Raw genomic sequence first — 72,089 nt, forward strand, 5'->3', positions numbered from 1 at the left:
GCGCTGGTTAACGTAGTAATGTCGATTAAATATCTAGGCGGGACGTTGCATAGAGTTATCAAATGGAACGAACATGTAAGGAAGGTAGTAGAGATTTCGAAAGGTTGACTTAGGTTTATTGGGAGGATTTTAGGAAAGCATGGTTCCCCTGTAAAGGAGACCACGTGCAGCCTTGCAGCATCGTGTTCCGGACATGAAGTGCTGAGTCAGTGACCCATACGGACACGGTGCCCCAGCAGCAGCAACCTGGCTTGCCTGTTCGATCCTGCTTCCGCAAAGCAACGACCGTGACCTCAGACGATGACCACCCTTTGAGAAGCTTCTGCGTGACTGAAGAACACGGCAGTGCTACTTCTTTCCCACGATCATCCCCCAGCCAGGAGTATTCATACCCACAGGGGCCAACCAGTTATCTTGTGACATCCGGGCTATGTTATTAGGTCCAGCACATGTCGGACGCTACTGTGAAGACAATGACGTCCGGCTGCCACCACTGTCACTGGGCCTCGAACCCTCGGCTGCAACCGACTGCCCAGTCTCTTGGTAGCCACACGCTCTGCCGTCACTCGCCAGCTTCCAGCCACATTCCCATGCTCCAGGGCTCAAACTGAAGTCCCAAAAGCCCAGCATCACTGGGGCCTAATGCAACCAGTCGTAGCCATCCATCCTCTGGTGTGGCGCATAGGCTGCCTATCTGGGACAACAGCACTCGTCGTAGCCTGGCCTGCTACGGGCTACGATATATCCGTGGGGGCTGACACACCATCAAGGGCACCCAGTAGGCACTGTTTGCAGGGACGGCAATGCGAGGACACTGCAGCAGGAGAAGCAGCTGTGGCAGCGTATTTGGCGCACTCGGCGAGGTCTCAGAAATCAACCTCTGTGGCCAAGAAGACTGTATGACAGAAATTAACAACAATCGGCATTTGTACGCCCTTTTCTGCTGCACCCACATCCACCTAAGGCAGACCCAGAAATCCAACACTCCATCACACTACTTTTCTGTGAATCCCTCTTCCTCACTATACTCTCGAGCGGATGTGCTCATACGCTGAACACGTCCTACGGAGCACCACGTTCATTTTAACCAAAGCTTGTGCCTTTCTTACAATACTGGGCGGTGAGAGTGTCCTCTTTGTCTGTCGTACAGTGGCCCGCCGGAGACGGAAGGAGGGCCGTCCCCGACGCCAGAGGACGACGTTCAGCTCGGAGCAGACCCTCCGGCTGGAGCTGGAGTACGCGCGCTCCGAGTACGTCTCCAGGGGCCGCCGCTTCGAGCTGGCCGAGGCGCTCGCGCTGTCCGAGACGCAGGTCAAGATCTGGTTCCAGAACCGGCGCGCCAAGGACAAGCGCATCGAGAAGGCGCAGCTCGACCAGCATTACAGGTGGGTGGCTCACCCTCCAGCAGCTCAGCTCCTCTCTAATCCTCCACGCCATTCCATTCCCAGCGTTGGTATTGGGAGGCTGGCCATGATCCGGTTCCAGACCCGGCGCGCCAGACACAAGTGTATCGAGAGGGTGACGCTCGACCAGCACTACAGGTGGGTGGTTCACCCTCCAGCAGTTCAGCTCCTCACTAACCTTCCATTCCATTCCAAACATTGGTATTGGGAGGCTGGCCATTATCCGGTTACAGAACCGGCGCGCGCCAGTGTATGGAGAAGGTGACGCTCAACCAGCACAACAGGTGGGTGGCAGTTGTGCAGAACGACATTGTGGAGCTGAAGTGTACTGGCATTCCTAGTGGTAGTGGTCAATTCCTTTGGGACCAAACTGCTGAGATCATCGGGCACTAGGCTTACACACTACTTAACCTAAACTAACCCCAGCCCAAGGGAGGACTTGAACCACCGGCAGGGGGAATTGGCATTCCTATTGAGCACAAGACAAGTCTGGTAGTCTTTTGTTTTTCAAATTTGTTAGATTCACCAACACACAACCAAAAAGACACACACTATTGGCCATTAAAATTGCTACACCAAGAAGAAATGCAGATGATAAATGGGTATTCATTGGACAAATATATTATACTAGAACTGATATGTGATTACATTTTCACGCAATTTGGTTGCATAGATCCTGAGAAATCAGTACCCAGAACAACCACCTCTGGCCGTAATAACGGCCTTGATACGTCTGGGCATTGTGCCAAACAGAGCTTGGATGGCGTGTACAGGTACAGCTGCCCATGCAGTTTCAACACGATACTACAGTTCATCAAGAGTAGTGACTGGGGTATTGTGACGAGCCAGTTGCTCGGCCACCACTGACCAGACGAACAGGACCTGCAACATGCGGTCGTGCATTATCCTGAAATGTAGGGTTTCACAGGGATCGAATGAAAGGTTGGCTACAGGTCGAACACATCTGAAATATAACGTCCACTGTTGAAAGTGCCGTCAATGCGAAAAGAGGTGACCGAGACGCATAACCAATGGCACCCCACACCATCACGCGGGTTATAAAATGGTTCAAATGGCTCTGAGCACTATGGGACGTAACATCTGTGGTCATCACTCCCCTAGAACTTAGAACTACTTAAACCTAACTAACCTGAGGACATCACACACATCCATGCCCGAGGCAGGATTCGAACCTGCGACCGTAGCAGTCGCGCGGTTCCGGACTGCGCGCCTAGAACCGCTAGACCACCGCGGCCGGCCACGCGGGTTATACGCCAGTATGGTGATGACGAATACACGCTTCCAATGTGCGTTCACCGCGATGTTGCCAAACACGGATGCGACCATCATGATGCTGTAAACAGAACCTGGATTCATCCGAAAAAATGACGTTTTGCCATTCGTGCACCCAGGTTTCGTCGTGGAGTACACCATCGCAGGCGCTCCTGTCTGTGATGCAGCGTCAGGTATAACCGCAGCCATGGTCTCCGAGCTGATAATCCATGCTGCTGCAAACGTCGTCCAACTGTTGGTGCAGATGGTTGATGTCTTGCAAACGTCCCCGTCTGTTGACTCAGGGATCGAGACGTGGCTGCACGATCCGTCACAGCCGTGCGGATAAGAGGCCTGTTATCTCGACTGCTAGTGATACGACTCACGGCCCGTTCTCACAGCTTTGCTTCTACCAGTACCTCGTCTCCTATCTTCCAAACTTTCCAGAAGCTCTCCTTTCTTCCAGGACTGCTAGTTCTGCATGGTTCGCAGGACGCCGGCACGCTAACTCAGCGTGTTCGCTCAGAGGGTTAGCTGCCATCTGTAATAAAGAAACTGAGTTAATGGAACAACGGCGAACGCAAATGGGTGTCTCGCGACGTCCGCCCCGAGCAGATACAACGAACGAGAACGAACAAAATGAGATTTTAAAAAAAGTTGGTAGAGCAGTTGCCCGCGAAAGGCAAAGGTTCCGAGTTCGAGCCTCGGTCTGGCACACAGTTTTAATCTGCCAGGAAGTTTCATATCAGCGCACACTCCGCTGTAGAGTAAAAATTTCACCTAAAAAACTTTTATGTCGACTGACTTTGGCTGCGGAAGCCTACGCATTTATATGAACTGTCTTCTCTCACAGAGGGATAAATTTACTAACAGTTGTGGCCATTACTTTTGAAATAATAAACAGCATGCGGGCGTAGAAGACCTCCCAGTAAGATCTCGTAACGCTGTTGCATTGAATGGCGATTATGTAGAAGAAAAAAAAAGAGTTTTGTAGCCAAAAGAGTGGGGAATAATATGATGTATGGGAAACATGAACAGAACTAACCTGCTTTCGCAAGAAAATGTATTTCTTTACTTATTGAACGCCCCTCTTATGAAAAATTATATTCCAGCTGTAACACAACAAGAAAAAGCCATGGACCAAAGAACGTAAAAAAGGTTGCTGAAAAATACAGCAAAAGAGAATTTAAATGAAACTGAAGAGAGAAGTAGATTGAAACGAAGTCATACGTAGCTGGCCGGCCAGTGGTGGCCGAGCGGTTCTAGGCGTTACAGTCTGGAACCGTGCCACCGCTACGGTCGCAGGTTCGAATCCTGCCTCGGACATGGATGTGTGTGATGTCCTTAGATTAGTTAGGTTTAAGTAGTTCTAAGTTCTAGGGGACTGATGACCTTAGATGTTAAGTCCCATAGTGCTCAGAGCCATTTGAACCATTTTTGAACGTAGGTGTCTGAAACGCGCCAAAAAGATACATCTATCAAGCTCCCTAGCATTCGGCCTAAGGTGGCCTCGAGGCTGCACAAATAACCGAAAAACACAGATAATCTTCAATAAACGTGTTTTTACTGAAAACTGTTGTTCACTGCATTTAAAAAACATGCTACTTGTCACATTTGTAGGCCTACAGCATTACTTATACGTCACTTGCAGGAAAAAGACAACGTACTCTTACTGTAAGTGTAATAACTCTATACTTCGTATCACTTCCTTAAATTTCTGTTTCTCGAAATAGTCAGTCATTTTTTGTTTCTTGATTGTCATCAAATTTATTTTCCCCCGACGTTCCTCAGTTTCTGGAGAGTGAAAACACTGGTACCGCCAAACGAATTTGGTCCTTCTTAATACGCGGTGGTCTAGCGGTTGTAGGTGCTCAGTCCCGAACCGCGCGACTGCTACGGTCGCAGGTTCGAATCCTTAGGTTAGTTAGGTTTAAGCAGTTCTAAGTTCTAGGGGACTGATGACCACAGATGTTAAGTCCCATAGTGCTCAGAGCCATTTGAACCTTCTTAATACAATGTAAGCGTTCACTAATGGTACTTGTATCACTCAAACTTCCGGCTATTTATACATCGACCACGGCCCAGTAGCCCGGCCGTTTTAAGTGATGTTTGTCCTCCTTACTCTAACATCGTGTGAACCTATAAAGTGGCTCTGTGTGCGAGAGTCACGTCTTCACTCTCATCCCCTACCAATCGTAATTGGTGTATTATTTCCGCGTCAATTACCTGCTAAAGTCGCGGTTCATGGACTTCGCTATTGACCACAACAAGAACAAAGAGGGGGCAATAACAATGGAAGGTCGGCTTAAAAAGGGTGTAAGTCAGCGATGTGGTCTTTCGCCCCTACTGTCCAATCTATAAATCGAAGACGCAGCGATGGAAATAAAGGTTAGGCTCAAGAGGGGGATTAAAATTCATGGTGAAAGGATATCGATGATAAGATGACATTGCAGTACTCTCTGATGGTGAAAAAGAATTACAGGATAGGCTGAATGGAATGAACGGGCTAATGAGCACAGAATATGAATTGAGAATAAACTGAAGAATGACGTAAGTAATGAGAAGCAAACATACACATTAATTTAAAGACGGCGTTTATGAGAATGTGCATTACATGGCAGAAAATCATGGACTGTGTGAAAACCGGAACAGAAGAGAATCGAAGAATTTGAGATTTGGTGCTACAGAAGAATATTGAAAATTAGGTAGACTGATAAGGTAAGAAATGAGGTTCTCTACAGTATCATCGAAGAAAGGAACATATGGAAAACACAGACAAGAGAAAGGGTAGGATATTGGGGCATATGTTAAGACATCAAAGTATAACGTCCACAGTACTAGAGGGAGCTGCAGGGGGTAAAACTGTAGAGTGCAAGAGAATTAGCAGACACACAACACGTAATTGAAGACGTAGCCTGCATTCCAAATGTAAGTATTCGTTCTGATCAACACAATTCTTCGTACTTCATGTTTTAAAAGATCACCCGACTACGGGCAGATAAAGCGCACGCTCCAGATAATCGTGAGTTTGCTGTAGCCGTTATTATTTTTGTAGGTATCTTTAAGAAACAGTTCTTTTAGCCATGCCTAGTAGGGTCCCGAGTCTTCAGGTTTCTCTTACTCTAAACCACCACTTGTGTTAGCGAATTAACAAATTATAGCTGACTGAATTCGTCTATTGCCTTCTATGTAGTCGTTTCCTTGATTGAATACGTAAATGTTTTGCATTGCATTGATATTCATGTAAGGGGCAGATAAAAAAAGGGCACGTGACTTTTGTTGCTGAAGTTGTTTCGCCTACGCTGCAGCACTTTCCCTGGGAAGATATTACACATCGTCCATATGGTCGCCATTCCCCCCCCACCCCCCCCCCCCCCCCCCTTGTGATTTCCATGTTTTTGGAGCCCTGAAGAGAGATAATAGTGACTGTCGATATGCTTCCCACGTCTGGGTACAATCATAGTACCGTAGGCAACCGCAAACATTTTTCGCCGTAAAGACATGCACCATCTATTAAATGGTTTACTTATTTTTTAGGATTCCGTGCCTCAGTCGACAAAAACGAACTCTTATAAGCATCGTTGTCCGACTGTCTGTCCGAGTGTGAAGAACCATTTTTCTCAAGAACGGGTACACGTATCGTGTTGAAATTTATATCTCATACTGAGGGTTAAACTCTCTCGTCTCTGCAATAAATGTGAATTTCTAGATCAATGCAGTCCAAAGGTATATTTTGATACTCAACAGTTCACTCATCAAAGCCTATTCGGCAAGAAGCGAGCTTTTACGTTACAAGTAAAGGAAACAATCTGCAAATTGTTAATTTGTAATTATATCAAACGATTTTTTTCATTTGTTATTCGTCAATCAGCTTAATAAGTCACAGCTGCAAAATACTAACACGAATTCTTTACAGACGAATGGAAAAACTAGTAGAAGCCAACCTCGGGGAAGATCAGTTTGGATTCCGTAGAAACACTGGAACACGTGAGGCAATACTGACCTTACGACTTATCTTAGAAGAAAGATTAAGGAAAGGTAAACCTACGTTTCTAGCATTTGTAGACTTAGAGAAAGCTTTTGACAATGTTGACTGGAATACTCTCTTTAAAATTCTAAAGGTGGCAGGGGTAAAATACAGGGAGCGAAAGGCTATTTAAAATTTGTACAGAAACCAGATGGCAGTTATAAGAGTCGAGGGACATGAAAGGGAAGCAGTGGTTGGGAAGGGAGTAAGACAGGGATGTAGCCTCTCCCCGATGTTGTTCAATCTGTATATTGAGCAAGCAGTAAAGGAAACAAAAGAAAAATTCGGAGTAGGTATTAAAATTCATGGAGAAGAAATAAAAACTTTGAGGTTCGCCGATGACATTGTAATTCTGTCAGAGACAGCAAAGGACGTGGAAGAGCAGTTGAATGGAATGGACAGTGTCTTGAAAGGAGGATATAAGATGAACATCAACAAAAGCAAAACAAGGATAATGGAATGTAGTCTAATTAAGTCGGGTGATGCTGAGGGAATTAGATTAGGAAATGAGGCACTTAAAGTAGTAAAGGAGTTTTGCTGTTTGGGGAGCAAAATAACTGATGATGGTCGAAGTAGAGAGGATATAAAATGTAGGCTGGCAATGGCAAGGAAAGCGTTTCTGAAGAAGAGAAATTTGTTAACATCCAGTATTGATTTAAGTGTCAGGAAGTCATTTCTGAAAGTATTCGTATGGAGTGTAGCCATGTGTGGAAGTGAAACATGGACGATAAATAGTTTGGACAAGAAGAGAATAGAAGCTTTCGAAATGTGGTGCTACAGAAGAATGCTGAAGATTAGATGGGTAGATCACATAACTAATGAGGAAGTATTGAATAGGATTGGGGAGAAGAGAAGTTTGTGGCACAACTTGACCAGAAGAAGGGATCGGTTGGTAGGACATGTTCTGAGGCATCAAGGGATCACCAATTTAGTATTGGAGGGCAGCGTGGAGGGTAAAAATCGTAGAGGGAGACCAAGAGATGAATACACTAAGCAGATTCAGAAGGATGTAGGTTGCAGTAGGTACTGGGAGATGAAAAAGCTTGCACAGGATAGAGTAGCATGGAGAGCTGCATCAAACCAGTCTCAGGACTGAAGACCACAACAACAACAACAACAACAATTCGTCAATCTTTCTGTCCGTCTGTACAGACCCCTTTTTCTCAGGAACACGTAGACGTATCCAACTCAAACTTATGTCACACACTAAGGTCTACGATCCCTTGCTCGTGTGCAAATAGAAGCATGTAAGTCAAGGCAGTCAAAAGATAAGGTTGAAGTTAAAATCTTCTGGGTTATTAGGCCGCGCCATGTTTCTTCTAAAATGTTCGACGTTTCGACCCCTCTGCTGGGATCTTCCTCAGGATGTTTTGGTGTCCACTACTGCTAAAGCACTGTCAGAGAAGAGTGTCGCGTCCACTTACAAAGGGGGAGTTTTCTGGCGTTCGTGCTGGAGAAGTGATAGTATTGGTTAAAATTCATATAGCTACCATTTGTGGGCCATAGTAATGGGCTAATATTCCCTCTCTGATGCAGAAGAAGGGGCGTTGGTAGCTCATCTCCTGTGTATACCATTGGCGGTCCATCGTCATTGGATAGAAAGGCACTATTCCACACTTCAGCTGTAGAAGGGTTATTGGTTAAAATGCCTGCTATCGCTATTGGTTGGTCGTAGTCAGTGGCTAGATTTGAAACGGACAGAGCAAGAGGGGGGGGGGGGGGGCAATGTTTACCCAAAACATTATTCTCCACCGAGGTGACCTCAGCGCGTTCTTTGTGCCGCTCACACACCGCGACTCCATATTTACTTCCTTGATGGTGGGGAGCCACGATGCCGGAAGCCTATAGCTGTCCTCTCTATTGAAATTAGATGCATTCTTGGAAATTTTTATCGCTTCTCGGACCTTTGTTCTATAAATGTTTGTTTCTTTAGCCAGTGCACGTACGTTATTAAAATCGATGTCAGAGCCCCAGTTCCCGTGATGTTAGGCTACTGTCAATTTTGCGCTTAGTTTTAGCCGCATGTGCCGTTCGTGTTCCTTAATGAGTTCTTTAACAGTTCTTCCCGTTTCGCCTATATACACTTTGCCGCAGCCACATCACACATTGTGGAGGTAATCAGGTGCATCCGTTTTCCGAACATTTTAGAAGAAACATGACGCGGCCTAATAACCCAGAAGATTTTAACTTCAGTGACAAAACGGCCACGAAAGCCTGCAGACTTACATAAGAGATAAGGTTGCTCGTGCCAAATACAGTATTTTGATAGTTGCACACTCACTCTCATCGAAATCTATAGGGTATTTTCTATTGACCAATAATCATGAAATTTGGCAAGAAGCAATATATATAAAGGAAAACTCCGAAAATTGTTATTTTATGATCATATAACGCGAAAATATGTTCTCGAAAGGCTTGGAACTCAAGAAACCGGTATCGATAACAGTCAAGAATTGTCGAGATTCTCGATTACCGGCACCGATGAACTGTACAGAATCCTCAGAGAGCGAGTGCTACTTGCACTTGTCCAATCTTTTTCCATCTCTTTCGTTTCCATTTGACTTCCTCTTATATTCATAGTAGGTAAATTACAATATAAAAACCACCAGATATGAGCTGCAACTGCAAGCGACGTAATCCAATACGACGTCTCCTAAGCTCTGCTTGTTACGAAGAAAGCGATCTCGAATCTCAATGGTCACAGTCCTTGCAAAGAAGTGAAAAGAGACGTGTGTGATATTGGCTTTCAATTTTGGCGATGCCCCGCAACGAGAAACGCCGCGTTATGACGTCACAAAAGTCTGTCATCTCCTTGTGCAGAGATGCTTTCAAGCCCTGTGTGAGGATGCAGTTTCCGATGGCGGAGGAGATTACGGGCAGTTGGGTACTGGGTCAAGGGGAGCGGGCAGAGAACACGTGGGGCTTTGTCGGCAGGACACCTGGGGCTTCCCCCGGGAAATCTCGTTATGCCCACACCCGTCTCTGACACGGCGCCGACAGCCGCTACCGCTTGGTGTTCTCGCCTCGTCACTCGCTTCCGCACTGTCTCGTCCTACAGTGCTTATACAATGGCAGGATAGTAATGAGGAACCCCGTGTATACACTACTAGCGAACCCGACAATGCTTCGCAGATTCCAAGTATACTGAGGCGACAAAAGTCGTGGGAAACCTCCAAATATACTACTGGACATTAAAATTGCTACACCAAGAAAAAAGGCAGATGGTAAACGGGTACTCATTGGACAAATATATTATACTACTGACATGTGATTACATTTTCACGCAATTTCGGTGCATAGATCCTGAGAAATCACTACCCAGAACAACAACCTCTGGCCGTAATAACAGCCTTGATACGCCTGGGCATTGAGTCAAGCAGAGCTAGGATGGCGTGTACAGGTTCAACTGCCCATGCAGCTTCAACACGATTCCACAGTTCATCAATAGTAGTGACTGGCGTACTGTGACGAGCCAGTTGCTCGGCCACCATTGACCAGACGTTCTCAATTGGTGAGAGATCTGGAGAATGTACTGGCCAGGGCAGCAGTCGAACGTTTTCTGTATCCAGAAAGGCCCGCACAGGACCTGCAACATACGGTCGTGCATTATCATGCTGAAATGTAGCGTTTTGCCGGGATCGAATGAAGGGTAGAGCCACGGGTCGTAACACATCTGAAATCTAACGTCCACTGTTCAAAGTGCCGTCAATGCGAACAAGATGTGACCGAGACGTGATACGCCAGTATGACGATGACGAATACACGCTTCCAATATGCGTTCACCGCGATGTCGCCAAACACGGATGCGACCATCATGATCCTGTAAACAGGACCTTGATTCATCCCAGGTTCGTCGTTGAGTACACCATCCCAGGCGCTCCCGTCTGTGATGCAGCGTCAAGGGTAACGGCAGCCATGGTCTCCGAGCTGATAGGCCATGCTGCTGAAAACGTCGTCGAACCGTTCGTGCAGATGGTTGTTGTCTTGCAAACGTCCCCATCTGTTGACTCAGGGATCGAGACGTGGCTGCACGATCCGTTACAGCCATGCTGATAAGATGCCTGTCATCTCGACTGCTAGTGACACGTGGCCGTTGGGATCCAGCACGGCGTTCCGTATTACCTTCCTGACCCACCGATTCCATATTCTGCTAACAGTCATTGGATATCGACCAACGCGAAGAGCAGCAATGTCGCGATACGATAAACCGCAATCGCGATAGGCTACAATCCGACCTTTATCAAATTCGGAAACGTGATGGCACGCATTTCTCCTCCTTACACGAGGCATCACAACGACATTTTACCAGGCAATGCCGGTCAACTGCTGTTTGTGTATGAGAAATCGGTTGGAAACTTTCCTCATGTCAGCACGTTGTAGGTGTCCCCACCGGCGCCAACCTTGTGTGAATGCTGTGAAAAGCTAATCATTTGCATATCACAGCATATTCTTCCTGTCGGTTAAATTTCGCGTCTGTAGCAGGTCATCTTCGTGGTGTACGAATTTTAATGGCCAGTAGTGTATATATACAACTATGTAGCTGTCAATATTAATTTTCCTGCAAATGTACAGATTTCCACTACTGTTTATTTATTTTTAAAGTATGTTCCTCAGAAGAGAACTGATTTTTAAATTGTGTGCTCGTAATTTGTTTTTTATGTTTTCCTTTGCAGTTTCTGAAGTAATTACATCAGACAGAAAATTTAAGAAAGAATTATATCCTCTTTCGTTCGTAAACATTTTGGCATTACAGTTCTTTTTCGAGAATCTGCAACGCTCTGCGTCAGTACACCATGTAACATCCATCCTCCTCCTACTTGACGGGCAAGTTACAGCGTACGGACGTACGGTGGGGAGCGTGCGGGTGGGGGAATCAGTCGACCTCTCCTCTGGGTGAAAAATCCGCTTTGCGCAAATTACAGGACACTGGTCGCGTGACACGTCTGCCGTCCACTTGCCGACGTTGCGTGCCCGCTCTCCTGTCGCCTTCTCAACCCTCCCCCCCCCCCCCCACCTCCGCCCCTTCCAAGCCCACATACCGCGGCGGTCAGCGCTGACGTCTCTGTGTGCAGTCGGCACCGCCGGCCGACACGTCCGCTCCATTGTGTGACAGTTGAGCGCAGATAGCCGCTTCCTGTCCAGATGGCTCACGTGACCATCCTCCCCCTCCTCCCACACAATCCGCTTTACCAGTGCACACCAATCCACCTCTTATTGTAATAAAATTCCACTAATATCTTTCGCGGAAACCTTTTCTATAATTGTTGTTGCTGCTGTTGTCGTGGTCTTCAGTCCAAAGACTGATTTGATGCAGCTCCCCATGCTACACCATCCTGTGGAAGCCTCTTCATCTCAGAGTAACTACTGCAACCTACATCCTTCTGAATCTGCTTACTGTATTCGTCTCTTGGTCTCCCTCTACGATTTTTCCCCTCAAGTTTCTCTCTAGTACTAAATTGGTGATCCCTTGATGTCTTAGAATGCGTCCTACCAACCGATCCCTTCTTCTAGTCAGGTTGTGCCACAAATTTCGCTTCTCCCTAACTCTGTTCAATAACTTCTCATTAGTTTCGAGAGCTAACCATATAATTTTCAGCATTCTTCTGTAGCACATTTCAAAAGCTTTTATTGTCTTTTTTATCGAAACTGTTTATCGCCCATGTTTCACTTCCGTACATGGCTACATTCCATACAAATAATATCAGAAAATACTTTCTGACACTCAAATCTATACTCGATATTAACAAATTTATCTTCTTCCAAACGTTCTTGCCATTGCCAGTCTACGTTTTATATCCTCTCTACTTCGGCCACCCTCAATTATTTTGCAGATCAAATAGTAAAACTCATCTATTTCCTAATCCAGTTTCCTCTCAGCATCATCTGATTTAATTCGACTACATTCCATTATCCTTGTCTTGCTCTGTTCTGTTTATTTACATCCTTGTTTCAAGACACTGTCAACTCCGTTAAACTACTCTTCAGAGTCCTTTGCTGGCTCTGACAATTCTTTCACTGTTGGCTCAATATACAGATTGAACAACATCGGGGGTAGGCTACGAACCTCTCTCACTCCCTTCCGAACCCTTTCATATCCATCGACTCTTACAACTGCCATCTGGTTTTCAGTGAACAGTTGTAAACAGCCTTTCGCTCCCTGTAATTTACTTCTGCTATGTTCTGAATCGGAAAGAGAATATTCCAATTAAGATTGTCAAAAGGTAGGCCCACAAATGCTACAAACGTAGGTTTGCCTTTCCTTAACGAATCTTCTATGAGAAGTCGGAGGACCAGTATTGCCTCGCGTGTTGCAACATTTCTCCGCAATCCAAACTGATCTTCCCCGAGGTCGGCTTCTACCAGTTTTTCCGTTCGTCTCTAAAGAATTCACTTTAGTATTTTGCAACCATGCCTTTTTAAACTGATGATTCGGTAATATTCACACCTGTCAGCACATGCTTTTCTTTGGGATTGGAATTATTATATTCTTCTTGGAGTTTGAGGATATTTCACCTGTCTCCTACATTTTGCTCCCCAGATCGAAGTGTTTTGTCACGGCTGGCTCTTCCAAGGCTGTCACTAGTTCTAATGGAATGTTGTCTTTTTCCGGGGCCTTGTTTCGACTTAGGGCTTTCAATGCTGTGACAAATTCTTCACGCTCTATCGTAACTCCTATCTCCTCTTCATCTACGTCCTCATCCATTTCCATAATAATGCCCTCACGTACATATCCCTTGTATAGGTCCCTTATATACTCCTTCCACCTTTCTGTTTTCCCTTCCCTGCTTAGGACTGGGTTTCCATCTGATCTCTTGATATTCATACAGATACCTCTCTTTTTTCGAAAGGTGTCTTTAATTTTCTTGTAGGCTGCATCTATCTTACCCCTAGTGATATATACCCCTACATCCTTACATTTGTCCTTTAGTCATTCCTGCTGAGCTTAGCTTAGCTTCTTATCGAGCTCATTTCTTAGACGTTTGTATTCCCTTTCGCTTTCTTCATCTACTGCATTTTATATTTTCTCCTTTTATCAATTAAATTCAGTATCTCTTGTGTTGCCCAAGGATTTCCACTAGCCCGCGTCGTTTTATCTACTTGATCCTCTGCTGCCTTCACTATTTCATCTCTCAAAGGTATCCATTATTCCTATTCTACTGCATTCCTTTCCCCTGTTCTTATCAATCGTTCCCTAATGCTCCCTCTGAAACTCTCTACAACCTCTGGTTCTTTCAGTTTTTCCAGGTCCAATCTGCTTCAACTCCTACCTTTTTGCAGTTTCTTTAGTTTTATTCCAGAGTTCATAACCAATAAATTGTGTCAGAGTCCACATCTTCCCCTGGAAAAGTCGTACAATTTAAAACCTGGTTCCGAAACCTCTGTCTTACCCTTATATAGCCAAACTGAAGCCTTCGGCTGTCTCCGTGTCTCTTCCACGTATACAACTTTTTTCATGATTCCTCAACCGTTAGCGATGATTAAACTATGCACTGTGCAAAATTCTCCCAGGCGGCTTTCTCTTCATTCCTTCTCACAGTCCGTATTCACCTACAACTTTTCCTTTCCTTCTTTTTCCTACTATCGAATTCCACTCCATCGAGACCGAGACATGTGATAGCAATGATATTTATTAGGGACATTACACAAATGATTAGATTTACAGACCTTCACATACGCTGTTACTGTACAGAGTAGCACCGCCACGTGCTGCAATCAGAGCCGGTTGACGTCGTGGCAGGGAATCAGAGAGCACCTGAACATGCTGCAGGGGAATACTCTGCCACGCGGTTTGTTGGCGTGTCCCCGAAAAGCATCAACTCAGGCTGTAGGAGGACGTGGACGACTACACTACTGGCCATTAAAATTGCTACACCACGAAGTTGACGTGCTACAGACGCGAAATTTAACCGACACGAAGAAGATGCTGTGATATGCACATGATTAGCTTTTCAGAGCAATCACACGAGGTTGGCGCCGGTGGCGACACCTACAACGTGTTGACATGAGGAAAGTTCCAACCGATTTTTCATACACAAACAGCAGTTGACCGGCGTTGCCTGGTGAAACGTTGTTGTGGTGCCTCGTGTAAGGAGGAGAAATGCGTACCATCACGTTTCCGACTTAGATAAAGGTCGAATTGTAGCCTATCGCGATTGCGATTTATCGTATCGCGACATTGCTGATCGCGTTGGTCGGATTACAATGACTGTTAGCAGAATATGGAATCGGTGGGTTCAGGAGGGTAATACGGAACGCCGTGCTGGATCCCAACGGCCTCGTATCCCTAGCAGTCGAGATGACAGGCATCTTATCCGCATGGCTGTAACGGATCGTGCAGCCACGTCTCGATCCCTGAGTCAACAGATGGGGACGTTTGAGAGGCAACAACCATCTGCACGAACAATTCGACGACGTTTGCAGCAGCATGGACTATCAGCTCGGAGACCGTGGCTGCGGTTACCCTTGACGCTGCATCACAGACAGGAGCGCCTGCGATGGAGTACTCAATGACGAACCTTTCTGCACGAATGGCAAAACGTCATTTTTTCGGATGAATCCAGGTTCTGTTTACAGCATCATGATGGTCGCATCCATGTTTGGCGACATCGTGGTGGACGCACATTGGAAGCGTGTATTCGTCATCGCCATACTGGCGTATCACCCGGCGTGATGGTATGGGGCGCCATTGGTTACATGTCTCGGTCACCTCTTGTTCGCATTGACGGCACTCTGAACAGTGGACGTTACATTTCAGATGTGTTAGGACCCGTGGCTCTGCCCTTCAATCGATCCCTGCGAAACCCTACATTTCAGCAGGATAATGCACGACCGCATGTTGCAGGTCCTGTACGGGTCTTTCTGGTTACAGAAAATGTTCCACTGCTGCCCTGGCCAGCACATTCTCCAGATATCTCACTAATTGAAAACGTCTGGTCAATGGTGGCCGATCAACTGGCTCGTCACAATACTCCAGTCACTACTCTTGATGAACTGTGGTATCGTGTTGAAGCCGCATGGGCAGCTGCACCTGTACACGCCATCCAAGCTCTGTTTGACTCAATGCCCAGGCGTATCGAGGCCGTTATTACGGCAAGAGGTGGTTGTTCTTGGTACTGATTTCTCAGGATCTATGCACCCAAACTGCGTGCGAAATGTAATCACATGTCAGTTCTAGTATAATGTATTTTCCAATGAATACCCATTTATCATCTGCATTTCTTCTTGGTACCGAGTGAGGTGGCGCAGTGGTTAGATACTGGACTCGCATTCGGGAGGACGATGGTTCAATCCCGCGTCCGGCAATCCTGATTTAGGTTATCCGTGATTTCCCTAAATCTCTGCAGGCAAATGCCGGGATGGTTCCTCTGAAAGGGCACGGCCGACTTCCTTCCCCGTCCTTCCCTAATCCGATGAGACCGATGACCTCGCTGTCTGGTCTGCTTCCCCCAAACAACCCCAATTTCTTTTTGGTGCAGCAATTTTAATGGCTAGTAGTGTATTACACGTGAAGAAGATTTGTTCGTAACTAGTAACCATTTGTGACAATTTGCGACTGAGGCCTTTCAAATAATGGTTTTTATTATATGTCATTGCCTGAAACCTTCCGGTGTGACTATTTTTAATTATTTATTTATTTATTTTTTATTTTACATGTCTAGTTCCTTAGGACCAAATTGAGGAGCAAATCCTCAGGGCCATGGAACGTGTCAGTACATGAAATTACAACTCGAAAGTAATAACATAAAATGTTTATGAATTCAAAGAAGACATGCCATAACTTTAAGTAAACGCAATCAACAATGGAAATCAGCTTAATTTTCCAAGGAACTCCTCGACAGAATAGAAGGAGTGACTCATGAGGAAACTCTTCAATTTCGATTTGAAAGCGTGTGGATTACTCGTAAGATTTTTGAATTCTTGTGGAAGCTTATTGAAAATGGATGCAGCAGTATACTACACACGTTTCTGCACAAGAGTTAAGGAACCACGATACAAATGCAGATTGGATTTCTGCCTAGTATTAACTGAGTGAAAGCTGCTAATTCTTTGGAATAAGCTGATTTTGTTAACAAAAAACGACAGTAAAGAATATATGTACTGAGAGGCCAATGTCAGAATACCCACACTAGTAAACAGGGATCGACAAGAGGTTCGCGAACTTACACCACTTACTGCCCGAACTGCCCGTTTCTGAGCCAAAAATATCCTGTGAGAACTGGAAGATTTACCCCAAAATACAGTACCATACGACATAAGCGAATACAAATAAACAAAGTAGACTAATTTTCGTGTCGAACGATCACTTGCTTCAGATACCGTTCGAATATTAAAAATAGCACCATTAAGTCTTTGAACAAGATCCTCAACGTGGGCTTCCACGACATTTTACTATCTATCTGAACACAACCCTGATTTTTAAACAAGTGTTTGGAATGATTAAGTTATGCTCTATCCTGAATTCTAGCAGTCGGCTTCCCGTTTCATGCTTTTCCCACAGTCTGTGTTCTGCTACTATTTTTCTTTCTCTTCCTTATCGTAATATCAAATTCCACTTATCCAATCACACTCAAATTTTCATCTCCCTTATCAGTGAGGAATGCTCACAAATACGTTAGAAGAATTGTAACTACTGTCGTCATACCTCAAACGATCAGGGTGCCAAATGACATACTCCAGCAGGATAATGCAAGACCCCACACTGCAATTCATACCACAAACACCATGGGGAACGTGCGGACAGTTGTCTAGCCTGGCTGGTCCAATTATTTGTCATCCATTGAGTCTGTCTGGGATGTGATGGAAAGACATATACTCCCATACCAGCCTCCAGCCGTGTTTCATGTATGGCAAGAAATACCTCAAGATTACGCTCTCAGGTTGCTTCCTTCCATGACACGACGAATACAAATGTGTGCCCGTCTGGATCACGCCTCATACAGACGTTGATGATGGCTATCAGCTGTAAATGGATTGGAAGTTCAATAATTTAATACCAATTACGTGAAAAGCATCTCCACAGAGTTTCATAAGTATCGAAATAACGCTTCCACTTCGGTCAGTGCCGCAATCAAAACAGAAACTATGATACATAAGATACTGAAATTACCTCTTCAACCTGATGCAGTCCAGAAGGACTTTGATACATTAAAACAGATAGCAGTTGCTGGCAATTATAATTCCCAGCAGATTGATCTGTTACATCAAAAATTACAAGAAACAAATTATGCTGTTATAAATTCCAAGAAGAGATTTACAATAATGACTTACATGGGACCTATTTCAAATAAAATAAATAAATTATTTAGGAATACAAGCGTGACAATAGCATTTAAAACCAATAACCCACTGCAGATGAAACAAACACACAACTGGGGGATCAAATATATACCAAAAGTCAGGCGTTTACAAAATACTATGTAATGAGTGTGAGAAACAGTACATTGGCCAAACTGGGCGTAACTTTCTAACACATTATAAAGAACATACTACTGGTACTGCACGTACCAAATCAATATTTGGTCAACATCTTGATGGATACAATCATTCTGGGGGTTGGATCTCTAAAAATTTGAAAATATTACATACTGCGCCAAAAGGACTACTACTAAATACTTTAGAAGAAAATGAAATCTTGTCACTTCACAAAAGTAATCCGTTATATGTTTTAAACGAACAACTTCAGTTCAAAGACAAACATTTCTTTGAGCTTTCCGGTGATCTGCTTTAGAATGTTTACTCTTCTGTCCTTCATTTTTTTTAAATTGTTAAGACGTTTAGGAAATATTTTATCTTTGTAATTTTATTTCACCAAACATTATTTTGTGACTGACTGTTTCAGAATGTTTGCTTATATGCTTTGGACTGCATATTGCTAATTAACTTCCTTTTATTTTTGGCACCACGGCTCATAGTATTATAATTTTAAATTCCTTCCATTTTCATTATTCTTATTTGTTTATAAGACTGGCTTAAATGGTTCTGAGCACTATGGGACTTAACTTCTGAGATCCTCAGTCCCCTAGAACTTAGAACTACTTAAACCTAACTAACCTAAGGACATCACACACATCCATGCCCGAGGCAGGACTCGAACCTGCGACCGTAGCGGTCGCGCGGTTCCAGACTGTAGCGCCTAGAACCGCTGGGCCACTCCGGCCGGCTTTATAAGACTGGCATGCAACGTAAGTAATAGCAATGCCTTTTAAAAATTGTGACATGTAATTAAAAGAATGCAATCTACATACGAACTTCATAAATATGCACAACTACTTCGTATCGTATCTGTGCAGCATGTCAGCTAAAGATTATTGCAGCCTACTCATTGAAATTCGTTTCAACAAAGACATATTGCTGCTCAATAGCACATCGTCTGACGTGGCAGTCTTTGCATTTCCACTTTCGCAACAACTTTGTTAGAAGAAGCCTGCTGCCACATCTTTGCACTGGCGTTTATCCTCACCATGGCAACCACTAGTTTGCCTATCGACTTTACAACAACTTCAGTGGAAAGAGGCCTACTGCCTCATCTTTGGAACGGCGTCCAACTTCACCATGGCAACCAGTGGTTCCAAATGGTTCACTAACAGGCCTTGAGAGGGCAATTCATGTTCTGTCAAAACGAAGTTCATTTACCCTACATGTTTAAATATTTTTTTAACGCTTCTTAATTGACAATAGCTCTTAAATAAGCTAAATTTAGTGTGTGTTTATTTTTATTTCTTGACAATGTTCTTTTAACTAAGAAATTTTACATTCGACTCATAAATCATTGATTAGTAATGACATCATACCGTCAGAAGTGGGTGGAGCCTCCATTATATATTGTAAGATGTGCACTGGTTTCTCGCGCCCGTCCTGTCCGCCTCACCCCCACCCTCACCTACCTTGGCCTCACCATTGACCATCACCTCACCTGGATCCTTCATCTCCCCTCCATCCAATCCAAAGCCCACAACCGCCTCCGACTCCTCAAACTCCTCTCTGGCCGGACATGGGGGTTGCACCCCTCTACCATCCTCCACACCTACGAATCCTTAATCCGTCCCATCCTCTGTTATGGCAGTACCACCTGGATATCTGCCCCCCCACAAATTCTATAAGTCCCTCCAGATCCTTGAGCGTCATGCGTTCTGTCTCGCGTTCCGTATACGCCTCCCGTCACCCATGCGGATCCTCTACGACTTCATTCCTTTCCCCCATCTGCTCCTATTCCTCGAAGATATCCGCATCCTCTACACCTCCCGCCGCCTTGATCCCCCTCGTCCCCTGGTTGCTCCTCTCCTCTCCCATCCCCACCCCCTGCCAAGCCTTCACTGTTGTGTCCCCCCTACCCTCCATCTCTACACCCTTCATCTCCTTTCCCAAGGTGGCTTCCATCAACACCCCCTCCCGGATGATGGCCTCTCTCCCTCCATTTATCCCTCTGATCCTCACTTCCCCTCCTTTCCCCCATCCTTTTCCTAGGCTCCCTCTCCCCCCCTTCCATCCTCTGTTTTCCTTGCCTACCCTCTCTCTGCCCCCCTTCTCTCCCCTGAGTCCTTTTGCATTTCCCCCTCTGCCTTTTCCCATTCCCTCCCGCGTCTGCCCTACCCCCCCCCTTATGAGTCCTCTCCCTCCTTTGGTCCCCCCCCCCCTTCGTTTTTCTTCTCCTCCCTCCTTGTTTTCCCCCTCATCTGTCCAGGTCCACCCCCCAATCGGCCCTAGGCTATGGTGTGTCCTCTTTGTGTTCACATTTTAGTGCAGTGTTTACAGTGAGTGTTCAGTGTTGTGTTTTTTCCGAAGTGTTGGGAACGGCCATCATACTGTCGCTGGTTGTGATTTTATATCTCTTGCGAACAGAAACCAGACTGTCGCCATGTTTTTTAATTGCCTGTCTACTATGTTACCTGTCTGCATCCTGTGTATTTTATTCGGTTTGCCAACCCTTTGCTTTATGTTTTAACTTCCCACAATTTTCCGCCGTTTTACAATTTAAGTCCCCGTTTTATCGCCTGCTTTTATTGTTTCTTAACTTCTCCTTACGTTTTAAAAAAGTCTGTAGGCTGCAGAGCAGCGTAGTAAGCTGCTGCCAGCCCGCCCCCTTCGGGGGGAATCAAAATACAATAAAGGAAAAAAAAACTGGTTTCTCCAGTAGTGATTATCTAGCAGAAGGAGGTTCTTACTTATTGGTAATTCATCGTTTTATAGCTTTATAACTTTATGTATTTTCTTTAATGTATCTAGCCCTCTAATTAAAGCTTTGTATACGACTTGTAGGTCTGAAGATGACCACAGTAGTGGTCGAAACCGCTCACCGTAATAAATAAATTGTGATCAAGACTGTTTTTAATAGTAAACAGAAGTCTTGAGAGGTTGCCACTCTCGCTGCTGAGGCGTGCTGAGTCCAAGGAGCCAGCTGCACGTACTCAGGCACGCAGCCGCTTGTAATGCACGGCGCACCAGGAGCGCTCAGACGGGCCTAATTCACGCCGCGGCCCCCCTTTGATGGCGAGAATAACGACGAGCGGTCCTGATTTAGCGCTCGCGGTCGAGGTCGGCGCCTCGCCGCCGCCTTAATGTGTCTGGGAGAGCTAAACACGGGCCACGCCGCAGCTGCCGGCTCCAGGGGGCGCGCTTGTCCCTCTAGATCTGGCCGTGAAGAACTTTTTCTTTTTTAATCAGTTTATTGACTTTATTGACTGGTTTAATGCCGTCCGCCAGAAATTCCTCTCCCCTTTTCCTAAGTCTTCATCTCAGATCAGCACTTGCATCCAACACCCTCAATTACTTGCTGGATGTATTCCAATCTCTTCCTCCTCACCTACTACAGCTCCCTCTGGTACCTGTCCCTTCTTGTCAGTATTTTTCTTATGTTCGTTCCTTGGCCAATCTCTGTGGAACATCCTCATTCCTTACCTTTTCACCGAGCGAGGTAGCGCAGTGGTTAGCACACTGGACTCGCATTCGGGAGGACGACGGTTCAATCCCGTCTCCGGCCATCCTGATTTAGGTTTTCCGTGATTTCCCTAAATCGTTTCAGGCAAATGCTGGGATGGTTCCTTTGAAAGGGCACGGCCGATTTCCTTCCCAATCCTTCCGTAACCCGAGCTTGCGCTCCGTCTCTAATGACCTCGTTGTCGACGGGACGACTGCTACGGTCGCAGGTTCGTATCCTGCCTCGGGCATGGATGTGTGTGATGTCCTTAGGTTAGTTAGGTTTAAGTAGTTCTAAGTTGTAGGGGACTGATGACCACAGATGTTAAGTCCCATAGTGCTCAGAGCCATTTGAACCATTTTTTTTTGTCGACGGGACGTTAAACACTAACTACTACTACTACCTTACCTTTTCGGTCCCCTTAATTTCCAACATCGTTCTACAATATCACATCTAAAATACTTCGGTTATCTTCCTTTGTAACGCCCCGCCCGTTGCTTGTCCGATTTTTGCGTGTGTTCGCCCCTGACAAACAACTTACAGAGAAATTAGGAGTGGAACTGAACGCAAAAATGGATAACGCTAGATTTAAATGTGGCCGTGTCACCCCTAATTAATCTGCAGTGGTAGCGTTGACGATGAATCACACCCGCTTTCACTTCCAAAAATGAATGATCATGAACACTTAGAGTGTTCAATGACATCAAACACACATACACAAAAATAGTATAACGCAAAAGGGTGAATTCAGGATCAACTACTGAAAGTAAAGGCTCTACTGAATCACAATAACTTTATTATAATCTTCAGATCAGTGCTGAATAAAACAAAATGAACAATTTACAAATTATTCTCCTGACTGACACTGGCCGTGAACTGTGTTAAAATTGGTCCAAAACGCCATCTCTTATAACTTGGCTGACCGACTGACATCGACACAAAACGTAAAATACGAACAACCACTACACCCCAAAGTACCGTGAAACCTCTGTGGAAACAGCGATTGCGCGTGATCCAACTACACTCCAGGAAATTGAAATAAGAACACCGTGAATTCATTGTCCCAGGAAGGGGAAACTTTATTGACACATTCCTGGGGTCAGATACATCGCATGATCACACTGACAGAACCACAGGCACATAGACACAGGCAACAGAGCATGCACAATGTCGGCACTAGTACAGTGTATATCCACCTTCCGCAGCAATGCAGGCTGCTATTCTCCCATGGAGACGATCGTAGAGATGCTGGATGTAGTCCTGTGGAACGGCTTGCCATGCCATTTCCACCTGGCGCCTCAGTTGGACCAGCGTTCGTACTGGACGTGCAGACCGCGTGAGACGACGCTTCATCCAGTCCCAAACATGCTCAATGGAGGACAGATCCGGAGATCTTGCTGGCCAGGGTAGTTGACTTACACCTTCTAGAGCACGTTGGGTGGCACGGGATATATGCGGACGTGCATTGTCCTGTTGGAACAGCAAGTTCCCTTGCCGGTCTAGGAATGGTAGAACGATGGGTTCGATGACGGTTTGGATGTACCGTGCACTATTCAGTGTCCCCTCGACGATCACCAGTGGTGTACGGCCAGTGTAGGAGATCGCTCCCCACACCATGATGCCGGGTGTTGGCCCTGTGTGCCTCGGTCGTATGCAGTCCTGATTGTGGCGCTCACCTGCACGGCGCCAAACACGCATACGACCATCATTGGCACCAAGGCAGAAGCGACTCTTATCGCTGAAGACGACACGTCTCCATTCGTCCCTCCATTCACGCCTGTCGCGACACCACTGGAGGCGGGCTGCACGATGTTGGGGCGTGAGCGGAAGACGGCCTAACGGTGTGCGGGACCGTAGCCCAGCTTCATGGAGACGGTTGCGAATGGTCCTCGCCGATACCCCAGGAGCAACAGTGTCCCTAATTTGCTGGGAAGTGGCGTTGCGGTCCCCTACGGCACTGCGTAGGATCCTACGGTCTTGGCGTGCATCCGTGCGTCGCTGCGGTCCGGTCCCAGGTCGACGGGCACGTGCACCTTCCGCCGACCACTGGCGACAACATCGATGTACTGTGGAGACCTGACGCCCCACGTGTTGAGCAATTCGGCGGTACGTCCACCCGGCCTCCCGCATGCCCACTACACGCCCTCGCTCAAAGTCCGTCAACTGCACATACGGTTCACGTCCACGCTGTCGCGGCATGCTACCAGTGTTAAAGACTGCGATAGAGCTCCGTATGCCACGGCAAACTGGCTGACACTGACGGCGGCGGTGCACAAATGCTGCGCAGCTAGCGCCATTCGACGGCCAACACCGCGGTTCCTGGTGTGTCCGCTGTGCCGTGCGTGTGATCATTGCTTGTACAGCCCTCTCGCAGTGTCCGGAGCAAGTATGGTGGGTCTGACACACCGGTGTCAATGTGTTCTTTTTTCCATTTCCAGGAGTGTATTTAACGTTACTCCTAACACAGGCCGAAGCGGGAGCCATCTCACCGTAATGTTCCTGTTGCAGCGGCGGTCTCCGACGGCGACGGCGTAGCTATGCGGTTGGCGTGTGGCGTCTCGGAAAGTACACTCCTACACTACTCGGACAACAGACCGCTGTCCAGAAACTTCTCTATTTGCAACGCTTCCCGGCAGCAAAGAGCTGGCGCGGCTAACGTCCACTCAGAACGAAAAACCAATACGGGAGACGATTTGGCTAATGTCCTCTCAGTACGAGAGCCCAGAACGGAAGACCTTTACCGAGAGTCCAGCAAGATCGCTCTTCACCTTTGTTTTCACCCCTCAACTTTTACCGAGCGAATCACATCACTAGAAGCTCTCAAAATACCCAAAAAATGGTTCAAATGGCTCTGAGCACTATGGGACTTCAGAGCTGAGGTGATCAGTTCCCTAGAACTTAGAACTACTTAAACCTAACTAACTAACCTATCACACACATCCATGCCCTAGGCAGGAATCGAACCTGCGACCGTAGCGGTCGCGCGGTTTCAGACTGTAGCGCCTAGAACCGCTCGGCCACTCCGGCCGGCTCAAAATACCCAGTTTGCCAGTGCCGACCAATGTACGGCCTGCGAACAGAACTCTTTTCCACCATTCTTTTATTTCTACAAAATTTCACAAGTGAACTCCGCCCTCGCCGGCTGGGAACAACCACAGCTGTGGGCAATAACACGTTTCCTGGAAGTTTTCTCCCAAGAGACCACTCGACATTTTCCCGGCAAGATTCCCCGTCACAGCGAACACAGATTCTTGCATTGAAAGTTTGTTATTTGGAACTCCTGGCCTGCCCCGCTTTAGTTACTCGAAGACGTAAAATTAGTGGGACATAGGCACAGGAAAGCCCGTCCAGCTATCCACTGCTCTGTTTTGGTAAACACTTTAATACCTGCAGCCGCACGTCCTTCAGAGGTTGGCGACCGCTGTGGCCTCTCTAAACGGATTACAGAAATCCCCCAGTTCACCATTCATACCGTTAGGCTGTGGCCTTCGGCGGCTAGGCGCGGAGGTAGCCGAGCTCTGTCTCGCGTACTGCCTTTCCGCAAAATCTTATAATTACAAAATCGCGGAATTCTCGCGGTCCGATGCGTTTCCACATAGACTTCCAACACCGTAATTTAGAGTATTACTCCTACAAAACCTAAAGTGTCACGTTAAATGGACTCATGTAAGGTGCAAGGCCGTTGCCACCTTACAACTTTTCAGTCTTCCCACAGTCTATAATTCAGTATCACACAATGGTGTGCTCCATACGTACATTCTGAGAAATTTCTTCCTCAAATTAACGCCCATTTTGATACTAGTAAATTTCTCTTGGCTTGGAATGCCCATTTTGCCAGTGTCAGTCTGTCTTTTATGTTCTCTTTGCTCCGTCCGTAAGAGATTATTTTGATGCCTAACTAGCACAATTTCTTAAGTTAGTCTACTTCGTGATCAATTCTGATGTTAACATTAGTGCTTATCTCATTTCTGGTTCTTCTCATTACTTTCGTCTTTCTTCTCGTTATTTGTTGTGGCTGTTGTGACACCTCGGTTCAGCTTACAGTGATAAAAGCTATAGAAAGAATAATTTAAAAGGGGAAAATAGTGCAGAATCAGAGTTCGGTAATTGCAGATCAGAATTATAGTATATCAGCAAGTAGTTTAACGTCTAAGTACAGCAGAGCCACGGAAGCTCCGTCATGGAGAAGGCAGTGATGTTAAACTCTTGTGATGAAAAACCTATAAAAAGGCCTGATCGTCATTACTGCAGCCTTTCTTCCTTGATTGTTTCGTTAAATGGCGGGGAGCCCGTATAAGTCAGTGAGACAATAAATAGATTGGACTTTATCGTGTTAAGATTCACGATAAATTTTTAGAATATTACGGAGATTTACAGTGATGTAGTGTACGATCTCTGACTGTTGGTAGCAACGGGGTATTAAGGGGATTTTGGGACTTATAGACATATAGACGACAGAAACTCAAATTATCTGCGGATACGAGTGAATTCAGAGGTACCGGTATTCCGATATTAACGTGTAGACTTTTGAAAGTGCCGCGTGCCGTTAGTTGAGAATTTGGACGTAGAGCGCGTGCATATCGGCATTAGCGGACTATTTAGATTCCTCCAGGCTAGGAACCTTTTAAATAGGCCATGATCCATTACCATCTTAATCCTTGAATATAGAGTGAAAGTGAAATACAAGTGTGTTGTACTTATTTCATTTACCTAGTACTAATCAGTGAAGGTTTTACGGAACCAAAGCTATTCAGCAATAAGTCAGCGCCATCTAGCGGAAAGCGTAGGCATTAACTAACACTAACTGAAGTGAACGTGTTTTACGGACTGCTTAATATGAACTTTTCTGACTCTTTGACACCTCCACTCCCTCCGAAAAGTGGCGCAGGCTGTCTTAATCATGAAAGGGGAGAGTTTTAGCCGGACAAATTATTAAATAAAAGCGATATTTACAAGACTCGCAGTAACAGCAAAACACAAGGCCCGCACCTCATCAGAGAGTCGTCGCTGTCACGTCGGAAAGTAAAGCCGGAAAACCTACCGACGATACGTATCTACGAGCAGACGTCGACGTGGAGTACCTAAAAAGGGAACCACAAAAGAGTTGGGGATGCTTCACTGTGCCCTCCAGTAATGTTTTGTGCTTCCTGGCTGGATGACGAGAGGGTGGTATGATAGGTGGGTGGCCGCTTTCCTCTCATTACAACATAAAATGCACACGTGGTTAAAATACACTTTATTACAGAAACCATTTTACTTAACTTCAGTAACGTCCACTCTGAAGTTCTGCAGTTAACAGCATCAAAGACATGTACTAATTCTTGAATCTTGTCCGTGTCCGTTTCACAACAACAGTTTGTGATCAAAAGTATCCGGACACCCCAAAAAATATACGTTTTTCACATTAGGTGCTCTGTGCTGCCACGTACTGCCAGGGAATTTATATCAGCGACCTCGGTAGTCATTAGACATCGTGAGAGAGCAGAATGGAACGGTCCGCGGAACTCACGGACTTCGAAAGTGGTCAGGTGATTAGGTGTCATACGTCTGTACGCGAGATTTCCACATTCCTAAACATCCCTAGGTCCACTGTTTCCGATGTGATAGTGAAGTGGAAACGTGAAGGGACACGTACAGCACTAAAGCGTAAGGCCGACCTCGTCTTTCATGAGGTACAGTAATCACAGTTTAACATAGTTTATTACAGTAAAACATATACTAAAAATTCACAAAGTAATTCTAAACTATGATCTGTCGCTGCCTGTTGTTTAATTAACTCACTTATTAATATTATATTGAGGTACATTGCAGTGACAAATCAAAAGAAAATCTTAGGCACGCATGAGAAAAGTTCACACAAACATACACGATTCGTACACACAAGAATAAAGATAAGAAGAATTTTGCTCATCAGAATATGTCAAAGGCTCAGAGGATCATCCGTATCACTGTGAATACGAATAGTACGGAACACTTTCCGACAAAGAAAGTTTTCTGCGTGTCCTTGTACATGAAACTAAGTTACGCTGGCGTGAAGGATCCGCAAAGTTCAAGAACACAAAAGTACACGGCACAGACACAATAACAATAAAATATCACGCAGAATTAAGAATAAAACTTATTCAAGATGGCACTGAAATCACACACGGTGAAATTACCACCAAGTGATACGAACAGAGCTAGACAATCTTAAAACTGAAGCGAAATAAAAAGTAGAAGAAATAAAACACATACACACGAGAAAAGGTCCACATACATTTCAGTTAAAAGAGAAGTCAGACAACTTAATTTTAAACCTGTGCTGGAGTAACGAACTTCCTATACCACGTGTTGGATACACAAAGCAAAGACAGGAAAAATTTGCTACAAACGGAAAAATGTACTCGTGACCACACTCTGAAAACTGTAAGAATTCGACTGTCGAAGTTGAAAATGACCTAGCAAATCACACGTGTACATCAGTTGGAATAGCTACAAACCATCACACATGAACAGGCCCACCAGCGAAAAACACGCTCTTAAGAGCACCGTCTTCAGTCACGAGTGCCGAGACCACGCTCTCCAAGCAACGAACTTCCCCAGACAGCCGGAAGACACCGCCTTTCCGCCAGCAACTTTACTGCTGTCAGACGACTGCCGAAAGGGTACAATTCTCTTTGCCTTTACTGAGAAAGCTATACCTCTCAAATCTTTCAAATGGCTCTAAGCACTATGCGACTCAACATCTGACAAGGGAACCTCCCCATCGCACCCCCCTCAGATTTAGTTATAAGTTGGCACAGTGGATAGGCCTTGAAAAACTGAACACAGATCAATCGAGAAAACAGGAAGAAGTTGTGCGGAACTATGAAAAAAATAAGCAAAATATACAAACTGAGTTGTCCATGCGTAAGATAGGCAACATCAAGGACAACTGCGTGCACAGGAGCGCCTTGGTCCCGTGCTTAGCGTGAGCAGCTGCGGAGTGAGATGTCCTTAGTTCAAGTCTTCCCTCGAGTGAAAGTTTAATTTTTTATTTTCAGACAATTATCAAAGTTCAGGCACTCACACATAATCAACTTCGCTCTCCAAAATTCCAGGACATGTTCAGATTTGCTTGGACATATGCAGGATTTGACAGTCTACACAAGGAAGAATTTGAAAACGTTAAAAACCGTTAAAAACATGTTTTGACAGAGCACAGGGAAAACTGTGCGACTGTGAAACTGTTGCATTCATTTGTTGCAGTTTATGTGACACACTCTTATGTTTTCATCACTTTTTTGGGAGTGATTATCACATCCACAAGAAAACCTAAGTCGGGGGAAGGTAAAACCCATTCGCCAAGTGTACAAGTTAGGTGGGTCGACAACTTATTCCTGTCATGTGACGCACATGCCGTTACCAGTGTCGTATAGAATATATCAGACGTGTTTTCCTGTGGAGGAATCGGTTGAGCTATGACCTTGCGATCAAATGTTTTCGATTCCCACTGGAGAGGCGCGTCCTTTCGTCTACTAATCGCACGGTTTTGCAGTGCGATCGCAAAACACAGACACTAAACTTATTACAGTGAACAGAGACGTCAATGAACGAACGAACAGATCATAACTTTGCGAAAATAAACTTTTCACTCGAGGGAAGATTTGAACCAAGGACCTGTCGTTCCGCAGCTGCTCACGCTAACCACGGGACCACGGCGCTCGTGAGCTCACAGTGTCCTTGATGTTGCCTATGTTGCACATGGACTACTCAGTTTGTATATTTTGCTTATTTTTTTCATAGTTCCACACAACTTCTTCCTGTTTTCTCGATTGATCTGTGTCCAGTTTTTCATGGCCTATCCACTGTGCCAACTTATAACTAAGTCTGAGGGGGGTGCGATGGGGAGGTTCCCTTGTGAGGTCATGTCCCTTAGAACTACTTAAACCTAAGGACACCACACACATCCATGCCCGAGGCAGGATTCGAACCTGCGACAGTAGCAGCAGCGCGGTTCCGGACTGAAGCGCCTAGAACCGCTCGGCCACACCGGCCACCAGCTGTAGTGTTACTACCACATTAGACACCCAGACGCTGTAGTGCTGATAGATACACTGAAGCGTCAGAGAAACTGGTATAGGCATGCGTATTCAAATACAAAGATATGTAAACAGGCAGAATACGGCGCTGGGGTCGGCAACACCTATATAAGACAACAAGTGTCTGGCGCAGTTGTTAGATCGGTTACTGCTGCTGCAATGGCAGCTTATCAAGATTTAAGATTTATCCGGCGCACGAGTGATGTTACATAGCATCTCCGAGGTAGCGATGAAGTGGGGATTTTCCCGTACGACCATTTCACGAGTGTACCGTGACTAACAGGAATCAGGTAAAACGTCAGATCTCCAACACCGCTGCGGCCCGAAAAAGATCAAGAACGGGACCAACGACGACTGAAGAGAATCGTTCAACGCGACACATGTGCAGCCTTCCACAAATTGGTGCAGATTTCAATGCTGGGTCATCACCAAGTGTCAGCGTGCGAACCATTCAGCTAAACATCATCGATATGGGCTTTCGCAGTCGAAGGCCCACTCGTGTACCCTTGATGGCTGCACGACCCAAAGCTTTACGCCTCGCCTGGGCCCGTCAATATCGACATTCGACGGTTGATGACTGGAAACATATTGCCTAGTCCCACGAGTCTCATTTCAAATTGTATCGAGCGGATGGACGTGTACGAATGTGGAGACAACCTCATGAATCCATTGGCCTTGCACGTCTCGGCAGGAAACTGTTCAAGCTGGTGGAGGCTCTGTAGTGGCGTGGGGCGTGTACAGTTCGAGTGATATGAGACTTCTGACGGGATAGATACGGTCCTGATAGGTGGCACTAACGTAAGCATCCTGTCTGATCACTTGCATCCATTCTCGTCCATTGTGGATTCCGACGGAGTTGGGCAATTCCAGCAGGACAATGCGACACCCCTCCACGTACAGAATTTCTACAGAATGTCTCCAGTAACACTCTTCTGAGTTTCCCTGCAGGGCTCATGGTGTGAATTCGCTCCAGCACTACTTCAGATATTAGTCTCGTCCATTCAGTGTAAAAGACAAATTCGACATACACGCCGGCCAAGGTGGACGAGCGGTTCTAGGCGCTACAGTCTGGAACCGTGCGGCCGCTACGATCGCAGTTTGAATCCTGCCTCGGGCATGGATGAGTGTGATGCCCTTCGGTTAGTTAGGTTTAAGTAGTTCTAAGTTCTAGGGGACTGATGACCTCAGAAGTTAAGTCCCATAGTGCTCAGAGCCATTTGAACCATTTTTTCGACATACCCTCTCACTCACTAATTCATGCAGATGACAAAGGGAGAAAGGAAATTTGGGAGCACAAAATGCAGGTAATGTAGGTAGGATTAGGTGCTTCCTGGAAAAATTGATACTTTAATGTCACTGTGCGCTACTAAATGGGGACAAACACGAAGTACAAAACTAAATTACAAATGACTGTGTGTGGCAGTTAAATAGTATGAAACAAAGGTCATGTTCATTTTTTTGTAGGATTAATAGTTTACGTGTAGCAAGAGTCAGAAAATGAAAATTTCGTGCTAGTTTATGAATACCAGATGCAACATTGTGGGTTACATAAAACTACATCAGCGGGGGCAGCGGCATCACCCTATATAGTTCCACTAAACGTAAAGAAAAAAGAACGAAGTCGGTCTCATAATTCAGCCTCTCTAAGTGTTGAAAGTTGCGTACGTCATAAAATTCGCCATTTGTCCGCAATAACGTATAGAAAATCACACCTCTACATGTGTACACCTTCTGGATGTATCTGTAGAGTAACTTCGCTGCTACACTGCGTGAAAGATACTTTGTGTCACTAGTTTTAAATCGAGCAGACAGCGCTCTGCGTGGGACAACGTTGGACGGGACACGAGAGGTTTTTACGCCTGTGCTATCCAGAGGAATTTCCCGTACGGGAGCCTTTTCAATAAATCAAACATTGAACTCCATTTGAAACTTGGTGCGAATTTAGTCATATGATATCGTCGCGAGACTGCACTTCAATCGTCCCAATTCTGGAAACGCCCCCAATGAGTAGCTTTGAAGTAACAGTGAAAGAACTATTTAATTCTTATAAAACGTTTCAAAAAAGTACCGAGTTTTAGCCAGCAGCATGCTTATTGTCATTTTGTGCCGTTATTTGATATTTAAATGTTTGGCAAAAGTTGGTGATGAAATACAGGAGTATTGTTCTGATAACAAACCATCTTTTCCAAAAGCGCGACTGAGGCCTTTTCAGAATGGAGCGTTCCCGTCTTGCTCTTCAGAAATATCTTAGGAAATCGCAGAGACTTGGTGATGATCCAGCAATGAAGTCACCTTGGAAGTGCGACAGATTTCAAACACTGGAGTACGAACAAGAACAGTCAGTCGGTTCTCGGTTAACACGTTTCGTGTACAAGTGGTGACACTATTTGGGCGCCTAGCAATTCAGGAGGCACGCCCCAGGACAAGGTGGAAGCGAGAAGGGATGTGCTTAGCAGAAGGGCCTGCACGTGTGTGACACGTGCGCAGAGCTCCAGATAGCGATATCGCCCGCTGAATAGATGTGGGGAGGCGTCCGGCGACCGGAAAATGCGGCCCAGTCAACTCTCCTCAAGCCTCAGGGTTCAGGGGGGATGATGAGTCAATTAGAGCAGCAGGGGGCAGAATGTAAGGGCCAATACAGGTCCCGCCCCGGGGAAAATCCAACTGGAATATGTTGTGGGGAAGGCTGACCAAAGACTGCGATTTATTGGCAGAACGTTTAGAAGGTGCAACAGGTTTACTAAAGAAACTGCGTACACTACACTTGACCGTCCTATATTACTGTGAGGTGAAGGATCCTTACTAGATCCGACTGACGAGGGACATCAGGAAAGTTCAAAGAAGGGGAGTCCGTTGTGTATTACCCCGAAGTAGGGGAGAGTGTTTCACGGACATGATATGCGAGTTGGGGCGGCAATCATTGAAACATAAGGTGTTTTCCGCTGCGGTGAGATGTTTTCACGAAATTTCTATCACTATCTGTTTTCTGAATGCTAAAATATTTTGTTGGTGACCACCTACATATAGAGAAAAAATCATCATAATAAAATTAGAAAAATAAGAGCTCGCACTGGATAATTTAAGTGTTCGTTTTTCCCTCGCGCTGTTAGATAGCGGAACGGTAGCGAAAAAGTTCGAAGGTGTTACTATCAACTCTTCGAATGAAGCACTAATGTAACAACTGAATTCACGACATCCAGAGATTTATGGCGCCATGTGACATTTTCGTTTATCTGGAGAGGTGCATATGGGGCATGAAGATGGCACTGTGAAATGCTGAAACTGGTAGCATTCAAAACGATGTTTTCTAAATCCGCGTTGACTGTGTCAATAGACCTTTCTCTTCGACATAATTCATAATGTTCGAACACAATTTATGCTCAAAAACTGCTGCATATCGACGTTAATGATATGGGCCTGTAATTTAGTGGGTTACTCCTATTGCCTGTGTTGAATATTGATGCGATCTGTGCCAACTTTGCCGGCCGCGGTGGTCTAGCGGTTCAGGCGCTCAGTCCGGAACCGCGCGACTGCTACGGTCGCAGGTTCGAATCCTGCCTCGGGCATGGATGTGTGTGATGTCCTTAGGTTAGTTAGGTTTAAGTAGTTCTAAGTTCTTGGGGACTGATGACCTCAGATGTTAAGTCCCATAGTGCTCAGAGCCATTTGAACCATTTTTTTTGTGCCAACTTTCCAGTCTCTGGGTACGGATCTTTCGTCGAGTGGGAGGTTGTGATGATTAAGCATCGAGCTATTCCATCAGCACATTCTGAAACGAACGTAACTGGTATACAGTCTGGACTGGAAGACTTGCTTGTAATGTTTAAGTTGAGAGGAATGAGGAGGTACAAGATCATAGCAGTCATAAAGGGAGTTAGAAATTACGCAGACTAGAAGAGCATGGCAGAAGACAAAAAAGCATAGAGAGGTACCTTGTGAAAATCTGCGTTTGGGCAGAACACTGATGATGATGATTACATTTTGTAGCTTGAATCTAAAAGGGACGTGTGGGACTCTATATTGAGGAACAAAATTGAGCATGTTTACACAGAAGACCTATCTGTAGGGTGTAAATTTTATATTTAAGCATTCTCACACTGTAAGAGAGTAGCAACGCAGGGAACTGACGCTACTTTATGTGAGATGATAGAACATGGGGAGATACCATCTTTATAGGGGATCAGAATGTCCGCGTGATCAGCTCAGTTACACGGCCCTATATTTCACGTTTATCTGCGGCTAGCTTCCTCTACTCTTACAAGAGCTGCATGTGAAGGCGTGGGATAGGCACCGGTATAATATCTTTGTAGCGGCCGCCTACACGCGAAGGACATGTGTCATACGTAATTAGTGACGAGGGGGTGTTGTAAGCTCGCGTAACTGCACGCCATCACGACGGCGGCTTTATGTTCGACTCACGCACGTGCAGAAGATACGTTTACGAGGCACAAAGATGGGAACTCCGTACACGGGTGGCGTGCGCACGCTCGCACACACACACACACACACACACACACACACACACACACACAATGTATGCAGGGTGAGTCACGTAAGACATAACACCCATTGTATTTCGTGAACGGTTACACATGTCGAAACGCGGGTTTTGGCAAATGCTAGATCGTCGAGGGACTTTTCTTTGATTGATGTTTTTAGCACTTCTGTCAACATATATATCGAAGTAAGTACAATTTATATAACTGTATTCCATAGCAATTACAGTGATATAGCGTATGTTAGTGTTGACGTTGAAAGTTTTACAAAATTCTAGAAATGTCCTAGAATGTGAGAGCACGGTGGCCGGAATCGGCATCTGAGGTGCAAACACTGCCAACCAGGCGTCGCGGACCAGGCTGCATAGTTTTACATCGTAAGGTAGGGTTGCGCTACGAAAATAAATCTTTTGTTAACCAGGAGCCGGCCGAAGTGGCCGTGCGGTTAAAGGCGCTGCAGTCTGGAACCGCGAGACCGCTACGGTCGCAGCTTCGAATCCTGCCTCGGGCATGGATGTTTGTGATGTCCTTAGGTTAGTTAGGTTTAACTAGTTCTAAGTTCTAGGGGACTAATGACCTCAGCAGTTGAGTCCCATAGTGCTCAGAGCCATTTGAACCATTTGTTACCCAGGAACCAACTTACGACATGAATGTAGTTGTATCTACGGATGTTATATATGGAAATACGACACAGTCTAGAACTAGCGTGTCACGAAGGGCTTAAGAAAACTGTTTCATATTTGAGTATCCTCCCAGATTTATGTGAGCCGAAACAGAGTAATCAACCGTTCATTCTTCAAAATTAAATATCTAAATGTTAGAAGGAAGATTCGACGTATATTTTTGTGTACGCGGCTGTGTGCCGCTTGGAGCTATAATACATGTTGTCGGACAACTGTCTCTACCTACATCGCTCTATACTGAAGAGCCGAAGAGACTGCTACACCTGCCTAATATCGTGTACGGCCCCCGCGAGCACGCAGAAGTCCCGTAACACGACAATGACTGAAGAAATGCTGGAGGGAACTGACACCATGAATCCTGAAGGGCTGTCCATAAATCCGTAAGACTACAACGGGGTGAAAATATCTTCTGAACAACAAGTTACAAGGCATCACAGATATGCTCAATAATATACGTGATTGCGGAGTTTGGTGGCCAGCGGAAGTGTTTAAACTCAAAAGAGTGTTCCTGGAGCCACTCCGTAGCAATTCTGGACGTGGGGGGTGTCGCACTGTCGTGCTTGAATTGCCCGAGACCGTAGGAATGCACACTGGACATGAATGTATGCATGTTATCAGACAGGACGCTTACGTACGCATCACCTGTCAGAGTCGTATTCAGATGTATCAGCTGTCGCAAATCACACCATTACAGAGCCTCCACCAGCTTGAACAGTCCCCCGCTAACATGCAGGGTCTATACCTGAGCACGTCCATCCGCTCGATAGAGTTTGAAACGAGACTCGTCCGGCAAGACAACATGTTTCCAGTCATAAACGGTCCAGTGTTGGTGTCGACGGATCCAGGCGAGGGGTAAAGCTTTGTGTCGTGCAGTCATCAAGGGTACACGAGTGGGCCTTCGGCTGCGAAAGCCCATATCGATGATGTTTAGTTGAATGGTTCGAACTCTGACACTTGTTGATGGCCTAGCAATGAAATCTGTACCAGTTTGTGGAAGGGTTGTACATCTGTCACTTTGAACGATTCTCTTCAGTCGTCGTTGGTTCCGTTCTTGCAGGGCCGAGCGGTTCTAGGCGCTACAGTCTGGAACCGCGCGACCGCTACGGTCGCAGTTTAAGTAGTTCTAAGTTCTAGGGGACTGATGACCCCAGAAGTTAAGTCCCATAGTGCTCAGAGCCATTTTGACCCGTTCTTGCAGGGTGTTTTTCCGGTCGCAGCGATGTCAGAGATTTAATGTTTTCCCGGTCCCTGATATTCACGGTACAGGTCGTGAAAGGGTCATACTGGAAAATCCCCACTTCATCGCTACCTCGGAGATGCTGTGTCCCATCGATCGTGCGCAGACTATAATACCACGTTCAATGTTGATAACCTGCCATTTTTGTCTTATATAGGCGGTGCCGACCGCGGCGGGATATTCTGTCTGTTACGTATCTCTGTATATGAACATGCCTATACCAGTTTCTTTGACGCTTCAGTGTACGTCCTCAATACGGAGGTCTGTACGATGGTCAAAGGTCGTCTTCTCTTTCGTTGAGGGGCACAGGCTGAGCAGTAACAACGCCCAATGAAGGAAGTGGGGCAGAGTGCATGCTGAGGTTAGAAAGGGATGCTGAAAAAACGGCTCATGTGCTTTTCAAAGTAACCATCACAACATTTTTCTTGATCAGGGAAATTTGATAGGAGCGCTGTTATTCCTCTAAGTGCATAAATAACAAGGTGAGCATCAGTCTGGGGTTTGGGTTGATTTGGTGGAAGAGATCAAACAGCGAGGTCATTGGTCTCATTGGATTAGGGAAAGATGGGGAAGGAAGTCGGCCGTGCCCTTCCAAAGGAACCATCCCAACCTTTGCCTGAAGCGATTTAGGGAAATCACGGAAAAACTAAATCAGGATGGCCGGACGCGGGATGAGCAGCAGTCTGCAGCTGTTTCCAAGAATGAGATTTTCCCTCTGCAGCGGAGTGTGCGCTACAGAGTGAAAATCTCATTCTGGAAACATCCCCCAAGCTGTAGCTAAGCCATGTCTCCGCGATATCCTTTCTTCGAGCAGTGCTAGTTCTGCAAGGTCCGCAGAAGAGCTTCTGTGAAGATTGGAAAGTGGGAGACGAGGTACTGGCAGAATTGAAGCGGTGAGGATGGGTTGTGAGTCGTGCATGGGTAGCTCAGATGGTAGAGCACTTGCCAGCTAAAGGCAAAGGTCCCGAGTTCGAGTCTCGGTCCGGCACACAGTTTTAATTTGCCAGGAAGTTTCGTATCAGCGCACACTCTACATCTATATCTGCATACATACTCCGCAATCCACCATACGGTGCGTGGCGGAGGGTACCTCGTACCACAACTAGCATCTTCTCTTCCTGTTCCACTCCCAAACAGAACGAGGAAAAAATGACTGCCTATACGCCTCTGTACGAGCCCTAATCTCTCTTATCTTTGTGGTCTTTCCGCGAAATATAAGTTGGCGGCTGTAAAAATGTACTGCAGTCAGCCTCAAATGCTGGTTCTCTAAATTTCCTCAGTAGCGATTCACGAAAAGAACGCCTCCTTTCCTCTAGAGACTCCCACCCGAGTTCCTGAAGCATTTCCGTAACACTCGCGTGATGATCAAACCTACCAGTAACAAATCTAGCAGCCCACCTCTGAATTGCTTCTATGTTCTCCTTCAATCCGACCTGATAGGGATCCCAAACGCTCGAACAGTACTCAAGAATAGGTCGTATTAGTGTTTTATAAGCAGTTTTCTTTACAGGTGAACCACATCTTCCCAAAATGCTACCAATGAACCGAAGACGACTATCCGCCTTCCCCACAACTGCCATTACATGCTTGTCACACTTCATATCGCTCTGCAATGTTACGCCCAAATATTTAATCGACGTCACTGTGTCAAGCGCTACACTACTAATGGAGTATTCATACATTACGGGATTCTTTTTCCTATTCATCTGCATTAATTTACATTTATCTATATTTAGAGTTAGCTGCCATTCTTTACGCCAATCACAAATCCTGTCCAAGTCATCTTGTATCCTCCAACAGTCACTCAACGACGACACCTTCCCGTACACCACAGCATCATCAGCAAACAGCCGCACATTGCTATCCACCCTATCCAAAAGATCATTTATGTAGATAGAAAACAACAGGGGACCTACCACACTTCCCTGGGGCACTCCAGATGATACACTCACCATGGAGCACAACGCACTGAGTTCTATTACTTACGAAGTCTTCGAGCCACTCACATACTTGGGAACCAATCCCATATGCTCGTACCATAGTTAGGAGTCTGCAGTGGGGCACCGAGTCAAACGCTTTCCGGAAGTCAAGGAATATGGCATCCGTCTGATACCCTTCATCCATGGTTTGCAAGATATCATGTGAAAAAAGGGCAAGTTGCGTTTCGCAGGAGCGATCCTTTCTAAAGCCGTGCTGATGCATGGACAGCAACTTCTCTGTCTCAAGGAAATTCATTACATTCGAACTGAGAATATGTTCGAGAATCCTGCAACAAACCGATGTTAAGGATATTGGTCTGTAATTTTATGGATCCGTCCTTCTACCCTTCTCATATGCAGGCGTCACCTGCGGTTTTTTTCCAGTCGCTCAGGACTTTACGTTGGGCAAGAGATTCGCGATAAATGCAAGCTAAGTAAGGAGCCAGTGCAATAGAGTACTCTCCGTAAAACCGAATTGGAATCCCATCAGGACCTGGCGATTTATTTATTTTCAAGCCATTCAGCTGCTTCACAACCCCAGGGATGTCAAAGTCCTCCATAGGGGAATCTGTACGAGACTCAAACAGCGGTATGTTTGTACGATCCTCCTGCGTGAAAGATTTCTCAAATGCTAAATTTAAAATTTCAGCTTTCGTTTTGCTGTCTTCCGTTGCCAGGCCAAACTGATTAGTGAGTGACTGAATGGAAGCCTTCGACCGGCTTACCGATTTTACATAAGACCAGAATTTCCTTGGGTTTTCAGCAAGATCTTTTGCTAAGGTATGACGGTGGTAGTGGTTGAATGCTTCGCGCATCGCTCTTTTTACAACAGCACGAATGTCTACTAACTTTTACCTGTCATTCTCCCGATCTTTCTTGTACCGCGAGTGCAACTGTCTTACCTTCCTGAGCATTCTCCGAATTGCACTGTTAAACCACGGTGGGTCTTTTCCGTCCGTAACCCACTTTTTCGGCACATACGTGTCCAATGCGGGATTTACAATGTGTTTAAAATTTGCCCATAATTCTTCCACGTCCATCGTACCGGAAGTAAATGAAGTCGATTCATTTACTAAGTGAGATGCTAGCAACTGCTTATCTGCTCTTTCTAGTAAGAATACTCTCCTTTCCTTCTTGACCGACTTTTTAACTTTCGTAACCAAAGTCGCAGAGTGAAAATGTCGTTCTGCATATTATTTACTATCTGAAAAGACTCTGCAACCTCCTACAGCGGTGGGATTAGTGACGTGGTGGCAGAGAAAGGGGACGGAGATAGATAGAGACTCAACGGAGGTGGATGGAGAGAGGGGAAGAGACAAATACGCATAAACAGAAGAGGGGATGGGCAGAGGGAAAGAAGAGAAGGTGGACAGAGAAAAAGAGGAGGAGATGGACACAGGGTGGGAGAAGATATAGGTAGACAGGGGAAGGAGGACAGAGGGGGGGGGGGGGGAGGAGCCACAGGGGACTGTTATGGGACCACAATGTATATAAATGTCCTAGCAGATAGTGTCGGAAGTTCCATGCGGCTTTTCGCGGATGATGCTGTAGTATACAGAGAAGTTGCAGCATTATAAAACTGTAGCGAAATGCAGGAAGATCTGCAGCGGATAGGCTCTTGGTGCAGGGAGTGGCAACTGACCCTTAACATAGACAAATGTAATGTATTGCGAATACATAGAAAGAAGGGTCCTTTACTGTATGATTATATGATAGCGGAACAAACACTGGTAGCAGTTACTTCTGTAACTGGGAGTATGCGTACGGAACGATTTGGAGTGGAATGATCATATAAAATTAATTGTTGGTAAGCCGGGTACGAGGTTGAGATTCATTGGGAGAGTCCTTAGAAAATGTAGTCCATCAACGAAGGAGGTGGCTTACAAAACACTCGTTCGACCTATACTCGAGTATTGCTCATCAGTGTGCGATCCGTACCAGATCGGGTTGATGGAGGAGATAGAGAAGATCCAAAGAAGAGCGGCGCGTTTCGTCACGTTATTTGGTAAGCGTGATAGCGTTACGGAGGTGTTTAGCAAATTCAAGTGGCAGACTCTGCAAGAGAGGCGCTTTGCATCAGGGTGTAGCTTGCTGTCCAGGTTTCGAGAGGGTGCGTTTCTGGATGAGGTATCGAATATATTGCTTCCCCCTACTTATATCTCCCGAGGAGATCACGAATGTAAAATTAGAGAGATTCGAGCGCGCACGGAGGCTTTCAGACAGTCGTTCTTCCCGCGAACCATACGCGACTGGAACAGAAAAGGGAGGTAATGACAGTGGCACGTAAAGTGCCCTCCGCCACACACCGTTGGGTGGCTTGCGGAGTATAAATGTAGATGTAGATGTAGGAGCAAAGAGGGAGAGGGAGGACCAGCAGGAGATGGATAGAGAGTGGAGGAGGTGAACAGAGAGGGATGGCGAGGAGGAGGAGGTGGGTAGGGTGAGGGGGAGAAAATGAACATATACAGGGGGAAGGAGTGATGGACTAAAAGAAGATTGGAGCTAGTTCATACCTGGGCAACACCGGGTACTAAGCTAGTATGATATAAAATGTAATGGAGCTGAAAGCGATCTGTAGCAATGATTTTACAACACGAGATGGCAAATTGCTGCTGTCGTTCCTGCTATCTTCTAATACTAGTGATAAAGGCCTGGTGTCCAGCAGCAGATGTGTACAGTCCTCGCCTCAGACCGGTGCTGTCGCGCTGTGCAGGATGGCGCTGGCCACGACGCTGGCGCAGCTGCCGCCCCCGCTACCGGCCGCGCCGCCCCCGCCGCCCCCGGCCTGCTACGGCCCCGCCGCGCCCTCGGCATCGTCGGCGACTGCGGCGCCCACCGCGGGGCTGTGCGGCCTGTGCTGCCTCCTGCCGGCGGGCGCTGCAAGCTCCGCTGGGGCACCCTCCCACATGTCGGAAGCCGAGCCCGGCGGCCGCAACGAGGACCTGTCCTAGCACAGCAAGTGAGTCACCTGCCACCCGACCAGTCTTCAGTCTCTCTAGTTTTAGACAATCATCTTTACTTGTCATACCAAAAACACGTTCCATATATATGACCACCATTTACCAATACTTTTTTTCTTTTTTGTAATTTGAGTCATCCATCTTCTGACTCGTTTAACGTAGCCCACCACGAGTTCCTCTCTTGTGCAACCTCTTCGTCTCAGATTAGCACTTGCAACCGATCTCAATTATTTGCTGGATGTGTTCCAATCTCTGTCTTCCTCTACAGTTTTTGCCCTCTACAGCTCCCTCTAGTACCATGCCTCTACAGCTCCCTCTAGTACCATGGAAGTCATTTCCTGATGTCTTAATTGTACTATCATCCTTTCCCTTCTCCTTGCCAGTGGTTTACGTATATGCCCTTCCCTTCGATTCACGCAGAACCTCCTCATTCCTTACCAAATCAGTTCACCTAATGTACAACATCCGCCGGTAGCATCACACACGTTCCCAGCGACTGGTAAAATGTGCCGGTCGTCAGTCTGGGACCAGTAAGAGGTCTGATTCTTAGGAAAAATAGAGGAGTTGCAGAGAATAGCGTCACGTATCGTCACAAGTTCACTTAGTATGCGAGGAGGCTTCACGGAAATGATCGCCCAACTTGAGAGGCAGATGCGCTAAGAGAGGCACTGTGTTTTGTGGTGCTATTTACTGTAAACATGCCGACTGCGTACCTTACTTGAGGAGTCAACCAATATATTGTTTCCTCCTACGTATATCTCGCGAGTAGATTGTGAAGGTAAAATTAGAGAGATTCGAGTTCACACACAAAGGCTCACCAGAAATCGCCTGGAAGGCGAAAGGAGAATTGACAGTCAAACACAAAGTACTCTCCGTTCCACACCATAAGGTGGCTTGCAGTGTTAGGTATAGATGCAGATGAGCCTGAGAAATGCTTGCTCCTAGTATTTTTTTTTTTCCTACAGTCTTCTGATTGGTTTGATGCTGCCCACTATGAATTCCTCTCCTGTGTTAACCTCTTCATCTCAGAGTAGCACTTGCAACCTACGTCCTCAATTATTTGCTGGATGTATTCCAATCTCTGTCTTCCTCTACAGTTTTTGCCCTCTACAGCTCCCTCTATTACCATGGAAGTCATTCCCTCATGTCTTAGCAGATCATCCTGTCCTCCTTATCAGTGTTTTCCACATATTCCTCTCCTCTCCGGTTCTGCGCAGGACCTCCTCATTCCTTACCTTATCAGTTCACCTAATTTACAACATTCGTCTGTAGTGTCACACCTCAAATGCTGCGATTCTCTTCTGCTCTGGTTTTCCCACAGTCCATGTTTCACTACCATACAATGCTGTGCTCCAAACGTACATTCTCAGAAACTTCTTCCTCAAATTAAGGCCTTTATTTGATACCAGCAGATTTCTCTTAACCAGGAGTACCTTTTCTTCCAGTGCTAGACTGCTTTTTATGATGTCCTTCCTCTATCCAACATGGGTTTTTTGCTGCATAGGCAGCAGAATTCGTCTACTTCGTGGTCCCCAGTTCTGATGTTAACTCAGGTCAGTATCCGGCTGCTGTGTGCGGTGTCTTCAGAGACGTCTGAGATGGTCATCGGGAATTATTAAGCAGGACTCATCACTGAAGACAATTCTACTTAATGAGATTCCAGGTCGAAGAGGTGTCTGGAGATGCCCCAAACAGCGGTGGGATACCATACCTTTGGTTGTAATCCAAGGCACCCTTACAGCACAGCTACGTCGACGATATTCTACGCCCCGTTTTATCGTCCTTTAACTATTCTCGGCTTACATTTCAGCAAGATAATACCCGGCCGTCACACGACGAAAGTTTCTACTGCTTGTCTTCGTGCTTGGCAAACCCTACCTTGACCAGCAAGGTCTCCGGATCTCTCCCCAATGGAGAACGTTGTGAGCATTATGGGCAGAGCCTGCCAACCATCTCGGGATTTTGACGATCTAACACGCCAATTGGGTAGAATTTGGCACGAGAAGGAATTTGACAGGAGAAGAGCCAGTAACCCTACCAATCAATGACATGCCGAATAACTGCTTGCATGAGGGCCAGAGATGGACCAATGCATTATTGGCTTGCTCAGTTTGTTAAGCTGTTTCTCTTGAATAAATTATCCATTTTTTTTGAAATTGTGATCAATTGTTTGTCTGTTCATGTAAATCACATCTACTAATTATCGTCTCATTCGGATAATTACTTCGTTTGTTTTTTAGAGGCAATATTTGTGGAAGACATATCGAACTAGGAATAATTTAGTTTGCTACTTATTTAGAACTATTGTGGTTACATAAAGCAAGACCACTTTACATTATGCGTTATTTTCTTGAGCTTAATATATCTCTTTTAGCATATTCTTTGTGCATAAAGGTAAATGGTCAGTATTCACCCCCGTATTACTACAAATGATCGCACAGCTGACAACTAAAACATATTGAATGCCTAGGATGCATACAATGTGTTTCAAAGTTTTTCATGAAACTTATAGGGATGATGCATCACGTCATGGGGAACAAGTTTTGTTAGATGCAAGATGTTCACTGACGTTACCCAGTGATGCTAGGAGTCTTTTAGTATTCCCCGGCCTTGGCATGACCAGATTTCACCGACTGGCAGGTTCTTCTAACTAGATATGCTCCATACTCCACAGAGAAAGACTGCACTGTAGTTCCTTCTCTAGATTGTCGCGCATATGACAAAATGGTAGATATCGAAATAGATGACCGAAGGATAGAAAAACAATTAAAATCGCTCAAAAGAGGAAAGGCCGCTGGACCTGATGGGATACCAGTTCGATTTTACACAGAGTACGTGAAGGAACTTGCCCCCCTTCTTGCAGTGGTGTACCGTAGGTCTCTAGAAGAGTGTAGCGTTCCAAAGGATTGGAAAAGGGGCACAGGTCATCCCCATTTTCAAGAATGGACGTCGAACAGATGTGCAGAACTATAGACTTGTATCTCTAACGTCGATCAGTTGTAGAATTTTGGACCACGTATTATGTTCGAGTATAATGACTTTTCTGGAGACTAGAAATCTACTCTGTAGGAATCAGCATGGGTTTCGAAAAAGACGATCGTGTGAAACCCAGCTCCCGCTATTCGTCCACGAGACTCAGAGGGCCATAGACACGGCTTCCCAGGTAGATTTCGCAAGGCGTCTGATACAGTTCGCCATAGTTGTTTAATGAACAAAGTAAGAGCATATGGACTATCAGGCCAGTTGTGTGATTGGACTGAAGAGTTCCTAGATAACAGAACGCAGCATGTCATTCTCAATGGAGAGAAGTTTTCCGAAGTAAGAGTGATTTCAGGTGTGCCGCAGGGGAGTGTCGTAGGTTCAAAATAATATAAATGACCTTGTGGATAACACCGGAAGTTCACTGAGGATTTTTGCGGATGATGCTGTAGTATGTCGAGAGGTTGTAACAAAGGAAAATTGTACTGAAATGCAGGAGGGTCTGCAACGAATTGACGCATGGTGCAGGGAATGGCAATTGAATCTCAGTGTAGACAAGTGTAATGTGCTGCGAATTCATAGAAAGAACGATCCCTTATCATTTAGCTACAATACAGCAGGTCATCAACTGGAAGGAGTCAATTCCATACATTATCTGGGAGTAGGCATTAGGAGTGATTTAAAATGGAATGACCATATTAAGTTGATCGTCGGTAAAGCAGATGCCAGACTGAGATTCATTGGAAGAATCCTAAGGAAATGCAATCCGAAAACAAAGGAAGTAGGTTACAGTACGTTCGTTCGCCCACTGCTTGAATACTGCTCACCGGTGTGGGATCCGTACCGGATAGGGTTGATAGAAGAGATAGAGAAGATCCAACGGAGAGCAGCACGCTTAGTTACGGGATCGTTTAGTAATCGCGAAAGCGTTACGGAGATGATAAACTCCAGTGGAAGTATCTGCAAGAGAGACGCTCAGTAGCTCGGTACAGGCTTTTGTTGAAGTTTCGAGAACATACCTTCACTGAGGAGTCAAGAAGTATATTGCTCCCTCCTACGTATATCTCGCGAAGAGACCATAAGGATAAAATCAGAGAGAATAGAGCCCACACAGGCATATCGACAATCTTTCTTTCCACGAACAATACGAGACTGGAACAGAAGGGAGAACCGATAGAGGTACTCAAGGCACCCTCCGCCACACACCGTCAGGTAGCTTGCGGAGAATGGATGTAGATGTAGATACTATCTACACAAGTAAATTGACAGCGTGATTTTCAACAAGAAAATCTTAGTGTCTCTAAGCGGACAAATATACACTCCTGGAAATGGAAAAAAGAACACATTGCCACCGGTGTGTCAGACCCACCATACTTGCTCCGGACACTGCCAGAGGGCTGTACAAGCAATGATCACACGTACGGCACAGCGGACACACCAGGAACCGCGGTGTTGGCCGTCGAATGGCGCTAGCTGCGCAGCATTTGTGCACCGCCGCCGTCAGTGTCAGCCAGTTTGCCGTGGCATACGGAGCTCCATCGCAGTCTTTAACACTGGTAGCATGCCGCGACAGCGTGGCCGTGAACCGTATGTGCAGTTGACGGACTTTGAGCGAGGGCGTATAGTGGGCATGTGGGAGGCCGGGTGGACGTACCGCCGAATTGCTCAACACGTGGGGCGTGAGGTCTCCACAGTACATCGATGTTGTCGCCAGTGATCGGCGGAAGGTGCACGTGCCCGTCGACCTGGGACCGGACCGCAGCGACGCACGGGTGCACGCCAAGACCGTAGGATCCTATGCAGTGCCGTAGGGGACCGCACCGCCACTTCCCAGCAAATTAGGGACACTGTTGCTCCTGGGGTATCGGCGAGGACCATTCGCAACCGTCTCCATGAAGCTGGGCTACGGTCCCGCACACCGTTAGGCCGTCTTCCGCTCACGCCCCAACATCGTGCAGCCCGCCTCCAGTGGTGTCGCGACAGGCGTGAATGGAGGGACGAATGGAGACGTGTCGTCTTCAGCGATGAGAGTCGCTTCTGCCTTGGTGCCAATGATGGTCGTATGCGTGTTTGGCGCCGTGCAGGTGAGCGCCACACCCAGGACTGCATACAACCGAGGCACACAGGGCCAACACCCGGCATCATGGTGTGGGGAGCGATCTCCTACACTGGCCGTACACCACTGGTGATCGTCGAGGGGACACTGAATAGTGCACGGTACATCCAAACCGTCATCGAACCCATCGTTCTACCATTCCTAGACCGGCAAGGGAACTTGCTGTTCCAACAGGACAATGCACGTCCGCATGTATCCCGTGCCACCCAACGTGCTCTAGAAGGTGTAAGTCAACTACCCTGGCCAGCAAGATCTCCGGATCTGTCCCCCATTGAGCATGTTTGGGACTGGATGAAGCGTCGTCTCACGCGGTCTGCACGTCCAGCACGAACGCTGGTCCAACTGAGGCGCCAGGTGGAAATGGCATGGCAAGCCGTTCCATAGGACTACATCCAGCATCTCTACGATCGTCTCCATGGGAGAATAGCAGCCTGCATTGCTGCGAAAGGTGGATATACACTGTACTAGTGCCGACATTGTGCATGCTCTGTTGCCTGTGTCTATGTGCCTGTGGTTCTGTCAGTGTGATCATGTGATGTATCTGACCCCAGGAATGTGTCAATAAAGTTTCCCCTTCCTGGGACAATGAATTCACGGTGTTCTTATTTCAATTTCCAGGAGTGTAATTTAGAAGAGAATCAGGTATTTTAATCTTGCTGGGCCTACAGAGCAGACGACTAGATTATAGCTGACACTTGATCACCCTGCAGGGTGCCTACACTCTGTCGCCTAGGGGCATAACCGATACAAAAGTACACATGCCGTTGTTGGGAAGAGTCAGTGAACATTTTATCTTGAACCAGAGTTGTTCCCTATGCTGTGATCTATCACCATAGACGCATAGATGCAATTATTTTGAAAGACACTGTGTATCTTGTACCTGACTTACATAAAATGTAAATGTATAACTAAATTCATTTACTTTGTTTCAGTGGAGATTTGACTGGCATTGGACATGACGGGTACGGCACCAGTTAATCTGTGATGTTTGGCAGTGACGGAAGGCTGGACACCAAGGATGAGACAGTGGACTTGCACGGACAGAGCGCTGAGGCGCATGCGCAAACCCAAGGACGTCTGTAAGGCCAGCCTGACGAAGGTCGCTGCAGCAACTAAAGCTTGTGTCACTCAGTGGTTTCTCAATCCTCCTACAGCCTGTTATTACTCAGCAAAGTTTTCGTGTGATCTTTGCTAGGGTAATTCTCTACTGTGTCTCTGGCTACTGACATGCCAGTGGGTTGGTCTTCATAGTGAGACTTTCTGACCAGCTGAAACTGTGTACCATGTTGGACTGTAACCCATACCTATACTTTTCGTCACTATCGGTCTTAACAACTGACTTATCTGGGTATACATACTGGACTGACAAAAAAATTTGAATATGTAAACACCTCTTTTGCATGTGGTGTTGTAATATTGGGGCATTGTCCACAACTGTGAAATCTACAGCAGCATAATGCTCAGAACATATAACCAGAGGCAATGTACAGATGTACACATGGACTTTGCCATTGCAGTTGGCGTAGAGAAGTACCCAGATTCATGTATAGCTTCGTGTGGAGAACGATTTATATTAACACACTAGTTGCTTACCGGTAAAACTCATGTCATTTCTCAGAAGACATAAATTTCAAAGCACATATTCCTACAATTACACGAAGCAGAAAATACAGGCAGTATCAACCCAATTGTTACTACTTAAGCAGCCTGTACTGTGGACTGATACTTTCTTAAAACGGCTGAGCAGTCTAAATAATAATACTGATATTTAATTGCCATATTGCATTTCCATATTGGCATAAGGAGTATTGGACGCGACAGTAAAATTTTTAAAACGAATGATGGCCAACGTAAAACGCTTTATCTGCTACAAGAGTGTACTTTGGATTTCTGTTCTATCAATAATAATTACAAACTTTTAAGTTTTGAAGTGAACAATCTCCGTAATGTGAGACTTACATGCATCGACAATAAACTTTCTCAGATGGCATTTGCCTAGCCGTGTTTGGAGTAAGAAGAAAATATGTTGTCCAAGTCTCCCCCTTACCCCACCTCTCTCTCTCTCTCTCTCTCTCTCTCTCTCTCTCTCTCTCTCTCTCTAGCACCCCCCAACAATTTTTGTCAACTTCCCTTTCTTTTCGTCAACCACTTGAGGCGAGGCCGTTTCCTTCAACAAAATGTCGGCCGATTTTCTGGAGAGAAAAAAAAAAAAAAAACCTGTCCATTCTGGTCTAGTACTCCGCCTCTGATTATTTCGACACTGACGCTACGCTACAGCCAGCTTCGTTCTCTCATTGTTTCCTACTCATGCAATCGCAGTTTTTATTCTGGTATTCTAATCGCGTATTTTGGTTTCATTTCCATCGCGCAAGGCTGAAACGTATTTCCCATCGTCCCTCCCCCGAAATTTCCTGTTACCTCGCATCTGTTTTGACAATTTTGCCGTATGAGACGGGATGCCACGGTGTTGGAAGTTAATAGACCGGAAAAAGGACTTCCGCTGTAAGTGACACATTCATCCAGAAATTTTTTTCAAGTCAGACTGGTGAATTGTCAACTTAGTACATGCATTGAAATATATTCTGGGTTTTGCGACGCACATAACAAGGCTGTGGACTTTTTTGATGGCACTCCTTCTTCTAAGTGAGCGCACTCAGATCTTTTTTCAACTTCCGATACCAATATTTTCGCCTAGTGGTTGGTGATTCCTTCTTCAGTGAAAGTACAGCGACTGGCAAAACAGTGATTTGATGGCACCTTACAAATTCGCCATACGCGTCCACAATGGTCAGGATTTCTGGACGATTTCGCAGTTGGTACTTCCGATCTAAAACTCATTCAGATAGTCTGGATTCGAACATGGAGCCTTGGTAAAGGCAGGTTTGCATCCACTACTGTGATCCAGACATCATCATCCATGCTGTTGTCTGAACTGTTAAACCAAACGTTACCAACGAGATATGCTCAAGTTTCTGGTGTCCACATTTGCAGTTCTGGAAGAGAATCGTGAGGCAGACACTGTTCGAGTTGCTGATGAAGCTTCCTGAACAGTGAGTGTATCTGATGTAGTTGCGATCCGTGTTCATAGGAATCAACTACTCGTAGTTTGCAAAGCACATGAAATAGCACACACTGTAGAGTATAGATATATAGGCGTAGAGTGCACTTTTGTTAAACCCTGTATTCTAGTCCACGTTCAAAAAAACCTCCGAGTGACATTCCGTCCACTTCGATTTACGCGTTGTTCACAGTATTATGGAGGTACACGACATTGAGAAGTATTGTATTCCTTTGGAAAAGTATTGTATTCCTTTGCCACTGATGTATAAGACGGTGCAACAGAGCTGTTCTCGTGGAATAAAACTGTGTGTGTGTTTTTTTAAATTAATTCTTCATTCACTTTATTTTTTGTTTTCCTTCCACAAAACACAAACAGAGGAAGTCAGCAACGGAAGCTTGTGTGTCTTCACAAGGCAGAAACTACTTCGATTTATAGCAGTTCATCGTCCATTCTGCTGACATTTCATAGTCAGCCTTACAAGGTGAGTGAACGGAGGATAAAGAGAAGGTCCAAAGAAGAGGCATGCATTTTGCCACACGCTTATGTAGTAAGTGCAAGAAAGTCTCTGAGATACTCATACGGCTTAAGTGACATACTACGAGTGAGGCACATACAATTGCGTGAACATACATTGCAGTATGAGACAGTAAACTTCTGGCAACTAAAACTGGAACACCAGGAAGCATAGCAAATAAAAAAATTTACTTGCTATGCATACGAGTATCTATCTACAGTGTGGCTGTAATTAAACATTTGCCACTTCAGCCAGTGTAGGCGAAAACAAAGCGGGTTGTCCAGAAAGTAAGTTTCAATCGGTCGAGAAGTGGACACCACACTGAAAACCGGATGAAGCTTAGCACAGATGTATTGGGCAGTGTCTCTAGTATGACCGTCGATCGCATCAAGACGCTCTTTTCAGTTGTGAGGGCACTGTGAGCGAGTGAAGGTGCCTAGAACAAAGATGTCTCCCGCCAAGTAGGAGGGCCTGCTGAGAGGCTTCGCCGTAATGAATGCAGCCCACCTGACACGACTGCCACGCACTTCCTTCTTCACGGCAATTCTCAGCTGCACTCTGCAGGAGCAGTGAAGACGTTTTGCAGCCTTTTCGATGGGAAGTGTTCCACCGCCCACAAAACAGCCCTAATTGGCTTGTCCTGAGTATCATCTCTGCTCACATGAAACGCTGGATACGAAGACAATACTTGGGCGCAGCTTACGCGCTATAAACCAGCGAAGAGAATTATCAGAAATCACAGGTGGCTGCCTTCTATGACGATGGCGTAGGAAATTTGGTATAACTCTCCGACAAATGTCTAAGTGGGAGCGGCGGCTATGTAGAGAAGTACCTGGAAAGTGTAGTTAACTCTTGTAAATAAAATGTTTCTGATTTTCACTGTGGCTTCCATTTAGCGACCGATCGAAACTTACTTTCTGTACAACTGTCGTATTTAATGTACAGGTAACCAACTATACTATATACTATGCAGCACACTAGACTCGCATTCAGGACGACGACGGTTGAAACCCATATTCGGCCATCCTGATTTAGGTTTTATGTGATCTCCCTAAAACGCTTCAGACAAGTGTGGGGATGGTTTCTTTGAAAGAACACAGCCGCCTCTTCCCCATCCTCCCCTTATCCGATGGGACCAATGACTTCGCTGTTTGGTCCCCTCCCCCAAACATCCAACTATATGCTACAGGATGTGTGTTGTTAGTAGTGTTAGTGTCATGACTAGCCGTTAGGCGCCGGTACTGGTGCGGTGACGTAGGGTTGAAACAAGCAGCAGTGTGCATTACAGTCGTAGACAGTCAGTGTGGGTCTGGACAAGGTGAACAGGGCTTTACCTGTAAAGCTGTTTTATCAAAACAACAGCAAAAGTGATGCTGCTCTTCGATAGTATCGACACACTAAAGGAATTCGGAGAGGTCCTCTTTTGGCGCTGGGGTTGAAGAACACGGCCGGCCGCTGTGGCCGAGCGGTTCTAGCGCTGCAGTCCGAAACCGCGGGACTGCTACGGTCGCAGGTTCGAATCCTGCCTCGGGCATGGATGTGTGTGCTGTCCTTAGGTTAGTTAGGTTTAAGTAGTTCTAAGTTCTAGGGGACTGATGACCTAAGATGTTAAGTCCCATAGTGCTCAGAGCCATTTGAACCATTTGAAGAACACGATTCGGAAGTTCGAATTAAATGACGATTTGGGAATTGCTCCTGGGAGAGGCTGACGGCCAATTGCGCCACAAATTGTTGTTGAAGAAGTTACTGTTGCCATACTGACAATGCTGGACGCAATGTGCGATCTTCAAACAGCACACGAATTATCACGTCATCTGAACACTGCATGGTCGACGTCCGAAATGATACTTCCAGTGCGCTTGTAGGCTGTCGCTGATGCAAGTGGCTGTCGCACTGAGCAACGTTTGTAATATGGAACTTAACCATGATAAGCAGTTACGAAAATAACGCTACCCTCTCATGTGGGAAATTAAAAAGTGTTCCTTTCCATGGTTTATTCGTTATTTCTCTTCCACATGTCCTTACAGTCGTTGCCACAGTGTTTCACTGTCCCACGATCAATCGGTTTTCATGGGGCCCTAAAGTTAAAATATAACCACCATGTATACTGTTGTGTCCCAGGTATAAACTACCAAATGGAAAGTCGGAATGAATTACAACTTAGGAGATTTGTCCTGAAGACAAGGTGATACATAGCACGGCGTAATCACTCGTATCCAGATCCGTAGCCAAAGTTCATATCGCGTAAACACTATCACAGGGGAGACCTGCTCTGTACTCCAGGAGGCCCACCACACGATTCCCCCTACGGGACGCGACGACGAGCGTTAATCACGTGGTGCTGCATCCTGACTGGCTTCGTAGACTCCAGCGGTATGACTGCGCTGCATGAACGCACGGCACATAATTCACTGTTATGGGTATCAGAAAGACACTCGCTTGCGACTCAGTCGTTTTTGGACCAGGTTTCCTTACCGCAAAATGATACATTCAGTCTTCTTCATCATACTTGAAACTTTGTAACGCCATCACGTAATCGACCTGTATGTGACGACTGTGGTTGCCCCACAGCTTTTACATATTGGAAAAACGTCACGAGCTGCTACCAAGAACTGCTGATAAAAATTTCTTTATGATACAATCTGTTTCGAAGACAGACAAAGTAGTCATGAAATAAGAACACCGTGAATTCATTGTCCCAGGAAGGGGAAACTTTATTGACACATTCCTGGGGTCAGATACATCACATGATCACACTGACAGAACCACAGGCACATAGACACAGGCAACAGAGCATGCACAATGTCGGCACTAGTACAGTGTATATCCACCTTTCGCAGCAATGCAGGCTGCTATTCTCCCATGGAGACGATCGTAGAGATGCTGGATGTAGTCCTGTGGAACGGCTTGCCATGCCATTTCCACCTGGCGCCTCAGTTGGACCAGCGTTCGTGCTGGACGTGCAGACCGCGTGAGACGACGCTTCATCCAGTCCCAAACATGCTCAATGGGGGACAGATCCGGAGATCGTGCTGGCCAGGGTAGTTGACTTACACCTTCTAGAGCACGTTGGGTGGCACGGGATACATGCGGACGTGCGTTGTCCTGTTGGAACAGCAAGTTCCCTTGCCGGTCTAGGAATGGTAGAACGATGGGTTCGATGACGGTTTGGATGTACCGTGCACTATTCAGTGTCCCCTCGACGATCACCAGTGGTGTACGGACAGTGTAGGAGATCGCTCCCCACAGCATGATGCCGGGTGTTGGCCCTGTGTGCCTCGGTCGTATGCAGTCCTGATTGTGACGCTCACCTGCACGGCGCCAAACACGCATACGACCATCATTGGCACCAAGGCAGAAGCGACTCTCATCGCTGAAGACGACACGTCTCCATTCGTCCCTCCATTCACGCCTGTCGCGACACAACTGGAGGCGGACTGCACGATGTTGGGGCGTGAGCGGAAGACGGCCTAACGGTGTGCGGGACCGTAGCCCAGCTTCATGGAGACGGTTGCGAATGGTCCTCGCCGATACCCCAGGAGCAACAGTGCCCCTAATTTGCTGGGAAGTGGCGGTGCGGTCCCCTACGGCACTGCGTAGGATCCTACGGTCTTGGCGTGCACCCGTGCGTCGCTGCGGTCTGGTCCCAGGTCGACGGGCACGTGCACCTTCCGCCGACCACTGGCGACAACATCGATGTACTGTGGAGACCTCACGCCCGACGTGTTGAGCAATTCGGCGGTACGTCCACCCGGCCTCCCGCATGCCCACTATACGCCCTCGCTCAAAGTCCGTCAACTGCACATACGGTTCACGTGCACGCTGTCGCGGCATGCTACCAGTGTTAAAGACTGCGATGGAGCTCCGTATGCCACGGCAAACTGGCTGACACTGACGGCGGCGGTGCACAAATGCTGCGCAGCTAGCGCCATTCGACGGCCAACACCGCGGTTCCTGGTGTGTCCGCTGTGCCGTGCGTGTGATCATTGCTTGTACAGCCCTCTCGCAGTGTCCGGAGCAAGTATGGTGGGTCTGACACACCGGTGTCAATGTGTTCTTTTTTCCATTTCCAGGAGTGTATTTACAACAGCATACAAGGTGATACGACATCAATAGCGTCACTGAATATGACACCCACAATTCATCACTGTTGTCAAATAGTGATATATATTACATCGGTAGTAGGAAAAGTCTAGCAGGCACTGCACTCCTTCGTGTTACACTAACAGTCAGCTTACAATTTTATGACAAGAGACACTCTACATACTGCCTACTGCACATCTGATCACTATAATTACAGGTAAGAGCGAGAAAATCGGACAAATACATACCACTAAACTGCTAGCCTGGTGCCCGTTGAAAGCTGCGTATCCGACAGATTCCAGTGGCACAAAAATTGCCGTTGTGACTTTAACTCGACTTCTAAACTGAAGGAAACACTTCACGGCATTCCTTTCAGAAGTACTACAAATTCGTCGAGCAATAGACCGCGCCGCTAAAACTGTTAACACAACTGGCTCTGCTAAGAGTATCCCATGACTTCCACATCACTGGCAACGCGTTATACACAATGCTAGTGACTACACTGAAGGTCAGTAAAACTTTGAAACACGTATCTATGTTGTACGAGCTGTAAATAAATAATTGCCACTATTAAAGTTCCAACCCCCGTATTTGTCGTATTATTTTGTCTGCATTTAGGGATTACTGTAGTTTGTTAATTTTCAGTGTACAGTGATTTCGAGTGTTAGGTAAAGGAGACTATTTATCAGTCACACGTCGAAAGTGTTAGCAAGTTACATCCACTTCTGTTAGTTAGAAGGTGATTTTGATTAATAAGTTAGTAGAAAAACTGATAGCAACTTTATACTTCAGTAATGCTTGGTGTCTATGATAGGATTAAAAAGAATGAGTAATTCGACTAAAACGAGTGTAAATGTTTGATATGAGAAAATTAAATGAATTCTAATTCCATTTATAATCATCCTTTCCCTTTTCTTAAATGACATATTTTGAATACATTTTGAATGCAATGAGTATTAAGAGCATTGTTAGCAAATGAGCAGAACGACTTGTGGATGGAGTGTTGTCTTTAGTGACAAGCAGTAAATTACAGCATGCGGTTGCCTTTCAGCTAATTACGTTTCAACAGCATTGCCACTGGCAGCTACGCCGATGCGGAAGAGAACTGAGCGTCCGTTGGAGGTAAGTTATTATCAGGACCTAATTACAGAACTCATTTGGAAGAAGACTTCCTTTTGTATGCAATGAAATAAATTAGAGATAAATTCTCGACACGTAATGTATAGCCACTGTAAGTATTTCCACGACGACGTTACTATCCTTTAATACTGTCAATTTTCGAAGTTTCTTTCATTAGAAATTTCCAAACTAAAATTTCATTTTATTACTTTCCGCAACTTCCCATCATTAAACATCATTCACTACATACTTTCTGTGGTGTCACTGCCAGACACCACACTTGCTAGGTGGTAGCCTTTAAATCGGCCGCGGTCCGTTAGTATACGTCGGACCCGCGTGTCGCCACTATCAGAGATTGCAGACCGAGCGCCGCAACACGGCAGGTCTAGAGAGACGTCCTAGCACTCGCCCCAGTTGTACAGCCGACTTTGCTAGCGATGGTTCAATGACAAAATACGCTCTCATTTGCCGAGACGATAGTTAGCGTAGCCTTCAGCTACGTCATTTGCTACGACCTAGCAAGGCGCCATTATCAGTTGCTATTGATATTGTAAATAATGTACAGACAAGAACTACGTTCAACATTAATGGATTAAAGTTAAGTATTCCACCAGTTACCTCCTTTTTTCTGAAGTCTAACTTCCTTGTCCTGTTCCAGACCTCACGCCAGCCTGCGTGAGCTTAAACGCGTGCCTTTCGGCTTCCTCTATTAATACGGGTTGGCTCTCCTGCCAGCCCATAACACTTTCGAACTTAAAAATTTAAAATGCTGTCATACTCTATTCGTTAAGAAGTGTAATTTTATGTTAAAAGTTTAACACAATAAGGCAAACACTACAGTCATAAGCCGTGTGCGTGTCTTGTGACAGCGAAACTAACGGCGCACAAATACTCACAATTTATTGATCGAGTGTCTGAGAATGAGGCCATTTAGTAACTTCCAATAAACATTAAACATAATTTCAAACACTTTCACATGATTAACGTCAGTTATTTAGCACATGAACTGATTTGTAAAGTAATCAGAAGTCTGAAGCTGTTTAACACATTAGGGTTCGATTCTCTAAGGTATAGGGGGTTACTGATACACTGTAGTGGGAAGAATACATGAATAAATTTGTATGTGATTTGGGATAGACACAGTCCGAAATCCAGAACGCGGAGCTCCACATCTGGGAGCAAACACTGTCTCTAAGACACTGAGACGAGGCAAGCTTGGATGACATTCCAAGGTACATGAACTCTCTGCCAGAGTTCAGACATCGCGTCGGCTGGTGAATGGTGGCATGCCGGTCTCTCGGTATAAAAGGCGACGGGATGTTTTTGACAGGTCTGGCTAACATGCTGGCCAAGGAAACAGGTGAAACACAAGCATGCAACTCAGGACAGCATGTGCAACAAGTGGTCTTCCGTCACACAGACCTCTGTGGTAGAGCACAGCGACTTGCCTCGTAATACGACAGTAATTCAATGCTTGCTGCCCAGGTAACCGCTATGTGAAGCAGAGGTGATCGTTTCGTGTAACCACTGGAACACCACAGCATCAGGCCAGGCTTCAGCCCATATGATGACGACGAAAGCAACCTCGCAGCATCCATTCTCCTCACTGTCCGCACATATGGATACATCGAACGTGATGCTGTATGCTCGAGCGTCTGGAAGATGCCCTGCTGTCATTCCTATGTACATTGTTGCCGTAGGCTGCATCACGGACGTCAGACATCTCTCAACTGCCACATCAACATCGGTCGCTATGCCGACTGCCCGTAGTGGACCAGAGGTCGTCACACTGGTAATTTATTTGCTGCAAAAAAGCCATTTCCAGACTCAAAGCACGTGAATGGATGTATGATATGGCTCTGATAAACACATCAATTCCACATTCCCTTCAAAATCGTCGGATCCTGATAAACTCGAGCAGCAACCCCAGGAACGGCAAACCACGGTATCCACTCACCACAGTTCTGGCGCTGCTGTATTCTGGGACATACTAGTAGATGTTCCCTTGCTGAAAGCTGGTTGTTGATCTACTAGATAGGCCTTTCACAGGTTCACCAGAGCCCTGTTAGCTGCCATTTTCGGAATTGCTACAGTGTCTTCACAGCTACAGCATCAGTCTCGAAGTCCCCACTGTAATTCATCCCCGTAGACCATCCGCTAAGACTTGGACGAGGGGCTGAAAGGGTAAGGGAAACAGTGATAGAGAAACCCCTCCACAGCAAGGTAGGAACATGAAGGTTAAGATGGTATGCGCACTTAAAGAGAATCGAAAACAAGAGGATTTCCAAGACGACACATGAAATGGAGATTCTAAAGAAACGACCAAGAGGAGGACCAGAGGATAGATGGCTCAAAGGTGTGGAGCAGTGTTTTGAAAAAAGGGGCGAGGACTGGACAAGAGTGCACACACAATGATGGTGGGAAAACAGGACTACACTGCGAGGCTTATCTTCAAAACAGGCCCAGCCTGGGGCTGGAAACTGTTCAAGATGTTGTTAATGATGATGGTGATGACTAGTAGAGGTGTACCGTGTTACACAAGGCATAACACGACCTTCTCACAAACTAACATTCATGTGCGATTTCTGAATGAAATACTTGCTAGGTAATAGTTCTTTATACACAGAACGAAAATTGCACCACTCCACCCAGTTTATGTGGTCGCTTTTAAATGCTAGTCATTTGGATATCAAAGCATTTAGGACACTTAACGCTGACGTTCCTGGCGTGTGGCCTTCTTTGGGTTCCAATTTTTATGATAGCAGTGTACTACTTCCTACTACATATATCTTGCAAAATACGAGTATAAACTATCATCTCCAAAGTGTTTAAGACGATGCTCTACATCGTGTGGTCCAGTACGGCATGAAAGTGGTCCCTAATCAAAATTCATATGTGAAGGCTACGTAAATATACTATCAAAAAAAATTAGTGCACTTGTAAAGACGACGTTGATTTTGATCCGATGACGGCATATACCACCTGGGGAATAGAAGATGTACAGCTCTGGACATCCACGCTGCGCAGACGCCCACTAGGGTAGTCCAACTGTAAGGACAGCAGTCGCAGATCGTACAGCTACCAAAGCACAGGTGAGAGGGCTTGTGAGCCCAGACATGTCAACAAGAACTGTTGTGAACCGGCAGTTCGACTACGGGCACACACACCTCTAGCCTGTCTTCCACTCATGCCGCAGCAGAGATATGCACTGCTTGACTGGTGCAGTTAGAGGATCACTCGGAACTTCAGTCCGGCGCTTCGGTCCGTAACTGCGCTGCTGCTACAGTCGCAGGCTCGAATCCTGCCTCGGGCATGGATGTGTGTGTTGTCCTTAGGTTACTTACGTGTAAGTAGTTTTAAGTCTAGGGGACTGATGACCTCAGATGTTAAGTCCCATAGTGCTTAGAGCCATTTTAACCATTTTTGGAAGTTGGAATGACACGCCATAGTCTTCATTGATGAAAGCCGATTCTGCCTGCAAGCAAGTGATGGTGTTTTTCTGCATACAGTGTAGACCTGTTGAGCGCCGTCTTGTAGGGTGCATTCGTCCAAGACGCACTGGCTCCACCCCAGGCCTTATGGTCTGGGTGCGGTAAGCCACAACTCTCGTGAACCTTCGGTTTTCCTAATTGGGACCCTAACCAGCGCTCGGTATGAGCAGAATGTTGTTAGACCTGTTATTTTGCTGTTCTTGCAACAGAAAGGTGACGTGCTGTTCCAGCAGGATAATGCTCGGCCACACACTGCCCGTGGAACTCAACGTGCTCTGCAAGACGTGCAGCAAATTCCCTAGCCAGCAATACCTCCGGACTTGTCTACAATCAAGCGCATGTGGGATATGATGGGACGAGAAGAGGCTCAAAAATGGTTCAAATGGCTCTGAGCACTATGGGACTTAACTGCTGAGGTCATTAGTCCCCTAGAACTTAGAACTACTTAAACCTAACTAACCTAAGGACATCACACACATCCATGCCCGAGGCATGATTCGAACCTGCGACCGTAGCGGTCTTGCGGTTCCAGACTGCAGCGCCTTTAACCGCACGGCCACTTCGGCCGGCCGAGAAGAGGCTCGCGCGACTAGTTCACCAACAACTCTTACAGAAATACATGAACAGGTCGAGCAGGAGTGGCATAATGTATCCCAGGACAATATTCGCCATCTGTACGATCGGCTGGATGGCAAAGTGAGTGCCTGCACTGCCACCTTTGGAGGCTACACCAAGTACTAATATGGGTGTTTCAGAATGGGTCGACGCCCGGTACCTCAGAACCGCTTCCGCTATTGATCTTTAAAAGTAAGCTTTTCATGTACTCCATATGCACTGCCTCCCCCCATGAACCATGGACCTTGCCGTTGGTGGGGAGGCTTGCGTGCCTCAGCGATACAGATGGCCGTACCGTAGGTGCAACCACAACGGAGGGGTATCTGTTGAGAGGCCAGACAAACATGTGGTTCCTGAAGAGGGGCAGCAGCCTTTTCAGTAGTTGCTGGGGCAACAGTCTGGATGATTGACTGATCTGGCCTTGTAACATTAACCAAAATGGCCTTGCTGTGCTGGTACTGCGAACGGCTGAAAGCAAGGGGAAACTACAGCCGTAATTTTTCCCGAGGACATGCAGCTTTACTGTATGGTTAAATGATGATGGCGTCCTCTTGGGTAAAATATTCCGGAGGTAAAATAGTCCCCCATTCGGATCTCCGGGCGGGGACTACTCAAGAGGACGTCGTTATCAGGAGAATTCAGAAGGATGTAGGTTGCAGTAGGTACTGGGAGATGAAGAAGCTTGCACAGGATAGAGTAGCATGGAGAGCTGCATCAAACCAGTCTCAGGACTGAAGACCACAACAACAACAACAACCACAACATATGCACTGATGCAACAACAAATCTTTAGTGAACTGGGTGCACTAATTATTTTTCCCGACAGTGTAGTTCTACATCTACATTTATACTCCGCAAGCCACCCAACGGTGTGTGGCGGAGGGCACTTTACGTGCCACTGTCATTACCTCCCTTTCCTGTTCCAGTCGCGTGTGGTTCGCGGGAAGAACGACTGCCGGAAAGCCTCCGTGCACGCTCGAATCTCTCTAATTTTATATTCGTGATCTCCTCGGGAGGTATAAGTAGGGGGAAGCAATATATTCGATACCTCATCCAGAAACGCACCCTCTCGAAACCTGGCGAGCAAGCTACACCGCGATGCAGAGCGCCTCTCTTGCAGAGTCTGCCACTTGAGTTTGCTAAACATCTCTGTAACGCTATCACGCTTACCAAATAACCCTGTGCGATCTTCTCTATGTCCTCTGTCAACCCGACCTGGTACAGATCCCACACTGATGAGCAATACACAAGTATAGGTCGAACTAGTATTTTGTAAGCCACTTCCTTTGTTGATGGACTACATTTTCTAAGGACTCTCCCAATGAATCTCGACCTGGTACCCACCTTACCAACAATTAATTTTATATGATCATTCCCCTTCAAATCGTTCCGCACGCATACTCCCAGATATTTTACAGAAGTAACAGTTACCAGTGTTTGTTCCGCTATCATATAATCATACAATAAAGGATCCTTCTTTCTATGTATTCGCAATACATTACATTTGTCTATGTTAAGGGTCAGTTGCCACTCCCTGCACCAAGTGCCTATCCGCTGCAGATCTTCCTGCATTTCGCTACAATTTTCTAATGCTGCAACTTCTCTGTGTACTACAGCATCATCGGCGAAAAGCCGCATGGAAATTCCGACACTATCTACTAGGTCGTTTATATATATTGTGAAAAGCAATGGTCCCATAACACTCCCCTGTGGCACGTCAGAGGTTACTTTGTCTGTAGACGTCTCTCCATTGGTAACAACACGCTGTGTTCTGTTTGCTAAAAACTCTTCAATCCAGCCACACAGCTGCTCTGATATTCCGTAGGCTCTTACTTTGTTTATCAGGCGACAGTGCGGAACTGCTCCTACTATCTACAAGATAAACAGTACTGGTTGATTCGTCAGGCTAGGGAAAACTGACGTGTTTTTGCCCCGCCAGTGACCCAACCACCGGGTGGCAACCAGTCCGGTTCGCAACAACCAAGCGACGGGTCATTAGTGTGGATCGTCACGCTACGGTCCGGATACCGGATTCAGTCGCAGTCGCGGAACTGTTGCGTGGGCGGTCGGCAGGCTATGCCACTCCGTTAGCACGGTGCCGTGCGGTGGCGCTAAGTGAGTTAGCGGGACCCTGCAGGTGGGGCTGAGCCTGTGTCTCGAGACCGGCCGCTACCGCTGCTGTCTGGCGGCGAGAGCCAAAGCTGGGCCGGCCGCGGTAGTCTTGCGGTTCTAGGCGCTGCAGTCCGCAACGGCGGGACCGCTACGGTCGCAGGTTCGAATCCTGCCTCGGGCATGGATGTGTGTGATGTCTTTAGGTTAGTTAGGTTTAAGTAGTTCTAAGTTCTAGGGGACTGATGACCTAAGAAGTCCCATAGTGCTCAGAGCCATTTGAACCATTTTGAGCCACAGCTGGCCCTGGGACATCAACTGCCGGCCTGATAGCAAACACCCGAAATCACTCAACAGAGGAAAGTCCACTGGACGTGACGGGATACCAATTCGATTCTACACAGAGTACGCGAAAGAACTTGCCCCCCTTCTAACAGCCGTGTACCCCAAGTCTCTAGAGGAACGGAAGGTTCCGAATGATTGGAAAAGAGCACAGGCAGTCCCAGTCGAGCAGGTGCGCAAAACTATAGGCCTATATCTCTGACATCGATCTGTGGTTGAATTTTAGAACATGTTTTTTGCTCCCGTATCATGTGATTTCTGGAAACCCAGAATCTACTCTGTAGGAATCAACATGGATTCCGGAAACAGCGATCGTGTGAGATCCAACTCGCTTTATTTGTTCATGAGACCGAGATAATATTAGATACAGGCTCCCAGGCAGATGCCATTTTCCTTGACTTCTGGAAGGCGTTCGATACAGTTCCGCGCCGCGCGGGATTAGCCGAGCAGTCTTGGGCACTGCAGTCGTGGACTGTGCGGCTGGTCCCGGCGGAGGTTCGAGTCCTCCCTCGGGCATGGGTGTGTGTGTTTGTCCTTAGGGTAATTTAGGTTAAGTAGTGTGTAAGCTTACGGACTGATGACGTTAGCAGTTAAGTCCCATAAGATTTAACACACATTTGAACATTTTTGATACAGTTCCGCACTGTCGCCTGATAAAGTAACAGCCTACGGAATATCAGACAAGCTGTGTGCCTGGATTTAAGAGTTTTTAGCAAACAGAACACAGCATGTTTTTCTCAATGGAGAGACGTCTACAGGCGTTAAAGTAACCTCTGGCGTGCCACAGGGGAGTATTATGGGACCATTGCTTTCCATAATATATATAAATGTCCTAGTAGATAGTGTCGGAAGTTCCATGCGGCTTTTCGCGGATGATGCTGTAGTATAGAGAGAAGTTGCAGCATTAGAAAATTCCAGCGAAATGCAAGAAGATCTGCAGCGGATAGGCACTTGGTGCAGGGAGTGGCAACTGACCCTTAACATAGACAAATGTATGTATTGCGAATATATAGAAAGAACGATCCTTTATTGCATGATTATATGATAGCGGAAGAAACGCTGGTAGCAGTTACTTCTGCAAAATATCTGAGAGTATGCGTACGGAACGATTTGATGTGGAATGATCATATAAAAATAATTGTTGGTAAGGCGGGTGCCAGGTTGAGATTCATTGAGAGAGTCCTTAGAAAACTTAGTCCATCAACAAAGGAGGTGGCCTACAAAACACTCGTTCGACCTATACTTGAGTATTGCTCATCAGTGTGGAATCCGTACCAGGTCGGGTTGACGGAGGAGATAGAGAAGATCCGAAGAAGAGCGGCGCGTTTCGTCACAGGGTTATTTCGTAAGCGTGATAGCATTACGGAGATATTTAGCAAACTCAAGTGGCAGACTCTGCAAGAGAGGCGCTCTGCATCGCGGTGTAGCTTGCTGTCCAGGTTTCGAGAGGGTGCGTTTCTGGATGAGGTATCGAATATATTGCTTCCCCCTACTTATACCTCCTGAAGAGATCACGAATGTAAAATTAGAGAGATTCGAGCGCGCACGGAGGCTTTCCGGCAGTGAATCTTCCCACGAACCATACGCGACTGGAACAGGAAAGGGAGGAAATGACAGTGGCACGTAAAGTGCCCTCCGCCACACACCGTTGGGTGGCTTGCGGAGTATAAATGTAGATGTAGATGCAGATGTAGAAGTTAACTGCCCACTGTAGTGGCAAAGCAACACAAAGCTAACAGTGGCGCCCTCCATCACGGAGCAGCACTGCCACGCACCTAGCTCGATAACTTTCTGTAAACACTGCTGAAAAGCTTCCATGAGTCAGAAGACAAGTGTCACTAGACCACCAAAAGCTGCTGCAATGTGCATTTATTTATCGACAGTTGTTCCAAGTGCCTTATACGACAGTTGGTGGTCTAAGTTAATCTGCATGCCTATAGCCAGGACGTCCAAATAGATCTGTCTGCCGAGACGTTCTAGCTCGTTTAGTGTCGCCCAGGCAGTGTGTTACTGCGGACGCGAGCTTGATTTACACTAATAGAGGAGTTCCACCCAAACCTACAGGTGTCAGACATTCAGAACTGTACCAAACCTTGTATATCGATAATCAACCAAAACTCATACTTAGTTCGTACTATGTGCTGTCGTTCATCAGAACGGGCGTTAACGTTAACTAAAAGTAACACCAGAAATATGGGGCACATGAAAAGCGTAACTGTAAGTTACAGTTGTGCGTTGCTTCCGTGGGGAATCTGGTATAGCGTTATATTCTCGAACCAAGGTTCCTGGGCTCAAACCCCAATGACAAGAATCTTTGTTTTTCACTATATTACGCAGTGTCTTCAAAAGGCTATTTACAATTTGTACAGAAACCAGATGGCAGTTCTAAGAGTCGAGGGACATGAAAGGGAAGCAGTGGTCGGGAAGGGTGTGAGACAGGGTTGTAGCCTCTCCCCGACGCTATTCAATCTTTATACTGAGCAAGCAGTAAAGGAAACAAAATAAAAGTTCGGAGTAGGTATTAAAATCCATGGAGAAGAAATAAAAACTTTGAGGTTCGCCGATGACATTGTAATTCTGTCAGAGACAGCAATGGACTTGGGAGAGCTGTTGAACGGAATGGACAGTGTCTTCAAAGGAGGGTATAAGATGAACATCAACAAAAGAAAAACGAGGATAATGGAATGTAGTCGAATTAAGTCGGGTGATGCTGAGGGAATCAGATTAGGAAATGAGACACTTAAAGTAGTAAAGGAGTTTTGCTATTTGGGGAGCAAAATAACTGATGATGGCCGAAGTAGAGAGGATATAAAATGTAGACTGGTAATGGCAAGGAAAACTTTTATGAACACGAGAAATTTGTCAACATCGAGTATAGATTTAAGTGTCAGGAAGTCGTTTCTGAAAGTATTTGCATGGAGTGTAGCCATGTAAGGAAGTGAAGCATGGACGATAAATAGTTTAGACAACATGAGAATAGAAGCTTTCGAAATGTGGTGCTGCAGAAGAATCCTGAAGATTAGATGGGTATATCAGGAACTGATAAGGAGGTACTGAATAGAAATGGGGAATGAGGAATTTGTGGCACAACTTGACTAGAAGAAGGGGTGGTTGGTATGACACGTTCTGAGGCATCAACATATCACCAATTCAGTAAAATGGTTCATATGGCTCTGAGCACTATGGGACTTAAAATATGAGGTCATCAGTCCCCTAGAACTTAGAACTACTTAAACCTAACTAACCTAACAACATCACACACATCCATGCCCGAGGCAGGATTCGAACTTGCGACCGTAGCAGTCACGCGGTTCCGGACTGAAGCGCCTAGAACCGCTTGGTCACCGCGGCCGGCACCAATTTAGTACTGGAGGGAAGCGTGGAGGGTAAAAATCGTAGAGGGAGACCAAGAGATGAATACACTATGCAGATTCAGGAGGATGGAGGTTGCAGGAGTTACTCGGAGGTGAAAAAGCTTGCACAGGATAGGGTAGTATGGAGAGCTGCAGCAAACCAGTCTCTGGACTGAAGACCACAACAACAACAACAACAACAACAACAAAATTATGCGTTAAAGTGTTACATGCGACAACGTACTTATGACATGTAAAAGGGCTGTCTGGAGTTTACAGCAATGTTCTCTTGGCAACCTGCTTTCGCTTCGTTTCTTTGGAAGTTGTAAATTTGTAGAGTACATTCGTAGTTTCACAGAATATACAATCAGAACTGAAAAATAAAGAAACAACTGCATCACACGAGCGGAAGCAATAATAATAATAATAATTAATAATAAACAAAATACTACGATCAGTAATAAATACAGCACGTCCAACTAAGGAACTGAAAGCAGACTGCCAAAAGAACGTTGCAAACTCCGAAAAGTCCTTTTACATGTCAGGAAAATATTCTCTCGTTTAACAGTTTACGCGGAAACAGTTGAAAAACATTGTCGTCAGTGGTGCTTGAATGCGGGACCATTGGTACGACGACTGAACGTCCTACCATCTCAACCACGCTACATCTACAAAACTATCACCCTCAGATACGATTTTTCTGTGCTCCGTAATTCTGATGTTACTTTTAGTTACCGTTTACGCATGTTCTGCTAAATGACAGGACACAGCACGAACTAAATCAGTGTGTTGGTTGATACTCTATCGACACACTACGTTTGGTAGCGATCTGAGAGTCTGACATTTGGAGGTTTGGGTGTTAGCGGCCGTTAACTCTTATTTCAAAAAACGGAGACTGAAGTCCAGTACCAGTAAGAGCTAAGCATTTAGTAAAACACTTCTCAGAATCAAAATACATTAATATAGGGGTTCCGCATGGTAGCGTATTAGGACCAATACTGTTCCTCATACACATCAATGTAGTGTTACTCATGGTGAAAAAATTCTCTTCGCTGATGACAGCAATATTACAGTCACTGAGAAAACAAGAGAACCCCTTGTAGAGAAAGCAAATGAAACTCTTAAGGAAGTTTATGATTGGTCAATAAGCACTGTAGTGACATTGAACATAAAGAAAACTAATGCCATGAATTACAGGTTGAAGAGGAAAAATGATATGTTAAATTAAATGTAGATGTCACCTCTATAGACTGTGTAACAAATGCAAAATTTCTAGGAATGAATATTGATTCTCAGCTGAATTGGTGTAAACACACAAAGGTACTTGCAAACACAGTGTCATCAGCATGTTATGCCCTTAGAATCCTATCATCAGTATGTAACATGCAGTGTCTTTTAGTTACATATTATTCATATGTACACTCAATTCTTAGCTATGGCATTCTTTTTTGGGAAACAAATGCACAAAATATGAACACAATTTTCAAACTGCAGAAAAAAGCCATAAGAACAATAACCAAAAATACTAGCCGAGCTCATTGTAAAGATCTGTTCAAAACACAGAGGATTTTAACTGCTCAATGCGAATACGTTCACCAGTCAGTTGTACACACCAAAAATAACATTGGTAATTACTGCACAAAAATGTCTGTCCATGACCATGCAACAAGAGATAGACCCAACTTACATTTACGAAGAAAAAATTAACATACATCTCAAAACAGCATTTTCTCCAAGGAATAAAACTGTACAACAAATTAATAAAAGAGATAAAAGAAATTGCAAAAATACACTTATTTAAAAAGGCTAGAAGTACCTGTAATGAAATGCATTTTATACATTGAAGCACTACTTAGATAAAACAATAGGGGTTTGATAAAAAATGTTATACAAATAAAAAATAATAATAATGATTATAAAACATCCAACATTCCACACAACACCTTCACTTTATGTTTTTTCCTTCATTTTACCTTTTTAGAAATACTTACCCCCAAGCTACGCATAGCACAATACTAACACCTCTTCCACTTTCTGAGCTCAACATCTCACTCATTATGGACGGATGCTGACTCGGTTTTTCAGGATAGCAAATGGGAAGTTGCGGTACAGAAAATGACCCAGAGATCACCTGTGTGTGGTGTGTGTGTGTGTGTGTGTGTGTGTGTGTGTGTGTGTGTGTGTGTGTGTGTGTATGGTAAGTGAAGTGTTATGAAACAATGTGTGTGTCCTATATCCTTGTAAAAAGAGATCTATGGATGAATAACGCTACTACTACTACGTATCCACCACAAACAAGCTAACACAGAGCTCAAGGGGCAATTTGATGGCAATATTCTCCGTCACAACATGTGCACCAAATGTCTTGGCATTACTCTCGACTGCACTATATCTTCTAAAAATATTTGGAAAACACATCAGCTAAGGTGAAAACTCGCAACAACATCATTCAAAAGATCTGTGCCAAAGCCTGTGGTGCGTACATCGGCTCTTTCAATGTTGTTTTCGGCCGCAAAGTCTTGTTCTTCAGTGTGGTGTTTTAGTTGTCATACCAGCCCCGTATGGAGTGTAGCCATGTATGGAAGTGAAACATGGACAATAAATAGTTTGGACAAGAAGACAATAGAAGCTTTCGAAATGTGGTGCTACAGAAGAATGTTGAAGATTAGGTGGGTAGATCACGTAACTATTGAGGAGGTATTGAATAGGATTGGGGAGAAGAGAAGTTTGTGGCACAACTTGACTAGAAGAAGGATCGGTTGGCAGGACATGTCCTGAGGCATCAAGGGATCACAAAATTAGCACTGGAGGGCAGCGTGGAGGGTAAAAATCGTAGAGGGAGACCAAGAGATGAATACACTAAGCAGATTCAGAAGGATGTAGGTTGCAGTAGGTACTGGGAGATGAAGGAGCTTACACAGGATAGATTAGCATGGAGAGCTGCATCAAACCAGTCTCAGGACTCAGGACTGAAGACCACAAGAACAACAACAACCAGTCCCGTAGAAGCGCGGTGCACATGATTACTGCTACAGTCAGACCATCTCCTGTATCTACCCACCGCAGTTACGCAGAACAGAGACCCTGCTTGGAGATTATCACAATTGACAAGAGTATAAGGAACTACCCGTTCATCACGACACACCTGTCTTGCGAAGGAATAGCCTTCGTTCGACACACCCGCCGCTACTGTACAACGAACAACTAGTTACTAGAATCACCAGTGTGAAAAATCCCTGAAACAAGACCTGGCAGCACATCGCAAAGTACCAAGAACGGGAATGGCTGGCGAAATATAACTGTGATGCCGTCGATGTCGAACCTGACAGGGAACTGAGGGTTAAATTAAAATAGAATTGGCACTGGATGTGATCGGTGGTCTGACTCACTTTGTAAATGGCGTACTATGGAGTCTCAGTACGTTTATTCCTTAATGAAATTTGTTGCAAGTAATATATCTCTATTTCCAACCAATACATCAATACATAGTGTCAATCCCAGGAATAAAAACAACCTACACAAAGACCCAAAACCACTTACGTTGGTCCAAAAAGGCGTCCAATATTAATGAACACTCATTTTCAATAAACTGCCAGCAACCATTAAAAATTTGGTTTCAGATAAAGCAATGTTTAAACAGAGTTTGAAAGACTTTTTGATAGGCATTCCTTCTACTCAATAAATGAATATCTTAAGAGCGACTGTTAAACCAGCTTAAGTAAAAATGTCTCTTAGATTTCACTTTTGACAGTACTTAGCCACAACAGTTAAGAAGAGGTATTTTGTGTATGATAAATTTATTAACAGTGCATAACAATGCTTCATTCAGACAGTGTATTAATTCTGTCAGTATTAGAAGTTCCCAATTATTGCAAAGTATTCACCTACTTTGACAATCTCCTGACAAATGATCATGGTAGTAAGTATTATATTCAAAGGTCTTGTGTTTTTTATGTTATCCTTTGTGACATATTCCACACCTACGAGAATCATCTCATTTTCGGGTCTTAGGAACGAAAGCTGAATCGTGCAATGAAACAGTCTAGCAGGCATATAAGACAGGGTTGCGTCCTAAGATGCTATAAGGCACGTGAAATGATATTAAGAATTTAGGGTATAGAAAATTTTCCGCTACCACTCACAATAAGAGATTATTTATTCGTCACACGACCGGTTTCGGGCCTCTGTCCATCCTCAGATGTTTATATATTCATGTACATATTTATATTGCTGGAGATCACTATACAAATACAAAGGAAATTATTTGCTGGTGACTAAGCAGTTACAAGTGGAACAATTTTACAAGGCAATTGTACAAGTTGCCACTTAAAATTGTTCCACTTTTATCTGTTTAGTCACCAGCAAATAATTTTCTTTGTATTTATACAGTGATTTCTAGCAATATAAACATGTACATGAATGTACAGGGTGTACATAAAGTCCGGGAACACTTTCAATTATTTATTACACAAGAACTAAACATTGTACAGACGTCATACATATTGCATTTTGAAGAGAAACTCAAAGGTTTTTTCTACAAACATTCGATATGCGAACCATGAGTGACCTGATAGACGCCAATACGGTAATCGAATCCTTGCCATACCCTCAAAATGGCATATGTGTGATACCTGTACAATGTTTGGTTGTGCAATTAATAATTGAAAGGGTTCCTGTACTTTGTGTACACCCTGTATAAACACCTGAGGATGGGCACAAACCCAAAACCAGTCGTGTGGCAAATCTTTTATTGTGACTGGTAGCGGAAATTTTTCTAAACCGTAGAAAGGAACAGTCGTGGAGTTCAGGAGCATCCACTATGGATAAAATACACTTGATATTATGATTGTCAGTGCCATAGCAACGTAATGGAACAGACACCTAGGTATTAATATTTAGTCCATTTATTTTTTATTTACACAGTGACATTCATTACATATTGTACTGCATTTGTGTGACATACGAATGATGATGATGACGACGACGACGACGATATACGAAAATTAGCTTGAACAGTTTATCAGAGAACAGACTCGTCAGGGTAACATACTAGACGTACTGTTGACAAACAGACGCCAAAGTTTCGACTCAGCGTAGAACAGGGAATCGGCTGCCATAAGGCCGTTACAGGATCACTAAATGCTAGTGTTGTTGCAACAAAATTTCTGTTTCGCTAGAGCGACGTGAAAGAGATTTCTGGTTACCTGAAAGGTCAACGTGATAATTTCGTCTCCTTTGTCTCTTAAGCATCAGTCGAAAAGGTTCAAAGAGCACAGTGCAATACGCTTTAGAAATGAAAAAAATTGTGAGGTATGGAAAACAGCCGCCGTCTTTTGAAAACCACGTTAAAAAGCTGTTAGGAAAGCAAAGAGAACTTCACTGGAAATTTAAAAGTAGCCAAAGCCTCAAAGACAAGCAAAAATTAAACGAAGCGAAAATTAGCGTAAGGAGAGCTATGCGGGAAGGAGTCAACGAATTCGAAAGCAAAGATCTATCAACCGACTTGAAAGAAAAGCCTAAGAAGTTATGGTCTTATGCTAAATCAGTAAACGGATCTAAATCATTGTCCAGATAAACTGTGACAATGATGGCACTGAAACGGAGGAAGGCACACGAAAGGCAAAAATAAGAAACATTTTTCTCATAACTGTTTCGCACTATAGTCACTTCTTTAAATCGTCACACGACCGACAACATGACAGATACCGACACAAGTGATCATGGTGTAGAAAAGCAAATGAAATCGCTCAAAGGAAGGAAGGTGACTGGACCTGACGGGATACCAATACGATTCTACACAGCGTATACGAATGAACTCGCCCGTCTCCTTAGTAGCTGTGTACCGTCGGCCGGCCGCGGTGGCCGTGTGGTTCTAGGCGCCACAGTCCGGAACCGCGCGACTGCTACGGTCGCAGGTTCGAATCCTGTCTGGGGCATGGATGTGTGTGATGTCCTTAGGTTAGTTAGGTTTAAGTAGTTCTAAGTTCTAGGGGACTGATGACCTCAGATGTTAAGTCCTATAGTGCTCAGAGCCATTTTTTTTTTTGTGTACCGTCGGTCTTCGGAAGAGTGAACTGCTCCGCGTGCTTGGAGAAAAGTACAGGTCACTCCCGTTTTCCAGAAGGGTCGGACAGACGCACAGTGACATAGGCCTACACCCCGACATCAAACTATTGCAGAATTTTCGAACATGTTTTCTTAAAATTCATGGTGGAGTCTTCAGTTGTAATTTATTTTGCATAATTCGCTACTAGTTTCGGTCAGTGACCATTATCAAGCTTAACCTAAAACAAATAAATCAAACCATTAGAGACTACTCAATTTACAGAGAAATATAAGGTTAAATAGTATTTCACTTACTGACATAAACGGCAGAAAAGTTATACCATAATTTGAACAAAAGTAATTTGGTCATTTAGGCTCAATATAACACGTAAAAAATTTCTCACAATTACAACAGGAACGATAATTTTCGTCAAGAATCAAGTCCACATTGACAGCTGATACCACACTGGCAGATCTAACTGGGACAAACAGTCAAGGATGCAGTCGAAGACAATGCCATGTCAGAGATAAAACTATAGTAAATGCCAGAAACTGCAGTATCAATTTACTAAGAAGTACATTGTAATTTAAGGTTCCAAGTTAGAGAGCTATATCGTGAAATTCGAAATATACAAACGAAATATATAAAGAAATAGCACACTGGCGACTTTTGTAATCTAAAATACATCGTAACTGTCGAAAATAAATCAGTTTAAACCATAGAAAACCATTTAATGACATCAATACACCAGGTACAGCCACACTGGCGAAGTTTTGTATATTACAAAACATCATAACTGCAGAAATATAAGTCAGCTAGGACATATTATTGGGCTAGGGCGTTGTTACATTAACAGATAAAAACCAGAATAGCACACACTAGCAAATGAACATCAGCTCAGAAAATGATGCATCGTAAAATTTTATGTACAGTGTGAATAAGAAGAAAGACAAACTCACACAATATTTCGTATCAAAATAAATTATAACAGTAACATGCATTCCTTTTGAACATAGAGATTATCACTTTATCACACTTTTAATTCCATGTACCCAGTGGAGGATGTGCGTGTGTGTGTGTGTGGGTGGGGGCGGGGGGGGGGGGGGGGGGAGGGGATACTTTTGTAAACAGTTGAAATTTTTTGATGAAGAATGTGAACATAGAGATTAAAACTTCATTAGGCTACGTACCTCAAGGGTGTGCTGCAGCTCCATTACTTTTCACAATATA

General features: G+C 45.4%; 1 protein-coding gene across 1 annotated transcript; it reads left to right on the top strand.

Moving 5' to 3' along the window:
* The first annotated feature begins 642 nt into the window (after nt 1–642).
* On the top strand, nt 643–41,022 carry LOC124552332 (homeobox even-skipped homolog protein 2-like). Its single transcript, XM_047126603.1, has 4 exons — nt 643–778; nt 1,151–1,541; nt 1,637–1,687; nt 40,785–41,022. The coding sequence occupies exons 1-4, from the start codon at nt 643–645 to the stop codon at nt 41,020–41,022; spliced, it is 816 nt and encodes a 271-aa protein (XP_046982559.1).
* Nucleotides 41,023–72,089: the final 31,067 nt, after the last annotated feature.

This window comes from Schistocerca americana, chromosome 10, assembly GCF_021461395.2.
Source record: "Schistocerca americana isolate TAMUIC-IGC-003095 chromosome 10, iqSchAmer2.1, whole genome shotgun sequence".
NCBI lineage: Eukaryota > Metazoa > Arthropoda > Insecta > Orthoptera > Acrididae > Schistocerca > Schistocerca americana.

What these genes read in the sequence shown, in the direction of transcription:
- LOC124552332 (XM_047126603.1), top strand. Translation starts at nt 643, where the DNA reads ATGCAACCAGTCGTAGCCATCCATCCTCTGGTGTGGCGCATAGGCTGC. An exon ending in CACACCATCAAGGGCACCCA is followed by an intron (nt 779 to 1,150) that starts GTAGGCACTGTT and finishes TCTGTCGTACAG; the next exon opens with TGGCCCGCCGGAGACGGAAG. An exon ending in ACGCTCGACCAGCACTACAG is followed by an intron (nt 1,542 to 1,636) that starts GTGGGTGGTTCA and finishes ATCCGGTTACAG; the next exon opens with AACCGGCGCGCGCCAGTGTA.